The sequence below is a fragment of the Lagenorhynchus albirostris genome, chromosome 1 (genome assembly GCF_949774975.1).
Source record: "Lagenorhynchus albirostris chromosome 1, mLagAlb1.1, whole genome shotgun sequence".
Lineage (NCBI taxonomy): Eukaryota > Metazoa > Chordata > Mammalia > Artiodactyla > Delphinidae > Lagenorhynchus > Lagenorhynchus albirostris.
In genome coordinates this window covers 43,555,337-43,627,425 of record NC_083095.1, presented here as the reverse complement: position 1 = coordinate 43,627,425, position 72,089 = coordinate 43,555,337, and the positions used below count along the sequence as shown (strand labels likewise).

Here is a 72,089-nt window from a genome sequence, read left to right as displayed (position 1 = left end):
AGTGTATATATATATACGTTGTTATTTATAGTGACTCAGTGTATATATATATACATTGTTTTATATATATATATATACATTGTATATATATATATTTATAGTGACTATATTTATAGTGACTCAGTGTATATATATATTTATAGTGATTTATAGTGATATAAATTTATAGTGATATATATATAAATCTATCTATATATATTTATAGTGATTTATAAATATAAATCACTATAAATATATAGATATACTATATACTATAATATCTATATATAGATATACTATATACTATATAGTATATCTATACTATAGATATACTATATACTATAGTATACTATACTATACTATAGTATAGTATACTATACTATAAATATATATATTTATATAAATATAAATCACTATAGTGATTTATAGTGATATAAATTTATAGTGATATATATATAAATCTATATATATATAGATTTATAGTGATATATATATATTTATAGATATATTTATAGTGACTCAGTGTATATATATATACATTGTTATTTATATTCTTTTCCATTATGGTTTATCCCAGGTCATTGTGTATAGTTCCCTGTGCTATACAGTAGGACCTTGTTGTCCATCCATTCCATATGTAATAGTTTGCATCTACTAACTCCAAACTCTCAGTCCATCCCTTCCCCCACCAATCCCTTGGCAACCACAAGTCTGTTCCTTATGTCCCTCAGGATTTTTTTTTTTGGCTGAGATGGTATATCTGTTACATGATTGGACCCTAAGTTATTACTATAAATTGGAGTCTAGAGGGAGCCACAGAATGATGAGGAATAGCATAGCATCCTATATAGCAGTTAATTACCTGGACTTTGATATTAGAAAGCCTGGGTTCAAACTCTGATACAGCCACTTAAGATCTTGGTGATCCTGGAGACTTGAATCGCTCAGAGCATCTTGTTTCCTTATTTGTAAAATAAAGAGAACAATAGTGATTCATACTTCATAGGGAAATGGAGATGAGTAAATAAAACAATGCACATAACGCACTGAGGAGAGGTTCTGACCCCAAGTAAGTCCTTAATACATGTGAGTTGCTTATATTATTATTATTTGGAAAATATCAGAACCTTCATTTTGCAAAACAGAAAAAGAAGGACCTTTTATTTTTTATTGTGATTATTATTTTAAGTTTATTTTACTGAAGTATAGTTGATTTACAATGTTGTGCTAATTCCTGCTGTACAGCAAAGTGATTTAGTTATACATGTATATACATTCTTTTTCATATTCTTTTCCATTATGATTTATCACAGAGTATTGAATATAGTTCCCTGTGCTACATGGTAGGACCTCGTTGTTTATCCATCCTGTATATACTATTTGCATCTGCTAATCCCAAACTCCCAGTCCACCCCTCCCCCACCCACCCCTCTCCCTTGGCAACCACAAGTCTGTTCTCTCTGTGAGTCTGTTTCTGTTTCGTAGATAAGTTCTTTTTTTTAAAAAAAAAAAAAAATATATATATATTTATTTTTGGCTGCATTGGGTCTTCATTGCCGCACGCGGACTTTCTCTAGTTGTGGCGAGTGGGGGCTACTCTTTGTTGTGTTGCGTGGGCTTCTCATTTCAGTGGCTTCTCTTGTTGCAGAGCACGGGCTCTAGGCACGCGGGCTTCAGTAGTTGTGGTGCTCAGGCTCAGTAGTTGTGGCTCACGGACTCTAGAGTGCAGGCTCAGTAGTTGTGGCGCACGGGTTTAGCCGCTCCGTGGAACGTGGGATCTTCCTGGATCAGGGCTTGAACCCATGTCCCCTGCATTGGCAGGCAGATTCTTAACCACCGTACCACCACGGAAGTTCTGATAAGTTCATTTTTGAAAGATCTTTTATTTTAACTTTGAAGATCTGAACATTATGTTACTTTATTAAGATAAGAATTTAGGCAAGAAAATCAAACTGTGGACACAAGGTCATCTTTGCAATAGGTTATAGCCCAGAAAGCTGTCAGCAGAGCCTTCTGTTGAGTGGTTATCCTACACTCAGCCTGAGATCTGTTGTCTGACAGATAAGGCTGCATTTCTTACTGAAGAGCTCTGAGGATGCTCTAAATACCCTGTTCTACCTGGATTAAGTTACTAATGTTCCTTATACGGCCCTCTTCCTCAAGGATACACGCTTACTACTCACTTATTTATGGAAATTAAATCTTTCCTTTTACATTCAATCCATCCTTCAGAGTTCACTTCTTTAATAAACCAATGAGCTGGCAATATTTTTAAAATTAGATTTCCAACCTGTGAGGATGGGGTGTACATACCTTTGAAACTTTTTGTTTCGAAATAATTTCAAATTTATAGAAAATTTGCAAAATAGAGTACAAGGAAAGCCTATATATCTTTCATCAAGATTTCTCACTTGTTAATGTAAGGACTCACTCAGAACCCCAGATTTGGTGTAAAGATTATTTTAAGCTCAAGATATTTGAGAATCAACAGATGCAGAAGTATTCTTGGAGCTTCCCGTATCTTGCTAAAAGCAGCAATGTCTGGGAAATGAGGCTGCCATAAATTCCTTATTTGGAGTGGATTTACTCCCAGATGGAAGAATGTGAATAAAATCTATCCCAAATTTCTTCTCCAGAGGAGTTTTATGGCCCTGAAGGAGACAGAAAGAGCACTCATACCTGTACAGACAAACATTATCACTAACTTTCTTATCTCTTGATTGGTCTCCTAAAAACCCATTTGTCTTTCCTAAAGAAACCTATTTATTTTGCCCAGAAAAACCTTTTCTCCCCTCTCCTTTTTCCCTAAGTTAGGGTTATAAACCTTTAACTTAAACCATTTAATAAGCCAGCTACTTCTTCTGCTGGGTCCCCTGTGTACATGAATAAACCTTTTTCTCCTGTTAAGCTGTCTTTCGTCAGTTTAATTTGCAGGCCTCAGGGAGGAACATAAGCAAATAAAGGACAATTTTTTTTCTCCCCTACATGAACATTTTACCACTTTTCCTTTATTATTCCTTCTCTCTCTATATTTTTATTAATTTTTTCTAAACCATTTGTAGGCTATAGACATGACATTCCATTGTCCCTTAATGTTTAAATTCCCTAAAAATAGACTCTTTCTTATATAGCAGCAAGAAATTAATGTTGAACAATACTGTCATCTAATCCATAGACTTCACTAAAAATTTGACAGTTATCCAATAATGACCCCCAAATATCCTTTGTAAGTCTGGGATCTGGTCTAAGATCACGTGTTACAGTTAGTTGTCCTTTATTTTAGTCTTTCTCAGTCTAGAAGAGTTCCCCAGTCCTTCCTTATCTTTTATAACATTGACAGTTTTAAAAATTTACTCTGTAAAATGTTCCTTAATCTGGTTTTGTCTGGCATTTCCTCATGACTAGATTCAGATTACACATTTCTGGCAGGAATACTACAGAAGTGATGTGTTCTTCTCAGTGTATACATATAAGGGGGCACATGATATTTATTTGTCCTATTGCTATTGATGTTCATTTTAATCACTGGGTTAAGATGGTATCTGTCTGGTTAGTCTATTATAAAGTTAGTAACTATCATGTACTTATTTATTAATAAGCATTGAATAAGTATTTTATGGAGAGGTGCTTTGAGATATGTAAATATCATGCTTCTCATCAAATTTTCACCTATTACTTTTAGCATCTGTTGATAATCCATGATTAAATCAGTTAGTACCATGACGTTTGCCAAATAGCGATTTTCTAATTTCATTGTTTCCTTTATATTTATTATTTGAAATTTTCTTATAAGGTAGAGCTTTTCATTTCCCCTCATTAATTAATTAATTTATTTATTTATTTTCACTCTTTATTTTTTTCATTTTAACATCTTTATTGGAGTATAATTGCTTTACAATGGTATGTTAGTTTCAGCTTCACAACAAAATGAATCAGTTATATATATACATATGTTCCCATATCTCTTCCCGCTTGCGTCTCCCTCCCTCCCACCCTCCCTATTGCACCCCTCCAGGCGTTCACAAAGCACTGAGCTGATCTCCCTGTGCTATGCGACTGCTTCCCACTAGCTATCTACCTTACGTTTGGTAGTGTATATATGTCCATGCCTCTCTCTCGCTTTGTCACAGTTTACCCTTCCCCCTCCCCACATCCTCAAGTCCATTCTCTAGTAAGTCTGTGTCTTTATTCCTGTTTCACCCATAGGTTTTTCATGACATTTTTTTTTTCTTAAATTCCATATATATGTGTTAGCATACGGTATTTGTCTCTCTCTTTCTGACTTACTTCACTCTGTATGACAGAGTGTAGGTCTATCCACCTCATTACAAATAGCTCAATTTCGTCTCTTTTTATGGCTGAGTAATATTCCATTGTATATATGTGCCACATCTTCTTTATCCGTTCATCTGATGATGGACACTTAGGTTGTTTCCATCTCTGGGCTATTGTAAATAGAGCTGCAATGAACATTTTGGTACATGACTCTTTTTGAATTTTGGTTTTCTCAGGGTATATGTCCAGTAGTGGGATTGCTGGGTCATATGGTAGTTCTATTTGTAGTTTTTTAAGGAACCTCCATACTGTTCTCCACAGTGGCTGTATCAATTTACATTCCCACCAACAGTGTAAGAGGGTTCCCTTTTCTCCACACCCTCTCCAGCATTTATTGTTTCTAGATTTTTTGATGATGGCCATTCTAACTGGTGTGAGATGATATCTCATTGTAGTTTTGATTTGCATTTCTCTAATGATTAGTGATGTTGAGCATTCTTTCATGTGTTTGTTGGCACTCTGTATATCTTCTTTGGAGAAATGTCTATTTAGGTCTTCTGCCCATTTTTGGATTGGGTTGTTTGTTTTTTTGTTATTAAGCTGCATGCGCTGCTTATAAATTTTGGAGATTAATCCTTTGTCAGTTGCTTCATTTGCAAATATTTTCTCCCATTCTGAGGGTTGTCTTTTGGTCTTGTTTATGGTTTCCTTTGCTGCGCAAAGGCTTTTAAGTTTCATTAGGTCCCATTTGTTTATTTTTGTTTTTATTTCCATTTCTCTAGGAGGTGGGTCAAAAAGGACCTTGCTGTGATTTATGTCATAGAGTGTCCTGCCTATGTTTTCCTCTAAGAGTTTGATAGTTTCTGGCCTTACATTTAGGTCTTTAATCCATTTTGAGCTTATTTTTGTGTATGGTGTTAGGGAGTGATCTAATCTCATACTTTTACATGCAGCTGTCCGGTTTTCCTAGCACCACTTATTGAAGAGGCTCTCCTTTCTCCACTGTACATTCCTGCCTCCTTTATCAAAGAAAAGGTGACCATATGTGCATGGGTTTATCTCTGGGCTTTCTATCCTGTTCCATTGATCTATATTTCTGCTTTTGTGCCAGTACCATACTGTCTTGATTACTGTAGCTTTGTAGTATAGTCTGAAGTCAGGGAGCCTGATTCCTCCAGCTCCATTTTTCATTCTCAAGACTGCTTTGGCTATTCGGGGTCTTTTGTGTTTCCATACAAATTGTGAAAATTTTTGTTCTAGTTCTGTGAAAAATGCCAGTGGTAGTTTGATAGGGATTGCATTGAATCTGTAGATTGCTTTGGGTAGTAGAGTCATTTTCACAATGTTGATTCTCCCAATCCAAGAGCATGGTATATTTCTCCATCTATTTGTATCATCTTTAATTTCTTTCATCAGTGTCTTATAATTTTCTGCATACAGGTCTTTTGTCTCCTTAGGTAGGTTTATTCCTAGATATTTTATTCTTTGTGTTGCAATGGTAAATGGGAGTGTTTTCTTGATTTCACTTTCAGATTTTTCATCCTTAGTGTATAGAAATGCCAGAGATTTCTGTGCATTAATTTTGTATCCTGCTACTTTACCAAATTCATTGATTAGCTCTAGTAGTTTTCTGGTAGCATCTTTAGGATTCTCTATGTGTAGTATCATGTCATCTGCAAATAGTGATAGCTTTACTTCTTCTTTTCCGATTTGGATTCCTTTTATTTCCTTTTCTTTTCTGATTGCTGTGGCTAAAACATCCAAAACTATGTTGAATAATAGTGGTGAGAGTGGACAACCTTGTCTTGTTCCTGATCTAAGTGGAAATGCTTTCAGTTTTTCACCATTGAGGGCGATGTTGGCTGTGGGTTTGTCATATATGGCCTTTATTATGTTGAGGAAAGTGCCCTCTATGCCTACTTTCTGCAGGGTTTTTATCATAAATGGGTGTTGAATTTTGTCAAAAGCTTTCTCTGCATCTATTGAGATGATCATATGGTTTTTCTCCTTCAATTTGTTAATATGGTGTATCACGTTGATTGATTTGCGTATATTGAAGAATCCTTGCATTCTTGGAATGAACCCCACTTGATCATGGTGTATGATCTTTTTAATGTGCTGTTGGATTCCGTTTGCTAGTATTTTGTTGAGGATTTTTGCATCTATGTTCATCAGTGATATTGGCCTATAGTTTTCTTTCTTTGTGACATCCTTTTCTGGTTTTGGTATCAGGATGATGGTGGCCTTGTAGAATGAGTTTGGGAGTGTTTCTCCCTCTGCTATATTTTGGAAGAGTTTGAGAAGGATAGGTGTTAGCTCTTCTCTAAATGTTTGATAGAACTTGCCTGTGAAGCCATCTTGTCCTGGGCTTTTGTTTGTTGGAAGATTTTTAATCACAGTTTCAATTTCAGTGCTTGTGATTGGTCTGTTCATATTTTCTATTTCTTCCTGGTTCAGTCTCAGAAGGTTGTGCATTTCTAAGAATTTGTCCATTTCTTCCAGGTTGTCCATTTTATCGGCATAGAGTTGCTTATAGTAATCTCTCATGATCTTTTGTATTTCTGCAGTGTCAGTTGTTACTTCTCCTTTTTCATTTCTAATTCTATTGATTTGAGTCTTCTCCCTTTTTTTCTTGATGAGTCTGGCTAATGGTTTATCAATTTTGTTTATCCTTTCAAAGAACCAGCTTTTAGTTTTATTGATCTTTGCTATCATTTCCTTCATTTCTTTTTCATTTATTTCTGATCTGATTTTTATGATTTCTTTCCTTCTGCTAACTTTGGGGTTTTTTTGTTCTTCTTTCTCTAATTGCCCCTCATTAATTTATATATTCATTCATTTATTTATATAAATATGGGCTTGCAGACTTCTATTTTATTCAATGTGTTCTTACCTGTTACAATTATTATTTATTAGACCCCCTCAAGCTTGTTCCTATGTCCTTTTGACATGTTCCCATCATTTTTGAGCACTTCCTTACTTTCTGGCACAACAGTGTTCTAGGCTCATCTGCTATTCCTCTGCCACAGCCCTGGACTTAGTCATTTCTTTAAAGAGTCCTCATTCCTTTAGGGGAGAATGTAATTTAGAAACTGCGATCTTAGTACTCATTGGTATTGGGTGTCATTGCTTTTAGTTCTTCTTACAGACTAGGAAATATGTATGTACATACACACATTCATATATATACACACATGCACCTATATCTATTTATCCTCTATCAATTATCTATCTATCTACCTACCTATCTATCTATCATCTCTCTATGTTAAAAAATCGTGAATTCACATTGACCCCTCTGATTCCAATCCAACACCACAGGGTTTATCCTTGCTTCTTTTACCTATTTGTAACTCCCTTCAGCACTGAAACACCTGGGTCTCATTAGCCTCAATATATTTACTTACTTAGTCAATTCTCCCGAGTGTAACCAATATCCTAACCACAAGGCTGCCTCTTTGGCCCCAGCCCCATTTACCATGCTAGCTACATTAGCTAAATTCTTGGTCTGGAGTAGAGGAAATGGAAGGGGAAGACATGGTATATTTTTTTCTTTAATAAAGCCTGAAGTGGAAGTTCTACTACTCAGTGTAACGTAAAGTGTTTTTCTTACTTGAATTCAATTCTAAGTTCAAAACAGACATGTACAAACCCAAAGTGAAGGTTCATATTCAATTATCACAGCTAGTAATTAAGTTGTCAAGTGACTATCTACTGTGCTATTCTTATTATCAGAGACTGATGTAACACCCAACTGAAACCATTGAAGTCACTTTATTGCATAGTGGACAGATCTGCCCATTTGAGCGCAACCAACGTGCTTGATTGATGTAGGTACAATTCCCCAAATCCGATTTCCCATCAGTTTATGCTTCTCACATTGCACTCATTTAAAAAAAAAATCATAACCAAATATTTTGGAATTCAGCATTTCAATATATTTAAACGTTCTGGTTTGAAGTATTATCTATTACATATAGCCCTTGAAGCCTTCGTAGTTTGAATGATAATTATGAGTTTGCTTAACCAGTCCTCAAACTGGTACCAACCCTCCAGAGTCGGGCCCCAAAAAGGGTTCTTCTACTGGATGTTACTCACACCAATAGAATGAGACCAAGTTCTTCGGTTCAGAAGGAAAGGAAAGCTTTATTCTTTGATCAAAGAATGGAGAGGTATGAGCTCCAGCTGTAGAGCAGGCGCTCTCCCTGCAGGCTGTGGGCGGGGCTGATTTATGGGAATATATATTACCAGGGAGGGGGCGGGGTTCTTCCCAGGTGAACGCAGCTGTGCTGCGCAGGCTCCAGCTCACAGTGCTGGGTGCAGCGTCTCTGTAGAAGGTTCCTCCAGCTGAACTGTTGGTGCTGCCTTTTCGCACTAGGGACTCTGGTTCCTAGTGCTGGGTGCAAGGCCTCTATACGCGACACCCCAAGAGCAAGAGAAACTGGACGAAGCACAAGGGAAAAAAAAAGGTTAGACTTTATTTTATTACCTAAATTGTATTTTTATTCCTTTGGAATTGTTTACGGGCTTTACTGGTGACAAAACTTTAATAAGCATGCAAACTCCTGTGGTGCCGTTGCTGATCCCTGGGTTCACACCCAGAGATTCTGATTCAGTAGCTCTGGGGAACGTCTGCATTTTGTTGTTGTTGTTTTTGCGGTACGCAGGCCTCTCCCTGTTGTGGTCTCTCCCGTTGCGGAGCACAGGCTCCGGACACGCAGGCTCAGCGGCCATGGCTCACGGGCCCAGCCGCTCCGCGGCATGTGGGACCCTCCTGGACCGGGGCACGAACCCGTATCCCCTGTATCGGCAGACGGACTCTCAACCACTGCGCCACCAGGGAAGCCCGGAACGTCTGCTTTTTATTTTTTTGCGGTATGCGGGCCTCTCACTGCTGCGGCCTCTCCCGTTGCGGAGCACAGGCTCCGGACACGCAGGCTCAGCGGCCATGGTTCACGGGCCCAGCCGCTCCGCGGCATGTGGGACCTTCCCAGACCGGGGCACGAACCTGTGTCCCCTGTATCGGCAGGAGGACCCTCAACCACTGCGCCACCAGGGAAGCCCGGAACGTCTGCATTTTAATGAGATCCCCAGCAGGTTCTGGAGCAGGGAACCATACCTTGAGAAACACTGGATTAGCATGTTTTTACTTCGGTCTAGGAAAGTTCTAGCTTAGAAGTTGTGGTCAGTCATTCCCGGTCATACGTGAGGTTGAACTTGTCATTAGTATCCATCAGAGCTTTCATAATTGACAAGCAAATCAGTGTGTTGAAACTTGGCTTGCCAACACCTGCAATTACAGGACAGATGTGTCAACTTGTTCATCAACTTCCGTGTGTCAAGGCTGTGCTAGTGTGTCTGAAAGGGGTGGCATCAAAGCCAGAGCCCTGGCCTGCCTGGCAGAGTTGCAATGAGCTATCCCCTAGGATGCCACCCCGACAGGCCAGGCCTTCAGGCCTTCAGGTTTGGCTGGCTGGCATTCTTATTAATTGAGACTGAGAAGGGACTAGAGACAGAGGGAGTCCACGTGCTCCACAATCCCTGGTTCAAGTTTGTTTCCTTTCTCCAGTTTTTCTCATGGATCAAGGAGAGATGACTGGAAAAATGATACTCTTCAGCAGAAAGAAAGCAAACTGTCCATCAGCACTTATTTAATCATTTATGCTGAGTGCTTTCACAGAGGATGTTGTATTCAATCATCATAAATCACCTGGTGGGTAGATGATTTATTATCACTGCTCCACAGATGAAGAAAGGGAGATAGAGTGTCTGAAGTATGCACGTAATCACACAGCTAGTAAGTGACCATGAAGAGTTTTGACCCTTGTCTTTTGTCTTTAAAGCCAGCGCTTTATGCAGCAAACACTATGTGGACCAGCCTCTTGTATTTTGACTTTGTTTTCCCTTTCCAAGGGATGCTCTTCAGGAAAACAGAGACACTGTCTTGGATGAATTTAAGCCTAACAGTAGGATTCATGTATATTGGGTACTTCCATACTAGCAGACTTATTCTTAAAGCAGAATAAAGAAATAAGGGTCAGTGATGAATGTGAAGACGATTTTTAAGACAATTAAGGTCTCTATGCTTAATTGGCTGTGGGGGAAAAATGAGAGTGATTTGACTGGCTTGTTTCACCTGAGGGTAGGAATCTTTCACAGGCAGGTAGTCTTTTAGAACGAGGATATAAGTGGTGACCAGAGTATGGTTTCCCTGTATTCTGGGTGTAGGGTCTTGCTGCTGCCCAGTTTCTGGTTTTATTGATCATTTACATGAGATACATATTTTGTTAGGTGGTTTTACTCCTCTTTTGTGATCTATCAAATGTCAAATATTACTGAGGGATTAAACGTACTGCTGCCAGGTTTTGGTCATGCAAATTTAAAGCAAAGACCCTCTTCTCAAATGGAAATATTTCATAGAGGTTCTTTTCTCTATATTTGTACAAAAAAAAAGACCATTTGGATGATTTCACGAGGAGAAAGGACCAGCCTGCCTTCAAAGGATTACTGTAGGCTCATCACTTCCAGATCTAAACTGCTACTTTTGATGCCTCCCAACACCATCAGCTTCCTCCCGTCAAGATTTCAGCCAGGTGCTCTTAACAGGAGGCAAGGGCCCCTTGACCCATAGACCTCAATGGCAGCACTTGAGTTCATGACGCAGAAGCTCGAATTGACCAATGTCTCTCAGCTTGTGAGAGCCAGAACCAAAGCTGAAACCAGACCTCCTGACTCGGGCGATTCCTCTTTCCTCAGAGCCTGGGCAGTAGGCGTGAATGTATGTGAGTGCAGTGGGTCAGGGAGTTGAGGCTAGACGGCAGCCCTTTGTCTGCACCATCTTTTCCAGGATGTTTGTATGGTCTTGGAAGAAAGAGCTAGTATCTTCCGCTAGCGCAAAAGACAAGCAAGCTGATTGTATAGGATAAAAGATTAGAATTCCCTAAGCTTGGAGTTCCTTTCCTCTAATGCAGTCCACTACATGTAAGGGTCATCTGACCCTCTTTGTGTCAGTCTGTTAGAATTGAGGCTCGAGGAACCAGTTTGAAAATGATGATAACTCTGACTACTGCAATTGCTGTAATAGACTATCCTTGGTTTCTGTGTTAGTGTGGGTTCTCCAGATCCACCAAGATCTGCAGTCAGCAACCTAGAGACCCAGGAGAACAAAATGTGTAAGTTCCAGTCCAAGTCCAAAGGTCTGAGAAGCAAATATGCTCATAGTGCTACAAGTTTTGGTCTAAGTCTGAAGGTAGGAGAAGACCGATGTCCCAGCTCAAAGGCAGAATCCTTTTATTTTATTCAGGCCTTTGATAGATAGGATGAGGCCCACCAACATTGGGGAGGCCAGTCTGCTTTACTTAGTCTGATTCAAATGTTAATCTCATCCAGGAATACCCTCACAGACACGCCCAGAAATAATGTTTAATGCCCCCCTGGCCCAGTCAAGTTGACAGACCAAATTAACCATTAGCTTCCATGAAATTGTGGCAGGTTAATTTGTTAGCTTGCAAATAGAATAAAATCTTAGCCCCTTCACAGTTTTTGATACATACTTTAAAAAAATAATAAAAAGATTCATCAGTAGCTTCAAGTGGTGTCAGCCTGACGTGATTACAAAATTCCCAACAGCTTTTCACCTAGGTTTAGTAGCTGTTGGTGTTTACTGCTTAGATCCATTATTTTATTAGGGGTTGTGACATGGACATGGTGTCATTCTAATGCTAACACTCTGTTTGTATATATTAGTGGGAATGTTTCTATAAAGAAGAATTTTCTTTCATCAACTATTTGATTATGCTGAAATCCAATTTGTATAAGAAAGGCAGGATTAATGGCTATTCCTTTCCTGTTACTTACCAATTTTAAGAATAATGAGTTAGTGTGCTAGAAATCTCCAAGGTGATCAGTATATTCATCTTTTGAGTGTGATTATGAACTACTGGATTTTTATATATTTCATATTTTAATCCATTGCAGATTTTTTCATGTTCAAATTGACCAGGTGAAACCCCTTCACATGGCTACTATAACCTTTAAGCATAATATCGATAGTATTTGATAATTTTCTTGCTTTCATGCATAATAAAACAGTCTAGGAGCAGCTTGGACTTTCCTACTGTTTACTGGAATCAGTCGTTTCTCCAAGCAGCCCTGATTCTTTCTAGTAGGAAATGGTTTTTTTTTTTTTTTTTTTTTTTTTTTCCGGTACGCGGGCCTCTCGCTGCCATGCCCTCTCCCGTTGCGGAGCACAGGCTCTGGACGCGCAGGCTCAGCAGCCATGGCCCACGGGTACAGCCTTTCCACGGCACGTGGGATCTTCGCAGACTGGGGCACGAACTGGTGTCCCCTGCATCGGCAGGCGGACTCTCAACCAGTGCGCCACCAGAGAAGCCCAGGAAACAGTCTTTAGAGAACAGTTTGGGTGGTGGTAGTATTCACAGCTACTGGACTGTTATTGCTTTCAGGGCTTTTTAGTGGCTAGAGCTAAGAAATATATACATATATATATTTAAAGGAAAAAAATTATGTGTTCATATTGAAATTTCCAATTCAAATTTTAGAGTATAGAGCTTTACTGAACTTTGGTTTTACATTTATCTGTCTTTTATGCTGAAAATCTTGGTTCATAATTATCTATTTTTTTATTTTACAACGTACATATAGTTTCAGGTATTACCACTATCAGTAAAGATATCTGATACAATTGTTTTCTTCACGGTTCTTTTATCCTTTAGGTTTTCATCTTATATCCCACTCAAGATGTGGAGTCAAAATGCTATTTTGAACAGTAACTTGAAATAATTATTCTCTGTGTGGTTATGCCACCAATTTTATATTCCTTTGTTTTCAATATTTAGGGATTGCATTTTTATTTTTGATTGAAGTTTATTTTTAATTATGAAAAATATTTGTATAATTCCAAATCCTCTTCCTATTATGTTAAGCTGCATTAAAACCTGAAGTGTTTTTTTTGGACCACATATTCATTCATTCATTCATTCATTCAATAGATATTTGTGAAACCGTTGTGTTGGGCTAGTGCTGGGTCTCTAGTACGGAACAAACCAGACAGAAATCTTTACCCTCATGGAGCTTGCATGTTAGCATCACGTTCGGAGAAACAACTCTCTTGATAGTCTCTGCAGTTCTCCTTAGTGCCTTCTCTTCCTGTACCCCTTTGCTTCTTTTCTCTTCTTCAGGGGTTCTGTGTGAAGCAGAAGTTACGATCGGTCTTGGGTAGTTAAGGAAAACTTCTTCAGTTCTTTTTTCTTATTTCTCTACATTATATTAGTCAAGATACTTAATATTTCCAAGGCTGAGTTTACACATACGAAAATCAGGGGAAAATTTTTAAAGTGGAAAAACTGATTAGCACTTCATAGTGTTTTGAAGTTAAAAGACATATACATGTCATTTGTATATATTTATACATATAATATATAACATTTTATGTACTATTATATAAAGATTCAAAAGGATGGGGAAACACACCTACCTCTCAATGGAGAGAGTGACAAAGAGTTTGTAGGCATAGCAGCTCATCCTCTTGAATCTGGGTTAGGCCTCTGACGGTTTTGATCAACTGAATGTGGCAAAAGTGACACCATGCCAGTTTCAAGCCCAGTGTTTACGAAACCGGCAGTTTCCACTTCCTTCTGGGAATCAGTTGCCATGCCATAAGGAAGCCCAAGCAGCCACATGGAGAGATTCATATTGAAGAGAAATGAAGCTCTGGCCCGTCAGTTCCCAGTTGACAGCCAACAACAATTTGCCAACCATGTGAGTGAACCATCTTGGAATGAATTCTCTAGGACCAGTAGAAGTGCCCCAGACTGATGTCATTTGGCCCAGAGATAAGCTGTCCTACCAAGTCCCACCCAAACTGCCAAATTTGAGCAAATAAATGATTATTTGAAACTACTGAATTGTGGAGTGGTTTGATAGGCAGCAATAGAGAAGCAGCATAATAGGTATTCGCCGAGAGGTAGTTTTATTCTGGAATATTTTAAAGCATTTAAAAGATTAGGTTAAATTTAAATCTCTGACCAGAAACAGCTTCTGCTCAGAGTTTGATGTAGCCATGTCTTATCAAAGATTTCTCTTAACGTCTTAGCATTTAGATTGAGAAATTGTGGCAGTGACTGTCACCCAAAATTCAAAGATTTCTGGCTCTGGTAATACATTTTCTAGTCTGTATCTGTTACAGTCTCTCTATTTCTAGTTTTTGAATTTCTATGCTCTTTTGCTAATGGTCAGTTTTATTATGGTTATGATCATATCCCTTCACAAGTCATAGTTTCTATAGGCCAATTCTTATCAACTAGTTTTCATTTATCTAAAAAAACTTTCAGTTCATTTATATCTGTGTTAATATGTTGTAAGTCAGCTCTGCAGTGGATTGATTTATCACCACAGAATCAGATGTCCATAAGGGATTTCAAAAATCCTCTGGTCATCCTACCCCTAAACAAATAAATACATATTTTATTTTCCAGTATCGACAAGGATGATCCTAGCATGCAGGGTAAAGGAAAGAGATGGCAGGGAAGCCCAATAGATTCTTAAGAGGAAACAAGGATGGGGAAAAATTAAAAATGGGATTGGGGAAGGGAGGATAAATAGTGGGACAGACTCTGCCCTCAGAATTTGGTGGGTGATACGTCTTGTCCTGACACGTTCACAACCTGGCCTGCAGGGGATCACTGTGTAGTAACTGAGGATGGTATAATGCGTCTGCCTTTATGAGCTCCCAGTCTGTTAGTAATTAGATAGTATTTTAAAGACTTGGTATTTCCATTGTAGCCTATTTTTAGGACCACCTCTGAAACACTAAGTCAGGAAAGAAGCCAAAAGCTAGATAACAGGAACTTTGTAAAGAATAATGGAAAAATTGAAGCCAGCTCAGAACAAGACAGAAGGTCAGGGTCAGAGCTTTAGACCTGTTTTCCAGAAATGGGTAATAAGGAATTCCTGGCAGCTGTCTCAAACTCCAGTGAGGAGCGTGAGCAATAAAAAGAAATGCTTCATGTTGGAAAATATCTTCACTGTCCCTCAATTTTTGTGATTAATTTCACTTTTTTTTCTTTTTACATTAAAGAATACATATAATGAGAATGGCCAGCAGAGGGCCTTCAGACAAACATGAACACTTTAATATTCACGTGGGATCTTTGAGCTTTGATTCTCCTTCCTATTGGATTATTTTTTAAGAAAATGAAAAAAAAAAAAACCCTTCACATTTTATTGGGAAATAGTTGCACAATGCTACAGCCCCAGTGTATGTTGCTGACATTGTTGTTAGCAATCTCCATTTCATGGAGGACAAAGTACTTCAGTGAAAGGTCAGTAGGTGGCAAACTTCTACAACCCTTAGACTGAAGAAGGCCCGTAACGGGTAGATCCCCTCCTAGAGAAATACTGGGGATTTGTGCCTCTTTTTTGGGGGGATGGGTGGTGTTAGTGGGCTGTGTGTGTGTTACATTGTAAAACGTACTAAAGGAAAAATAAGTTCCTTTTCAAATAGTTATGAAGACATTTGCCAGTTAAACTAAATCAGTATGTATCAAAATCGATTGGTCAACCAACCTGTCCTGAAGGTCATCTATGAGTGCTGTGGTTACCTCTGTCCCTGTGGGAGAGAGGGGGGAATAGAAAGTTCCTAAATTCCCCTTCAGTTCCAGTAATCTGTGGTTTGAGATGCTCTACCTTGACCTAAATCTTACCTGCTCTCCGTAAGTCTCCTGGTGTTTTATGATCTGGAAGCAGATGTAGAGAGTTCCCAAGTATACATGGTGGGATAAGATTTCGATTATAGTTTTGGAGGAAAATGTTTTGGGGAAACGTTGAAGGATAACAGGAACATCTGAGTAAGTCCAGTGGAGTACAAAACGTAGGAGACTGTAAAATCACCTTTTGTTTCTTTACTGAAAACTTGGATTCCATGTTAACATTTTTTGTCATTCCTGAGATTCTCAAAGTTTTAAGTTTATGCTGATAAATTCTGGGGAAAAATTATTTCTTCATTCATTCTCTTGGAAAGTCATTTTCTGGTTAAAAGGCAATACAGTAGTCCCTCCTTATCCAAGGTTTTTGTTTTCCATGGTTTCATTTACCTGTAATCAACTGTGGTTTCAAAATAGTAAGTGGAAAATTCCAGAAATAAGCAACTTATAAGCTTTAAATTGTGTGCCATTCTGAGTAGTGTGATAGTCCTGCTCCTTCCTGCCCAGGATGTGAATCATCCCTTTGTCCAGTATATTCCACCTGTTAGTCATTTAGTAACTGTGTCGATTGACTGTTGAGGTATCACAGTGCTTGTGTTCAAGTAACCCTTACTGTACTTGATAACGGCCCAAAAGCACAACAGTAGTGATGCTAGCAATTCGGATATGCCAAAGTGAAGCTGTAAAGTGCTTCCTTTATACAAAAAGGTGGAAGTTCTTGACTTAGTAAAAAAAAAAAAAAAAGTTGTATAATGAGATTGCTGAGATCAATGGTAAGAACAAATTTTCTAGCCACGAAATTGTGAAGACGAAAAAAGAAATTTGTGCTAGTTTTGCTGTCGTTCGTCAGATATGTATGTATAAGGGAATATGTATGTATAGGGTTTTGAGATTACAAATAATACTGATATGTAGGGTTTGGTATTATCCACAGTTTTAGGCATCCACTGGGGGTCTTGGAACTATGCCCCATGGATAAGGAGAGACTAGTGTGCATTGTCTTCAGAACTAATAAGCACCTAAAAACTCCTCTCATTCTCCTCTACCACTGTCAAGTTATTCTTGGATAGGACCATGGTATTGCTATGCTTTATACCTGTGTGATGTGCTAGGAAAGTAGACAGTCCCTAAACATTTTTTAAATTATTATTAATAGCTCTTTATTGGAGTATAATTGCTTCACATCTGCTGCTTTTCTTCAGTGTCTTTGGATCTATTCTTTGGGAAACTACCCTTCTCAAGTTCATGTGACTCTGTGAGGCTCTCAGTCATCTGGACCAGCTTTCCCAAAGAGTGGTGGTGTGATTCAGCATGGCGGTCAGATTCCTTTCAGGGATTTGAGTTTCATGCAGGTGGGAAGGGGGGGAGGGATTCAATACAATCTTTTATTTCTGTCCTTGCTAAACTGGATGGATATATAACTTTGGCTGCTAATGGTGATGATGCTTGTTACATGCTCTGAAGTCTACTTTGTTCAATGCTAATATGGCGACTCTGTATCGTATAATGTTGGAATGGTACACCTTGTTCCATCCTTTTACTTTTAAACTATCTGTGTCTTTATATTTAAAGTTTGTTTCTTGAAGATAGCATAGAGTTGATTCTTGCTCTTTTATCAAATCTGACCATCTTTGCACTTAAATTGTGCTGTTGACCATTTATATTTAATACAATTATGGACAAGCTGGGTGTAATTAGGACACCTTGGCTTTTGGATCTAGTTTTTGCATTTTCTCTTTTGTCCAACTTTTCCTCTTTCTTCTGCTTTTCTTAGATTATTTTTTATGATTTGATTTTATCTCCCCTTACTGGCGTATTAGCCATTCCTCCTCTTTCTTTTTTTTTTTTTAAGTGGTTGCTGTAGTATACTTATTTATATATCACAGTCTGCCTTTTAGTAATATTAAGTCACTCATGTATAGTGGAAAAGCCTTACAACAGTATACTTCCATATCCTCTTTCCTGGCCTTTATGTTGTTGATGTCAACACATGTCAATACATGCGTTTTACATATATATGTAAAAAAGATATATATAAATAAAATGTAATATATAATAATGTATACTAATATTATTAAAATATATAACTATATAAATATATATGAAATCTCATAATACATTGTTGTTTTTCTTTAAACAGCCAATTAACTTTTACAGAGGTTCTGAAAATTTTAAAAAAGTATTTTATATTTACCTACATATATTTACCATTTCTAGTGCTCTTCATTCCTTTGGGTGATTCATAATTCCTTCTGATAGCATTTTCCTTCTGCCTAAAGAACTTTCTTTGACATTTTTTTCAATGCCAGTCAGCTGATGATGAATTGTTAGAGCTTTGAATGTCTAAAATAGTCTTCACTTTGTCTTCATTTATGAAATATATTTTCTCTGGGTATAAAATTCTAGGTTGACAGGTTTTTTTTTCCTTTTAGTACTTTAAAGATGTTACTGTTTTCTGGATTGTATAGTTTTTGATGAAAAGTCTACTGCCATCTTTGTTCTGCTGTATGTCCTGTCTTTTTTCTAAGGAAGGGGAATTATTAGATCCATCTTTCATGGTTTACCCCTTTCTTCTACATTGTTGGAGATTTCCTTGAACAAATGTTTTAGCTCACTAAATTATCTTCAATGTCAATTATGCAATTCTGCTCATTTATTGAGCAGCTATTTTTTAAATTGTATTTTACATTTTCAAGATTTCACATTGTCTTTTTCACCTGTTTATATTTATAGACACTTGTTTTTGTCAGCCTATTTTATCTCTGTGAAATTAATATATTTATTTTAAAGTTCTTTGCTTTTGTAATGTTGCATTGAATGTCTTTTTATTCAAAAAATTGTTTACATGTTCATATCCTTAAGAATTTATCCTATACATAGAATACTGGGTCAAAAAGAACAAATAATTTTGAAGACTTTCTTGGAAGCTTCTAGATTGCTTCCTGAAAAAGTAAAATTGCCACAATCATCCATCTATCCACTACTTCAAAATAACAGTGATTGAGTGTATATGATATATCTGGCATATGGCAGGAATGTCTGTTTTGCTACACTTTGCAATGATTCAAACTATGTAAAATATATAGTTGCACTGGATCATCTCCCCCTTCTACTCCATGGCATATACTGTTGCTACTCCAGATCCTCTCGAATATATTTTACCATTTGGTGTGCCCTTCCTTTGGGGCAAATTGCTTTCACTTTCAATGACTCTCATCTGAGACTCATCTTCAGCAAACTGCTTTGGGCTAGTGGAGCTCACTACCCCCGTGAACAGAGGGCTGGAGGGCCAGGCAGTTACTCTCCACCAGTCATCCCTAGCCAATGACTAGAGGTTACAGGATTATGAAGAGCTTCCTGGTGTTGGTCTCAACAACTCTGATATCTCAATCATACTCCAGGGTCTCCTGTGAGATAAATCACCTTCCTCAGAATTTTGCCTGAAATTGCACCTTTATTTGGGTCCTTCCCCTTCATTGTCCTGATTCCCCCCTCTCTTAACTGATTTTTCCTGACATCTCTTCTTTAAAAAATAACTTGTGCTCAAGTCACCTCAGGGTCTGCTTTGGGGAACCTGACCTAAGATATGCTCCAATTCCACCCTACCATAAATACTGTTAATTTGGAGTAGTTTGTCTTATACTTTTCTCTTCTACAACATGCATAAACAGGAAAAAAAGTTATACATTATACACATTACCCTGTAATTTGCCTTAGTTTTTTCATTTAGTAATATATCATGGACGCCTAAGACAATCCTTTAAAAAAATTCTCTATAGTGTTACATTGATTTTATTGAGGTTCCATACTATAATTTTTCAATTACCACTATAGATAGACATTAATATTATTTCAAATTTTATGCTGCTGCAATAACCTTGAGATCTTTGTCTTCAATAACGAGGTCAGGTTCTTGAGAAGGGGGCTTTTGCACTTTAAAAAGTTCCCTTTAGATGTTAAGAGCCAGATCCCATAAGTCTTAGAACAGAGAGAACGAAGCATTTGTGTTCTGGACATGGGGTAAGAGGTTGAAAGGTGATGGCTCAGGAACAGGTTGCCAACCACATAAAGAAGAAAGAAAATTCCTCCTTGGCTTAGAGGCAAGTATTTTGGAAGAAACTGAGAGGAGAAAGTAAAAGAGCTGAGAAGCTTATGTGGGGCTTTCTCCCTGGCCTGTCCTTTGGTGTGAAAACCTGGGAGGTGGGATCATGTAGAGACTCCGGGCAGATTCTCATTCAGTGCGTCCTGTTTAGAGGACCCTGCCGGAGCCATTCTGACTACTGCCCATGCTCTGTGCATAGTTAAATGTTTTGACTATCCCCTGCCGTCTTCAGGAAAATTTGTTGACTTAAAAGCGGAAAGCTACCTCTCTATCTGCAGGGTGGATAGAACATATATTTTGGGGTGTGCCCTTTATGAAAAAGAATGAAAATTAGGAACCTGCCTTAAAGCAACATCTGGGGGCTGCAGCAGAGTAATAATGGCAACAAGATATGTTTCAGTAGAAAGGGCCTGCACCCCCAAGCCTCGACTCCTGCAGGTATTGCAAGGAAGTTTCCACGGCCTCCAAAGAAGCAGGCGAGGGAGCGGAGAACTGAGGGCCTTGGGGACTCCTTTGCACAGTATGTGGGATGGACAGCCCACCCCAGGGACTGTATAGAAAATATAGTTGATTCTTGGAGGATGAGTAGCACCCTCCAAATTGAGGTGGGGCCCAACAGCAGGAGAAAACTGCAGGGCTTCCTTGTAAGCAGTCACTACACAAGGCCAGTGCCGAGAGTATGGCAAGAAGTAACATATCTGGGCGTGGGGCTGGGGCTCTTGCTAAGGAGAGGGAGGTAGATGCCCAAGATCATCAAGATGAATATCTTTCAGTCAAGGCCAGAGAGGACAGAGGACAACACTGATGAGTTATTCCTCACACCCCACAAGGACAGGGCCGTAAGCAGGCCTGAGCTTCTTCCCCCAAACTTGGACCCTGGCTGGGGAGAGAGAAACAGGAGTGGAGGAGAATCTTAAGCGAATGCATTTTAAGCCATAGTGGTTGAAGTACTTTGAACTGGTGAGAGGACAGTGTTGGGAATGGGGGCTTGAGAGCTAGAGTTACAGAGAGAGGAACAGCATTTCAAGATAGTATACCCTGAGACATTTCCCTTATGATTAGTGAAGCCACTGTTCATCCATGAACTTTTAAAAAATTATATTTGGAGCTTTTTGTCAGTTGTCTTTTTTTTTCTACAGTTATTATGGTTTATTTTATTTTATGTTATTTATTTATTTTGGCTGCATTGGGTCTTTGGTGCTGCACGCGGGCTCTCTCTAGTTGCAGTGAGCAGGGGCTACTCTTCCTTGTGGTGCGCCGGCTTCTCATTGCGGTGGCTTCTCTTGTTGCAGAACAAAGGCTCTAGACGTGCAGGCTTCAGTAGTTGTGGCATGAGCTCAGTAGTTGTGGCTCACAGGCTCTAGAGTGCAGGCTCAGTAGTTGTGGCGCACAGGCTTGGTTGCTCCGCGGCATGTGGGATCTTCCCCGACCAGGGCTAGAACCCGTGTCCCCTGCATTGGCAGGCGGATTCTTAACCACTGCACCACCAGGGAAGCCCCAGTCATCCTTGAACTTTTGTCTTTGCATACTGATATTTTTATTTCCGTTGGCTAACTTCTGAGAAATGGTTTGCAAAAGCTGCTGATTTTTAAATATATCTTTTATCCAGAAACCTATTTTTAATTCCATTATGCATTCTAAAAGTTTTTCAGCTGATTCTTTTGGGTAGTCTAGGCATATAATCAAATTGTCTGTGAATCATGGTAAATCTCTTTTTAATTCCATAGTTCTGTACTTCTGGCTTTTGTTTCATGTCTCATTGAACAGACCAGACTCCTAGAACCACAAAATTTTTTCTTCTTATTTTATTCCTAATTTCAACAGGAATAAAGCTACTAGTTAACAAACATGTATAGAGCAGTTATTAGGCATTGGGCGCTGTTTTTTTTATTAGTTAGCTATTTTATACATATTAGTGTATACGTGTCAATCCCACTCTCCCAATTCATCCCCCCACCACTCCCCCCACCACCCCACTTTCCCCCCTTGGTGTCCATATGTTTGTTCTCTACATCTGTGTCTCTATTTCTGCCTTGAAAACCAGTTCATCTGTACAATGTTTCTAGATTCCACATGTATGCGTTAACATGTGGTATTTGTTTTTCTCTTTCTGACTTACTCTGTATGGCAGTCTCTGGGTCCATCCATGTTTCTTCAAATGACCCAATTTCGTTCCTTTTTATGGCTGAGTAATATTCCATTGTATATATGTACCACATCTTCTTTATCCATTCGTCTGTCGATGGGCATTTAGGTTGCTTCCATGACCTGGCTATTGTAAATAGTGCTGCAATGAACATTGGGGTGCATGTGTCTTTTTGAATTATGGTTTTCTCTGGCTATATGCCCAGTAGTGGGATTGCTGGGTCATATGGTAATTCTATTTTTAGTTTTTTAAGGAACCTCCATATTGTTCTCCATAGTGGCTGTATCAATTTACATTGCCACCAACAGGGCAAGAGGGTTCCCTTTTCTCTACACCCTCTCCAGCATTTGTTGTTTGTAGATTTTCTGATGATTCCCATTCTAATTGGTGTGAGGTGATACCTCATTGTGGTTTTGATTTGCATTTCTCTAATAATTAGTGATGTTGAGCAGCTTTTTATGTGCCTCTTGGCCATCTGTATGTCTTCTTTGGAGAAATGTCTATTTAGGTCTTCTGCCCATTTTTTTGATTGTGTTGTTTGATTTTTTTTTAATATTGACGTGCATGAGCTGTTTATATATTTTGGAGATTAATCCTTTGTTGATTCATTTGCAAATATTTTCTCCCATTCTGAGGGGTGTCATTTCATCTTGTATAGTTTCCTTTGCTGTGCAAAAGCTTTGAAGTTTCATTAGGCCCCATTTGTTTATTTTTTTTATTTCCATTACTCTAGGAGGTGGGTCAAAAAAGATCTTGTGATTTATGTCAAAGAGTGTTCTTCCTATGTTTTCCTCTAAGAGTTTTATAGTGTCCAGTCTTACACTTAGGTCTTTAATCCATTTTGAGTTTATTTTTGTGTATGGTATTAGGGAGTGTTCTAATTTCATTCTTTTACATGTAGCTGCCCAGTTTTCCCAGCACCACTTGTTGAAGAGACTGTCTTTTCTCCATTGTATATCCTTGCCTCCTTTGTCATAGATTAGTTGACCATAGGTGCATGGGTTTATCTCTGGGCTTTCTATCCTGTTCCATTGATCTGTATTTCTGTTTTTGTGCCAGTAACATATTGTCTTGATTACTGTAGCTTTGTAGTATAGTCTGAAGTTAGGGAGTCTGATTCCTCCAGCTCTGTTTTATTCCCCTCCAGATAGCTTTGGCTATTTGGGGTCTTTTGTGTCTCCATACAAATTTTAAGATTTTTTGTTCTAGTTCTGTAAAAAATGCCATTGGTAATTTGATAGGGATTGCATTGAATCTGTAGATTGCTTTGGGTAGTATAGTCATTTTCACAATATTGATTCTTCCAATCCACAAACATGGTATATTTCTCCATCTGTTTGTGTCATCTTTAATTTCTTTCATCAGTGTCTTATAGTTTTCTGAGTACAGGTCTTTTACCTCCTTATGCAGGTTTATTCCTAGGTATTTTATTCTTTTTGTTGCAATGGTGAATGGGATTGTTTCTTTAATTTCTCTTTCTGATCTTTTGTTGTTAGTGTATAGGAATGCAAGAGATTTGTGTGCATTGATTTTGTGTCCTGCAACTTTACAAAGTTCATTGATTAGCTCTAGTAGTTTCCTGGTGGCATCTTTAGGGTTATCTATGTATAGTACCATGTCATCTGCAAACAGTGACAGTTTTACTTCTTCTTTTCCAATTTGTATTCCTTTTATTTCTTTTTCTTCTCTGATTTCAATGGCTAAGACTTCCAAAACTACGTTGAATAATAGTGGCAAGAGTGGACATCCTTGTCTTGTTCCTGATCTTAGAGGAAATGCTTTCAGTTTTTCACCATTGAGAATGATGTTTGCTGCAGGTTTGTTGTATATGGCCTTTATGATGTTGAGGTAGGTTCCCTCTATGCCCACTTTCTGGAGAGTTTTTACCATAAATCGGTGTTGAATTTTGTCAAAAGCTTTTTCTGCATCTATTGAGATGATCATATGGTTTTTCTCCTTCAATTTGTTAACATGGTGTACCACATTGATTGATTTGCATATATTGAAGAATCCTTGCATCCCTAGGATAAATCCCACTCGATCACAGTGTATGATCCTTTTAATGTGTTGTTGGATTTTGTTTGCTAGTATTTTGTTGAGGATTTTTGCTTCTATATTCATCTGATATTGGCCTGTAATTTTCTTTTTTTGTAGTATCTTTGTCTGGTTTTGGTATCAGGGTGATGGTGGACTCATAGAATGAGTTTGGGAGTGTTCCTTCCTCTGAAGTTCTTTGGAAGAGTTTGAGAAGGATGGGTGTTAGCTCTTCTCTAAATGTTTGATAGAATTCACCTGTGAAGCCATCTGGTCCTGGACTTTTGTTTGTTGGAAGATTTTTAATCACAGTTTCAATTTCATTACTTGTGATTGGTCTGTTCTTATTTTCTGTTTCTTCCTGGTTCAGTCTTGGAAGGTTAAACCTTTCTAAGAATTTGTCCATTTCTTCTAGGTTGTCCATTTTATTGGCATAGAGTTACTTGTAGTAGTCTCTTAGGATGCTTTGTATTTCTGCAGTGTCCGTTGTAACTTCTCCTTTTTCATTCCTAATCTTGTTGATTTGAGTCTTCTCCCTCTTTTTCTTGATGAGTCTGGCTAACGGTTTATCAGTTTTGCTTATCTTCTCAAAGAACCAGCTTTTAGTTTTATTGATCTTTGCCTTTGTTTTCTTTGTTTCTATTTCATTTATTTCTGCTCTGATCTTTATGATTTCTTTCCTTCTACTAACCTTGGATTTTGTTTATTCTTCTTTCTCTAGTTCCTTTAGGTGTAAGGTTAGATTGTTTATTTGAGATTTTTCTTGTTTCTTAAGGTAGGATTGTATTGTTATAACGTTCACTCTTAGAACTGCTTTTGCTGCATCCCATAGGTTTTGGATCGTCATGTTTTCATTGTCATTTGCCTCTAGGTATCTTTTGATTTCCTCTTTGATTTCTTCAGTGATCTCTTGGTTAGTTAGTAACGTATTGTTTAGCCTCCACGTTTTTCTGTTTTTCACTTTTTTTTTTTTTTTTTTTTTTGCGGTACGTGGGCCTCTCACTGTTGTGGCCTCTCCCGTTGCAGAGCAAGGCTCCGGACACGCAGGCCCAGCAGCCGTGGCTCATGGGCCCAGCTGCTCTGCGGCATGTGGGACCCTCCCGGACTGGGGCACGAACCTGTGTCCCCTGCATTAGCAGGCAGATTCTCAACCACTGAGCCACCAGGGAAGCCCTGTAATTGATTTCTAATCTCATAGCATTGTGGTTGGAAAAGATGCTTGATATGATTTCAGTTTTGGTAAATTTACTGAGGCTTGATTTGTGACCCAAGATGTGATCTATCCTGGAGAATGTTCCTTGTGCACTTGAGAAGAAAGTGTAATCTGCTATTTTTGGATGGAATGTCTTATAAATATCAATTAAATCTATCTGGTCTATTGTGTCATTTAAAGCTTGTGTTTCCTTATTTATTTTCCATCTGGATGATCTGTCCATTGGTATAAGTGAGGTATTAAAGTCCCCCACTATTATTGTGTTAGTGTCGATTTCTTCTTTTATAGCTGTTAGCATTTGCCTTATGTATTGAGGTGCTCCTATGTTGGGTGCATATACATTTATAATTGTTATATCTTCTTCTTGGAATGATCCTTTGATCATTATGTTGTGTCCTTCCTTGTCTCTTGTAACATTCTTTTTTTTTAAAGTCTATTTTATCTGATATGAGTATTGCTACTCCAGCTTTCTTTTGATTTCCATTTGCATGGAATATCTTTTTCCATCCCCTCACTTTCAGTCTGTATGTGTTTTGGGTGCTGTTTTAAGTATTTTAATGTATGATCTTATTTCTGTCACTGTGAGGTAGGCACTATTATAATTTCCATTTTACAGTGAGGAGGTTTTGAAGACAGGCAAACTTGAAATGAAATTGCAGTTTTTCCAATTAAATGTGTGGGCATTGACATTTCATACACTTTATTAACATCGGTTTTCCCTTTTCAGAATCGAGAATGATAATGTCTATCATGGAATCAGGATCAGGAATTCTATACACAGAGAAGACTCATTAAAAAATACACAGCTTTTATTAACTATTGATACCTGATTCAGAATTTCTTTCAGTTATTTAACTTCTATGTGGCCATAAGGAAGTTGCAGAGCCGGGCTGTGAATTCTGAGTCTAGAGCCTATTGTTCTTTACCTCTAGACAGGTGTGCTGGTAAATGTTTAATATCCAGCTCTCTAAAAAAAAAAAAAAAGTCCCGATTGGCAACATTTGCCAATTTTTGTGGTGTAACTACTCTCACCATGGTTGATGTGGTATCACTGAATATGGATTTGGGAAGAGGTCCTCATAATTCCTCTTGGGAACTGGAACTGGCCACGCTAGGCAATTCCAGCACTCCTCAGCCTCCAGCATTACATCATAAGGCAAGGAGGTGGTTGCTGTGTAAGGTACCTGTTGGTTGAGGTTCTTTGGCTTCAAGAAATAGAAATCAGGTGGAGCTGGTCCAAGTCAAAGGTGAATTCGCTGTAAAGATACAGTCTTAGAAGGAAGGGCAAGGAGGCAGCAGGGCTTAGGAGGGCTGGGAATGAGGGATAGATGTGCTGTGGGGTCTCAGTGCATCCCTTGTCTCTGACTCTGTTTACTGCAGGTCTGTGTTCCTGCATCTCTGGCTCACAGGGCAGAATGCTACTATCCATCAATCCTGAATGTACCCACTGAGGTTCTTGCCACCAGCAGAGACTGAGGTCCTCTCTGACTGGCTCAGTTGGGTCAAGGGTCAGTCCTAGACAGTCAGCTATGACCATATGACGTTAGTGTTGGCCATAGTCTGTTTGCTTCTGTTCATGATCACATTGGAGATGTCATTCTAGACTAGGACCAGCCCCTTCTGTCTCTGAAATTCTGTTACACTTAAAACCCGTTGTCACACCACGATCCTCTGGACTCCACCATCTGTATCTTGATGACCTTTCTGAGGTCGTCCCTGTCAGTGTCCCCTTTGCTCACTTCACTTTTCCAGCCTTCTTGTTGGTCCTTGAGTATTACAAGTTCATCTCAACTCAGGGCTTTTGTACTTGCTCTCATAGGTGTTCTCATGGCTTCCATCCTCACTTCATTCAAGTCTCTTCCTCAGAGATTCTAAAACCATGGGTCAAACCCACTTCACCTTGCTTTACTAATCAAGGTCATTTTCATTGTTGCTACAAAAGATTTGCCGGTTCTCCAACCAGCACATGGCCCAAGTTGTTTTCCAGGAACTTGCAGTCAGCTGTGTCTAGTTCAAGCCAAGCCAGTTAAGACTGGATGGCACCACTGACCCTCCAGCTGGGCATGCCTGAGTATTCTTTAGCTGTCAGAGGGCTGAAAACTCCACCCTCAGATTGTGTTAAGCACTTACATATTTGAATGTGCCAAGGCCTGTAGCTTAGTTACACCTGCGCAGAAGGACAATTACTGCACCTTTTCCCAATCACCTTTCCCCACACTCCCCACGCCCCCCATGCCTCAGACCACCCTGCTGCTTTATTCTTTATCTCATAAATACCCAAGCCCCTTGGCTTCAGGCAGGCAGATCTGAAACTTGTTCTCCTGTCTTGTCTGTCTTGAGAATAAATCCTCTCTTTGCTGCAAACCTTGTCACTGCAGTGTTTTTGCTTGTTGTGTGTCAGGCAAAACAAACCTGGTTCCCTAACAAGCCCCTCCCTGAGCATCCTGCCTGACACAGTCCATTCCATTGTGCGTGTCCTCATACCTGCTTTATTCTCTTCAGTATTACCTGAAATTGTATCATGTATTTGACTCTCTGCTCCAGGTCTCACCGCTGGAATATGACCCATGGGTCCAGGGACTTTGTCTTGTGTGGCTGTATTTTCAGCATCTGGAACAGTGCTTGGCCTCTAGTAGACACTTAAAACCTATTGGCTGAATGCATGATTAAGTAAATGAATGAGAGTGAGCTGCAGACTTATTATGAAGTACACATAAGTTAAGTACACATAAGAGTTAAGTACACATAAGAGTTAAGTACACTTAACTCTTCACTTTGTTTTAAAATGTTTTTGTTTATTTTGCACATAAATAGTAAATAGTAAATAGTATAATAGTATTCCTTTAAAAGTGAGATGTAATTCGGATTTTTCATGGTCTAAACTTCCCTAATCTACCCCTTAGCATATTTTCTCTCAAGCTTTCCCCACAGTATTCTAAATTAGGTTTTGCAGTAATATGTGGAAATAGGCTTTTGTTTTTCATCTGAGGCAGGAAATATTTGACTTTAATTATGATTTGATGATCCTGGTAAGAAAGGAAGTGGCATGAAGAGCTGGTATTTGTTTTCTGTCTTTAAAGTCTCTGTGTGAGCAGAAAAGATTATCTTCTTGTTTACAAAACTATTTCATAGGTGACTCCTGCAAGAATCGTCTTCAGTTAACTCCCAGTACAGTAACTCAGAATTATCGTCAAAATAGATAGATGAAGAAGAATGGCCCTTTGCTGGAAAAAAATAATCGAGAAAAGCATATTTCCAAAAGTATGCCAGAAAAAAGACTTCTTTTTCTCATGAAAAATTCAGAGCAAGAAAGAAAATGTTATTTTCACAAGAGAAAGCATGTATTTGGTCATAGACAAGCCCCCCCCCCCCCACCATCCCCAAAGCTGAGGAGATTTTCAGTTAGAGAAAATTGACAACTTTGCCTTGAGGCTTAATTTTATAGCTTTTACCAGCGGCAGCAGCTGTGTTTACTGACGGCCCTGCCTTGCCTCTGAACAAATTCAAGATTAAGTAAAGGATTGGTGTTCTCAGATAATTACCAGCCAAATGCACAGTCTCTTACTGTGTGTGGAGCTCCAGGCCTCATGTCCTTACCTTTAAAAATTACCTCAGAAGCGGTTGCTTTTAAAGATAGAACTTGGTATATCTGCTATAATAGAATGTTTGTAGCCCTGAAGCTGTGGTTTTCAACCCCAGCTGCACGTTGGATTCACCTGGGAGCTGAAGCAGGAAAACACCAACCCAGTGCCAGAACTCTAGCCTGACCCAAATAAATCAAAAGGCGGGAACACAAATCCTACTTGTTTTTAGGTGTTTGATCACTCGCTGGCTGATTCCAACATGTGGCTCTGAGAACCACCGCCCTCTGGCCCAGGAAACGGTGTGCACCTGAGTTCCATCCTGGATGGGGTGACTGGTGGGGTTGCTCACTGATCCTGCGCGCAGGCCAAATTGTGAAGACAGTTAAATTTATCTTTAGTCTCTCATCTACCTTTCTGTACCCCTCACCCCACCCCGGAAACTCCCCCCCTGACATATTTCTCAGGTGCCCTTATCCTGCCCTGTGCCCCCATTTAAGCACTCAGGCTCCACAGCAATTCTTTCTTGCTAAAAGAAAGCTCTCACCATTTCCAGTGTAATAGTATTCCGCTCCCCAAACAAAAAACATGTAACGGAAATGTGAGAACGCAACTGGTGAGTTGAGGTAAAATTAGGGAGAGGAGGCGTGTGCTTCTGGCTCCCATCAGGCCCCTGCTGGTAAGCAGCGGTCTACTCAAAAACACCCAGTTCTGCTGGGTGACCCTGGCAAGTTAGTCGACCTCTCTGTGCCTCAGATTCCTCATCTGTCAAACAGGGGTGACCCAGAAAATTGTTGCGTGGATTATATACGTGAAGCATTTGGAGAGTGCTTGACACACCATAAGCAGTCAGTGCACATTAGCAGTTATTACTATCACCGTTATTATTATGATCGTAATTTCAAATTCTTGAGTTTAAGATCGGGTGAAGGAGAGTTCCACATGGAGCAGGAAAATAGAGAAGGCATTATGATTGACTTTCTTTTGCAGCTGACACACTCCGATTGAATTTCAAGAAATATTTTGAGCTATGGCATCTTCATTGGTACACATACGTGTCTAGCTCCTCTATCCCAAGACAATGTCTAATTTGTGCCATCCATTTAGATGTATAAATTCCAAGATCTAGGGGGAAAAAAAAAAACCATCTTTTTTTTTGCGGTACGCGGGCCTCTCACCGTTGTGGCCTCTCTCGTTGCGGAGCACAGGCTCCTCACGCGCAGGCTCAGCGGACATGGCTCACGGACCCAGCCGCTCCGCGGCATGCGGGGTCTTCCTGGACCGGGACACGAACCCGTGTCCCCTGCATCGACAGGCGGACTCTCAACCACTGCGCCACCAGGGAAGCCCTTCATTTTAATCTGTATAATCAACCTTGTACAACTAAGACTCTTGGGAAATGAAAGTGAGAGTGAGCAATTGACGCTAATTGACTAGTTAACACATAAATTAATGAATTCCACAAACATTAAATAATAAACTCGGTGCCAGATGTTATGCTGGGAAGCAGGGGGGTGGGTGTAGGGTGTGGATACTATAGGGAGGAGACGCCGAGCCCTCATGTAGCTCAGAGACCAGTGAACGTGTAGAAGGAGGTGTCGTCCAAGTTCAAGTCACAGACCAGAGCCATGAACACCTTCATTGGCCCTGCTGTCTTCAGTGCTGGGAGTTGCCCACCCCACTTTGTTTTTTTGTTTTCTTTTTTGTAGTACGCGGGCCTGCACTGCGCCACCAGGAAAGCCCATCCCACTTTGTTTTAAACCTTCCAGGTCAACCATAATATGAGGAGGTTGAGAATAGGTTGAACTCATTTCTCCTCTCAAGGATCTTACTTTTCCTTTTTTTGTTGGATTCCATATATAAGTGATATCATATGATATCAATATTTGTCTTTCTCTGTCTGACTTACTTCAGTCAGTATGATAATCCCTAGGTCTATCCATGTTGCTGCAAATAGCAAAATTTCATTCATTTTTATGGCTGAGTAGTATTCCATTGTATATATACCACATCTTCTTTATCCATTTATCTGTCGATGGGCATTTAATATTCCATTGTGTATATATACCACAACTTCTTTATCCATTCATCTGTCGATGGGCATTTAGGTTGCTTCCATGTCTTGGCTGTTGTAAATAGTGCTGCAGTGAACATTGGGGTGCATGTGTCTTTTAAAAATATATTTTCTCAGGGTATATGCCCAGCAGTGGAATTGCAGGATCATATGGCAACTCTATTTTAGTTTTTAAGGAACCTCCATACTGTTCTCCATAGTGACTGCACCAATTTACATTCCCTCCAGTGGCATAGAAAATTTCCTTTTTCTCCGCACCCTCTTCAGCATTTATTGTTTGTAGATTTTGATTTGCCTTTCTCTGGTCAGAATGGCCATAATCTCTCATAATTAGTGATGTTGAGCATTTTTTCATGTGCCTGTTAGCCATCTGTTTGTCTTCTTTACCAAAATGTCTATTTAGATCTTCTGCCCATTTTTGATTGGGTTGTTTTTTTGAATTAATCCCTTCTCAGTTGTCACGTCATCTGCAAATATTTTCTCCCATTCTGTAGGTTGTCTCCTTTGCTGTGCAAAAGCTTTAAGTTTAATTAGGTCCCATTTGTTTATTTTGGAAAAGATACAATGTACTTATTTATAAAACAGAGACTCACAGACATAGAAAACAAATATATGGTTACCAAGGGGGAAAGGGCTGGGGAAGGGATAGATTAGGAGGCTGGGATTAACCTATACATACTACTATATATACAAAAGATAACCAACAAGGACCTACTGTCTAGCACAGGAAACTATATTCAATATTTTGTAATAACCTATAAGGGAAAAAAATCAGAAAAAGAATATATATATATACACACACACATACATATGTATACACATACATGTGTATATATATATATATATGCACACACATATATATAACTGAATCATTGTGCTGTACAAATTTTATACAAAAGAAGTTCTTAAAATTGCCTAAAAATCTACTTTGGGGGCCCCTATAGATAGCACAAGGGATTCTTGTGATTGAACTTCTCTGTATCTGATTGTGGGGTTGCTCACATGAATCTACGCACGTGACAAAACTACACAGAACTAAATACACACACAAACGAGTACATGTAACTGGTAAAATCTGAATAAAGTAGATTGCTTGAAGGGTAAAAAAAATTTTAATTTTGTAAATATAATCACTTTTGGACTGAACATTTCTAAGTTTCCTTTTAAAGAGTTCTAAGATCTACACCATAATCTAAGGGATCTTCATTTAATTTTGAGTTTCAACTCACAGTGATGTTCCACACTTGACATTATTTTACCTTTTTCCTATAGCCTCTCTGTTATGAGGTAACAAGTTTCTAACTCACAGGAAAGTGACTTAAGTGAGCTTACTGTCTACTGTACCATCACTGTGACTTTTCTTTAAAAAGTCATTTTTATTTCTATCAAATTTACTCTCTCATCTATTTGTTTTATAAGAAATAATTTGCTTTTAAAACAGTGGGGTGCCATGTCTCAGAGATGGACCCCAATAGACCACACTTTGGAATTGATGCCTTGTGTAGCCCCTTTTTCATTACCTGTGACCTGGCCTATGACTTGTAGTAACCAACCGAGTGTGTGTTGTGGGGCAGTGATTTGGGACCCGTTCCATGAATTAGACTTAAGAGGATGGGCAGCTTTTCCTCCTCTGGGAACGTTTGCTTTGGGGAACCCTGGGCTGACATAAAAGCAAATTCACTACCCTGCAGGAGAGAGCACTTGGGGAATCCACATGAGGAGGCTCTGGGATGATACAGAGAGGGGGCGAGGTCCAGCTGTCTCAGTGTCCTGGTCGAGCCTCCAGAGGACTCCAGCTGCCATCTGGCTTCAACAGCATGAAAAACTTCAAAAGACACCAGCAGAAGAACCACCCAACTGAGCCCAGCAACCCACAGAAAAGTTGGACAATAAGTGGCTGTTATTTAAGCCCCTAAGTTTTGAGGCAGTTAGTTATGTAGTATAATTAACAATATATCTCACTTGTTTAATCTTAGGATTTCAAAATGAAAAGAAAGTGAATTGGTGTCCTCAAAATAGTTCATATACTACCTTGGAGAATTTTTAAACGAAAGTAAGCTTTCAATGCACTCAGTATCTAGGTTAGTGAATAGTATTATTATTCTCAATCAAAAAACTCGTCAGAAAGTGGAATTCTCTCTGTCCTGGTCCTCACCAGTGCTCGTGGTTTCTTCTCGTCTTTCCCCAACTCATCTGAGTCAGAGCTGGAACTGTCCCAGAGAAGCTGTCCACGAGCCTCTCGTTCACGGAACCATGTTTCCAATTTGCCAATTTTCTGGGGACAATAGTCATTACTTGCTTGATGTTCCAGAAATTCTGCATTCTGTGTATTTTCTACAAAGAATTAGAAGTTCATTTAATTTATTTTTTCCCCTGACAATGATGTATTTTTTAAGTGCTTAGGTTTTTAGGAACACAAAATAATCTACTTGGTGTTCTTTAAAAAATATATATATATATATATAAACACACACACACATATATAAAGGATTTCAATTGGTGTTTCTGTAAGCATTAAAAATGCTTTCCTTGCTATTTGAAAAACTTCTTAATCTTCTGAAAGTCACAAGAATGGCACAGTACACACTTGTATACCCTAACTCATCAACAACATTTTGTCACAGTATTGTTTTATACATATATGTACACACACACACACACTTTGCTTCAGCTGAACCATTTGAGAATTAGTTTCAGAGTCACTTCCTCCCAAAATACATCACCACAAGTCTCGTAAGAACAAGGGCAATTTTCCTATGTAACCACAATACAATTATTACACTTAAGATATATGACATTGAGACAACATTGTTTTCTAATATACGTTCTGTATTCAGATATCCATGGTTGTCCCAGTAATACCCTTTATAACGGCTTTTTGTTTGTCTGTTTGTGTTTTATTTTTTAGATCCAGGATCCAATCTAGGAACATGTGTTGCATTTTATTTTCTTGTCTCTTAGTCTCCTTTAATTCAAGAACACTCTCCTATCTTTTTCTTCTTTCTTCTCTTCTCCTTCCTTCCTTCCTTCCTTCCTTCCTTCCTTCCTTCCTTCCTTCCTTCCTTCCTTCCTTCTCTCCCTCTCTTCTTCGCCTTCCCCTCCCCTCCCCTCCCCTCCTCTCCTATCCCCCTTCCATCTCCCCCTTCTTCTTCTCCTTCGTCTCTCTTTCTCTCCCCCTCCCCAACTCTCTCATTGGCTCTTTTCCTCCTCCACCTTCATTATCTTCTTTTTTTCCTAACACTGACATTTTAAAGCATCCAGGTCAATTGTTTGGTAGAATGGCCCTAAATTCAGGCTTCTCTGATTGTTTCCTTGTGATTAAATTAAGGTTAAGTGGTTTTGGCAAGAATATTGCACAGGTGATGTTGCCTGGAGCTACTTATTGAACATCTACTACATGCTAGGCACATACTATACACTTTTCTTAACCTTCACATCAGCTCTGCCTTTCATAGCAGAATCACCTATGGAGATTTTCAGAGACACAGATGCCAGATCTACAGAACTAGGGAGCTCAAAGGGTCAGGCACTTATTTTACCTTCTTTTTTTTTTTGGAAGAGATTTAATTTATTTTTTGGTGTGGGATTTTGTGCATGTATGTCTTTACTTTAGCTTTTTATTTAAGTAGTACTCAGTGCCCTTTTAGAATGCACTTCAGAACAACAGGCTTTATGCAAGGAAGGTAGCTTTTAAGAAAACAAAATCTTAACGATCCTTTTCAAGCTTGGAAAATCATCCTAGGTCAAAGTCCAGACTTTCCCCTCAGTCTGGCGGAATCAGCTGTAACTTTATGGATGCTGTTTTCATGATTGTTGTTTATCAAATCTTAAGGCATATTTTATTTAAGCCCTTGATATCTGAAGTTGCATATGGTTACAAAAGAATATCAAGCATTTCAACGTGAGGATTCATGCCTTGTGACTCGCGAGTTCCCTTTCTGCCTCACTGAGGGGCTACCCTGCTCTCCCCTTGAATGTTACTGTACTTACTAGCATTGTCTATTTACACAGCCCCGACAGAAAACTATAGTTAATTTATCCTGCAGCCCTAATCTGTCTCCTGAGCTCTGATACATTTTTTGTACAACTGGACACCTCCTCTTTGATGTCTCCTGACAGTATGTCAGCTCCATCTTCTTTTTCTGTCTTAAACCTGCCTCTTCTCCCAGTTACCCTAGTCCAGCGCTTGGTTGTGACTTTGTTCCATCATCTGCCTAGTTCTTCAGGAGAAACCCAAGAATCCTCCTGGCCACCTCACTCTCTCCACGTACCCATGTGTAATTCATCACCAGGTTCTGCCAATTCTCTCTCCTAAATATCTTATATCTGGCTCCTTCTCTCTCTCCTCTGTGTCACCCTTCTCTGCTGGTCCAGACACTACCTCTCTCTTGCACTACTGCTATGTACTTCTCACCTGTCTCCCTGCATCCTCTTGCATTCCTCTCCCATCCATGCTCCACAGTTCAGACAGAGTAATATTTAAAATATAAACCCAATAGTTCACTTACTTGCCCTTTCAGTGGCTTCCCATTGATCTTAAGATAGAGTTCAAAGTCTTTATTTGATTTATGAGACCCTGTGTGCCCTGGGCCCTGACTGTGCTTCCAGCGCCATCTCCAATCATTCTCTATCTCAATGTCTCTTCTCCATCTGGTGTCTGGAATCTGTCAGGCTCCTTCCCACTCAAGGGCTTTTGCACACTTATCAATCACAGTTTAGGATGTCCCAGGACTCTGTTCCTTATGCTCACGTGCTCACCTGCTCCCTTCATGCAGCTACTTCCTGTCTCAACTTAAATATCACTTCCTTACAGAAACTGTCCAACTGCTCAGATTATTAGGTCTCTCAGTTATACTCTCATTGGACCTTCCTTTGTTCATTGTGTGTGCTATTGTGTAAGAACCACATCTACTCAGTTCAGTATCTGTTGAAAGAGTAAATAAGTAAAGGAATGAACAAGTGAGCCATCAGAGAATTTTGGCAGGTGGGAGGTATTGGTAACTGGGACCTGGGAAGGGCTTCATTCATTGGGGCCAGGGCGTGTCAATCATCTCTGCTCTACACATGAGCCCAGAACTATTAGAAGCATCACTCAGATTGAGAACAGGGATTTTCTGCAGACTAGAGGCAGGAGCTTTGAAACAGGAAGAGACCATTTGTTAATGGTGGGAACTAATGTAATATTAGCAATAGCTTGACTCTCACTACACTCTTGGTGTTACGATATTTCAACTCTAAATTTAGTATGTGAGGCAAAAGTCACGTGTTCAGTTTTATCCTTGAAAATGCCTTAAGTCACTCACAAAGCACTATATACAAAGTTTTGTATACTAAGCACTAAAGTCTGAGAACTTCTGAGCTAGATGTCTTATTACTTGTTACATTTTGATAAATCTCTGTTTGATTCTTTATGGTTGCTAGACTTAAAGAAAAAAGAAAAAAAGAAAAACACAACCTTTAAAACCTAAATGTGTTTTGGGTGAGCAGAGTAGAGGAAAGTGTATCCTACTTCAAAATTAATTTGGGGAGAGAGGAAAGAAACAGAGGCCAGTGCGGGAAAAATAGGGAGTGATTTTAGGTAGTACAAGGATCATACCAACCATTGAAAATGTTTGATGGTTATGTATTTTATAATATGTGTTTTAGAAAAATGTATTACCACTATATCGAACCCATAATGTCACAGTTAATTCACAGACAAGGCTAAATTATAAAAATAAAACAAAGCAAGATACCTTAAAGGAAAATACTAAGTAAATAATAGTACAAGTGGCCAGATAAGACCAGAGTTGTGAAGGTGACATTCAAATGATGTATGTGGAGTGACACTTCCCCTGAAGCAGGTAGTTATTTTCACTATAAGACATCAGTTCCATATTTCTTCAGTTTTGTCCCTATCCATATGATACTTTACATTTTATATGTGCTTTTACACACATCATTTGAATTTTATGTAAACTCTACATGGTAGGCACAATGCTTTATTCCCATTTTATAGATGTGGAAACTGAGGTTCAAAGAGGCTAGACAACTGGAAGTTAGCTATAATCTCTCTGTAGAATAAAGCTATATGAACAAATATATAGCTAATATTTATTGAGCGGCTGCTCTTAGCGGTACTATTCGGGCTTCTATTATTCTAATTCTATTCTAATAGTGGTACTATTGAGCGGCTATGTACCAGGCACTGTTCTAGGAACAAGAAAAGATACTAGCTCCCATGGAGCTTACAATTAGTGAATGTACCATCAGGGCTCAAATAAAGGACTTTGATTCCAAGTCCAGTGCTTTTTTTACTCGCTAGACTCATATGGCTTCTGGAAAGTGTAGGAGCCACATTAACATGTTAAAACTCATAGAATTGTATACCTAAGAGAGCAACGTTCACTTTATGTAAGTTATATATTATCATGTATTACACAGATATATGTAATTTACTATGTAACTATCTATAAAATATATGTAAAGCATGTGTGATTTCATTTTAAAGAGGCAGCAAGAAACAAAGACTGATTTTTATCTCACAAGAGAGCTGAAACTCTCATCCTACCTTCCAAAAGAGGGAACAAAAATGGACAAATAGAGCCTTAAATAAGAGGAGCTGGGTACAGAGGAACCTTAATTACCAGAACCCGACTAGCAGAATGCTCATGGAAGTCTATGATCTTAGCGACGCTTCATTTTTAGGAGAAAGCAAAGTGAACTGCTTTTAGAAGACAAAGAAGGAGATCAAAGATGCTACTTGGGAATATGTAAAAAGGACCCATTGCTTGAGTATATGCCTACAGAGTGGTGAGGTCTATAAGGCTTTGCAGTGGGAAGCCTTCTCTTGAGAGAGAAATTGGAGGAGTCATAACCTCTACATTTGCTGACTTTCCCAAGGTTGTCCTGGACCCAGCTCTGAGTCGCTGGAGTCCTGATGAGGCTATATGAGGGGATGGGTGGGAGTGCACCCTTTGGAATCAGAAAGACCCGGCCTTGAATCCTGGCTCTGTCACATGGGGGCTAATAGTAACTCCTGTCTTATAGGTGTGAAGCTTAAACGCGATAATTCATGTTAAGGGTGGACCACGGTGCCTGGCTTAGAGTAAGCACTCGAGACCTTAGCTGGAACTAAATGAAACAGCTTTAAAAAGTATCAGGAGAGCAGAGGAGAAGCCCCTCTCCAGGTGCCTCAGTCTCCCCTGGCCTCTCCAGATCTGGAGCATCTTCCAAATGTTGGGGGTTTTTTTTGGCCTGATCTCAAGCAATGACTCTAAGTGTCTAATTTTAACTGAGGCACCTTTCTTGGTGGTTTTGCCAATATTTTTTAAATGGTAAAAGTTGTTTTTCTATGTGACTACACAGCATATTTCATTCTGGGACGTGGGACTATAGGTTAAATAGATGTTCCAAGTAGATTTTTCATTTATTCAGCCTTTTCTTATTTAATTAACTTATTGATTAAGCATCTCATTCCTCTGAGCAGGGGCAGTGTCTCTTTCAGCTGGTAACTTTACATCTTAGAAGCTCAAGACCTCCAGAGACATGGCCAGCATTTCTGTAGATCTCTAAGTGGTCAGTCTTGCTAATGGGGGATTGGCCCACAGAGCAGTAAGCTCTGTATGTGAACAATACCATGCATTTGCAGTGGCGGGTTTGCTCTGGGGGAGTACAGACAGGGAAAACTTAATGGGACGCTAATTGATGGGGCAACACAACACAGAGTTTATGAGCAAAATGTCTGTTGGAAATCACAGAGCCATCTGAGGCCCCTGAGCAACCTGGCCTGACTGCAGTGTGTGGGCTGGGAGTGATCATAGCAGGAGATGAAGCCAGGAAGGTAGGCAGAGGCTAGATCCTGAAGGCTTAGAGTATCAGGGCAAGGAGTTATACCTTGTCCTCAGGCTCAAGGAGACTCACTGAAGGATTTTTTTTTTTTCCAGCAGGAGAGTGATATGGTCAGATTTGCATTTCACCTTCCCCACTTCACATCAGAAGTTTATCTGATGAAGTTTTTAAAATGCTTGAAATATTTTACTAAAAAAATTGTGTGCCTCACCTGGACTTCTGTTCAAGGTTTCATCAGGCAACAAGGTTAGAAAGTCACCGTCGTCATTTCTTGGGATGCTTTGAAGGATTTTCTTGACTTTATGGTCCCTCTCTTTCTGCTTATTAGTTCTTGCCTCCTTGTGAAGACTTGTCTTCAGTTCCACTTGGGCCTGAAATTGATCAGCTATAAACAGTTAGTATTCTCCCCTCAAGCTACTTTCACCAGAGTAGGTCAACAGATCAGCTACTTTGCAAATTGTGTGCTTATCTGTAGACATCTGTGGTCCCCTAAATAGAACACGGTTCTCTTTTTTCCTCTTAGAAGGTATGGAAACTTTCTTCATGTGCAGGTTTGTTAGGAGAAAGGGGAGCATGCCTATAATCTCAAAACAGTGAGGACCTTTGTAAAACCATTTCACCATAGGCTAGCTGATATATTTGGAATTGCAGAAGACAGGGACTTCAGGCTTATTCACTAGACTGAGGAATTTGGGTTATGACATTTACAGGAGACATTACTGTAAAGGGGTTTGTTATAAGAGATCTTGCTTATAAAATGATTCTATGGCTTAAATTATAGAGAGATGCCTAGGTATCAAAACACAGACCAATTCACCACCCTCTTCCTTTTTACTAAACCAAGAAAAATTAACCTCATTTTCCTGCTGGAGCCAGAATGTCATAGAAGCAACAGTTAAAAAAAGGGAGACTTGAGACATGGATACATCCTTGAGAGGATGGAAAACAGAGGAAAGACTCAAGAGAGTTGGTAGCAGAAGGGATCTTCCTGCTTCTTCTCAATCCCAGTAGTTGAAACTTCGGCTCCAATGACTAAATTTAAAATGCTAGGTAAAGACTAGAGATGAATGCTTAACTATATTCATGTGCCAGGGCAGTGATTATGTAGAGTACATTTGGTAAATATGACCCTCTTCTTCTCATGTTTACCTCTTGTCTTTTACGGTTCATTTCCAGCATTTGCATCTTATGTAAATATTGTCTTTTCCCAGAAGGATACATTAGAGTTTGCATCTTCTTTTCCAGTTCCTGCTATGAAAGATACGCACTCGTTAGCGTGGGGTAATTAGTTACTGACTCTGCAATCACAACTTGAAATCCTTTTTGGAACAGAGTGAGATCTTAATCATCAGCCATAATCCATAGAGATCTCTTGTGTCGTCAGAGGTGGACCGTTGCAGCTTCCCGACCAGTTCTTAGTGAAGCTATCAGTGAATGAAGTGGCAATTTGCCATGTGTATCATATCATTTTTAAGGTTCCTGTAGAGTTTTGCAAACCTTGAATGGAAATATGTTTCCATATCTCATTTTGACAAGACATCACTTTCCATGTCAACAGCTGCTTTAACTATCTTCCCAGAAATGTGTTCTTGTTTGATGAGACCTGCTTCTCTCTCCCTGCTTCTTCTGTCATTGAGTAATTGTCTGGCTATGAAACTAGACGGGGGCCAACCTATTTCTGTAGGGTTTACTCCCATATTCCACTATAAGCCCTGGTACACTGCTGTTTAGGAAGGATTTAAAATTGATTATTTGTGACTTGGGTGATCTTCCCTGGTGTATCATAAACTCCAGTGAGACAATGTGAACAGTTAATGAGGGCAGCCAGGGGTGAATATACCCTCATTCATCACTTGCTGTGGCCAGGAAGGGGAAGGGACATGTAGCCAAATGTGTTCAGTGATCCCCTGTTCTGTTTCCCTGTGGACATGAACTGTGGTGGCTATGTGAGCCTCAGGGAGGGGTCCATCTCTATGGGCACTGTCAGTATCACAAACATGGCCTTGGGGATCTAAAAGTACCTGGACATCTTTTATCAACTCAGTCATCTGTGGATGGCAGCATCTAGATGACTCTGAAATGAATCAGGGGAGGAAAGTGTTCACAAATTTGAACACTTCTAGAATCACCAATTTCCAAGTAAAATTCCTCTCTCTCATCTACATCTCCCTGTTTTCACCAGGCAGCAGAGAAGGGCTCAGAGTTCATCTGAGAGGCAAGAGTAATCACCAGTTGGAAGCAGGCCCAGAAGAGAATGGATAGCTTTGGAAAGTTCTAGCTCTGAATGAATTAATAGCTCTCTTTGCCTTTGAGGTCTTCTGTGTGGGGAGTACAGGAAAAGGATGGCCAGCCCCCCAGTTCCGCACCCCCTCCAGGTTTTGCTGCTGCTCACCTTGGCTTTGTGAGCCCTCCCAGCTTCTTCCTGGCTCAGGAGCCTTTCAGAAGTAATTACTTGTGGCAGGTCAATGGGTTCAAGCTTCTGGAAGTCCAACATTTAGAGTATTCAGCATTCCTCATGCCATGAGATGATGAAACATAAAAGCCAGATATTAAACTATCTTAACACTCTGCACGTATTCATGAGAGCACACAGGGAAGGCAGTTTCTATAGGATTACAGCTGTATCTGTGTGAAAGGCTTTTTGACCTATCTGGGTTCTTCAGTGTTCTCTTGCACTGTTGCCAGTGACTCATTGATCTAAGTATTGGTCAGAGAGTTAAAGGATTAAGAATCATTTTCTGTCTGCATTGAGGGACTATGTCCACAGTTATCAAGCAACAAGTGTCTTAGAATATTAGAGATGAAAGAGGCGCCAGGAAGCTCCTTTACTTTATTTATCCCTTAACCACCCAGCTAAACTATTCTGGTCCTTAGGGAAGTAACCTATTTTAAGCTCTCCAGAGAAGCTCCCTCAGCCTCCTCAGTAATAATCACTGGTGCTTATGAGGCATATTGACAATGAAAATGCACTGTGCTAACAAATCTTAGACATGGATTTTTCCAGCAGGGCCTTGGCTTTATCGGGGAGGTGATGCTGAAGTTTCAAGCGGACACTGAGACTAGGCAGCAGTTGATGAACTAGTGATTTGCCGCCAGCTCTACCTGTCTTAGATGACTTAATTTGGAGCACTAGGAAGTGACTGAGCAGGCTTGGGAGACAAGGGCTGGTCTCTTCACATTGACATGCAATCAGGGATCTGAATTTATTTGTTCACTCAGTGATAACTTATTGAATGACTGCTACCGGCCAGGCATTGGGTTGCAATGCTCAACAAAAATGGGCATGGTCCCTCTTGGGGCTTACGATCTATGGGGAAACAAGTACACTTTTGCTTGTGTGATTATTTGATGAATAATTACAAACTGCGATTGGGGCTTTGAAGAAAAAGTCTGCAGGGTAGGACTATGACAAGATATAACTGGAGGACTCCACCTTGGGAATGAGGGGTTTTATGAATTGGATTATGTTCCCCCCAAATTCATATGTTGAAGCCCTAAACCACCTCCCCCCTGTACCTCAGAGTGCGACCTTATTGGGAAATAGGGTCCTTGCAGATATAATTAGTTAAGATGAGGTCATACTGGAATAGGGTGGACCCTCAATCCAATATGTCTGGTATCGTTATAAAAAGGAGAAGTTTGGATGCAGACATGCACACAGAGAGAATACCACGTGAAGATAAAGGCAGCAATTGGGGCGATGCTTTCACATGTCCAGGAATGCCAAAGATTGTCAACAAACCACCAGAAGCTAAGAGACAGGCATGGGACAGATTCTTCCACGTAGCCCCCAGAAGGAACCACCCCTGCCAACACCTTGATTTTGGACTTGTAGCTTCTAGAACTGTGAGACAATACATTTCTATTGTTTTAAGCCACACAGTTGTTATACTCTGTTACCACAGCCCTAGAAAACTAATTCAAGGGACAGAGGGGTCAGGAGGCAGTCCAAGAAAGTTTCCTGAGGAAGTAATTTTTTAGCAGCAGTTGGAAGGTTGGGAGTTTTCAGGGGATTGAGGAGTTCCAGGCAGAGGGAATCACATGGGCAATAGCCCCAAGGCAGGAGAGAGCATGATCTCTGGAAGGAACTGTAAGAAGTCAGTTGGCTGCAGTTGAGAGTGAGAGGAAGAGTGGCTCACATGGGACTGGAGAGGTAGGCAGGGGCCAGGTCATGAAGGGCCTGGTGGGGCATCATGAAGACGTTGTCTTCTTAAGAGGAGCAGGCAGCCATTGACACATGTTAAGCTGAGTAGGGACATGCTACATTTGCTTAAAAAAATGATCACTCGAGCTGCAGTGTGGGAACTATACTGAAGAACAGCAATTATGGATGTGGGTGAGCACTTAGGAAGACAAAGATGATGGGCTCATGGGGGGGAAATTGATGGGCTCTACAAATGTTTAGAACAGACCAAGCAAGATTCGTGATTGTTATTGAAGGAGAGTGACATGTCCAAATGACACCCAGATACAAAGGATGGATAGTGCTGTCATTTGCTGAGATGGGGAATCCTGGAAGAGGGCCACGTTTGGGTGGAATATAGAGGGGAGGTCTGTGCTGAAGATGCATGCTTGTGAATCATCCTTGGGTAGAGAATAACTGAAACCATAGGATGAATGAGGTCCAGAGTGAGGAGAGCAGAATCAAGGATGCCCCAGCACTGAGAGTTGGTGGATGGGGATGGGCTGGCCAAGGAGATGGAGGAATGATTGCTTCAGAAGCGGGAGGAAAACCAGGAGGACACCATGCCACAGAAACCAGTGTCAGCACCACACCCACCTTAGTCCAGCACTACAAGCAAATCCTAATATATTTTGAAAGTATTTTCCATTGTAGTCTGATTGGTTGCCTTATCAAGGGGTAGGCCTGGAAGCCAGTTTGTTCTTCAAGGTGACCAGAGTGAAAAGAGAGGGAGAGACCATGGAAAATGGTGGCCGAGCATCCAGCACTCATAAGGGGGAGCATGACTGGGGCCTCCTGCTCCTTCCCTGTAGAACAATTTCCTGGTCCCTGGGCTGGGCCTGAGCTGTTCTAGGGAGAACAGCCAGCAGCCCTTTCTGGTAGAGCAGCCCAAAGCTGAGCTGGCAAGGAAGGAAAGGAAGGCAAAGGATGTGGAGACGGGAAGGAGAGACAAAGCGGGAAGAACTCATCTCTGTGTTAGATGTGCCAGGCCATTTGCATTTGTGGAAGGAAGTGGTTCTTTGTCCCGGTCTCACCTCAGGTGAGGAAGTGAGGGATTTTTTTTTAACATAATAACTTAGCAATGAGGTAATGAGAGGTAATTAATACTAGCTAGAAAGAGGTTTGTTTGTTGTCCTGTCTCTCAACTCTGCAGAACCTAAAGATGCAGGGTAAATGACACCTGCTGGCACAGGAAGCAGCCACTGATCAAGTCAGAACCCTGAAGGAATGGAGAAGAAAAGGAAGGGGGAGGGAGACCAAGGGGAAGGAATATGCAGGAACCTATGGGAGGAAGACTCAGCAATGACTGAGGGGGATTTCGGGGTGAGGAGAGAAGAAGGAAGTGCTTGTGCCGTCCCCTGGACTTGGTTCAAGATTTGGTTCTTTCTGGTGATTAGGCCCATATGCCTTTGCAGCCACTGCCGTCCATCATGCCACGCTCACAATATGCCATTCAATCCCCACATGAACCCTGTGTATAATTATGGTGATTATCTGTTTCATGGGTTAATGAGTTGTACAAGTTTGCAGAGCTAGAAAGTGCTGATTCTGGGATTCAAACTCAGGTCTGTCCACTTCCAAATCCCATGTTCCTTTCTCCATACTTGTTTCTAAACCTGGTTTATTGTTAGAATCTCCTGGAATTAAAAAAAAAAAATCCTAGGCTATTCATTGGGGATTGAGATTCAATAGGTCTGGGATATGTCCCAGCAGGAGGGAATATATACATATATATAAAATACAGGGTTGTTTGGCCTGAGGTGATCCAGCACTGGAAGCTACAGCCTCTTTCTTGAGGCTAATGGTGGACTCCAGGAGGGGTCATGCCAAGGAGTACCTCCCAGAACTTCTGCTGCCAGTGTCCTTGTCCCTGCAGTGAGCCACAGCCAGCCCGCACCTCTGCAGGAGACCCTCCAACACTAGCAGCCGCATGACTGACAGGATCTTGGTGCTCCAGCTGGCTGTCAGGCCTGAGCCTCTGAGGTGGGAGAGCCAAGTTCAGGACACTGGACCACCAGAGACCTCCTGGCTCCACGTAATGTCAATCAGTGAGAGCTATCCTAGAGAACTATCTCAGTCTCAACGCTAAGACCCAGCTCCACTCAATGACCAGCAAGCTACAGTGTTGGACACCCCATGCCAAACAACTAGCAAGACAGGAACACAACCCACCCATTAGCAGAGAGGCTGCCTAAAATCATAATAAGTTCACAGACAACCCAAAACACACCACTAGTCGTGGTCCTGCCCACCAGAAAGACGAAATCCAGCCTCATCCATCAGAAAAAAGGCATCAGTCTACCAGGAAGCCTACACAAGCCACTGAACCAACCTTACCCACTGGGGGCAGACACCAATAACAACAGGATTAAGAACCTGCAGCCTGCAAAAAGGAGATCCCAAACACAGTTCGTTAAGCAAAATGAGAAGACGGAGAAACACGCAGCAGATGAAGGAGCAAGGTAAAAACCCACCAGACCAAACAAATGAAGGAGAAATAGGCAGTCTACCTGAAAAAGAATTCAGAGTAATGATAGTAATGATGATCCAAAATCTTGGAAATAGAATGGAGAAAATACAAGAAACATTTAACAAGGACCTAGAAGAACTAAAGAGCAAACAAACAATGATGAACAACACAATAAATGAAATTTAAAATTCTCTAGAAGGAATCAATAGCAGAATAACTGAGGCAGAAAAACGGGTAAGTGACCTGGAAGATAAACTAGTGGAAATAACTACCGCAGAGCAGAATAAAGAAAAAAGAATGAAAAGAGTTGAGGACAGTCACAGAGACCTCTGGGACAACATTTGAATTATAGGGGTCCCAGAAGAAGAAGAGAAAAAGAAAGGGACTGAGAAAATATTTGAAGAGATTATAGTTGAAAACTTACCTAATATGGGAAAAGAAGTGGTCAATCAAGTCCAGGAAGCACAGAGAGTCCCATACAGGATAGATCCAAGGAGAAACATGCCCACACACATATTAAGCAAACTTTCACAAATTAAATACAAAGAAAAAATATTAAAAGCAGCAAGGGAAAAGCAACAAATAACATACAAGGAAATCCCCATAAGGTTAACAGCTGATCTTTCAGCAGAAACTCTGCAAGCCAGGAGGGAGTGGCAGGATATATTTAGAGTGATGAAAGGGAAAAACCTACAACCAAGATTACTCTACCCAGCAAGGATCTCATTCAGATTCAATGGAGAAATTAAAACCGTACAGACAAGCAAAAGCTAAGAGAATTCTGCACCACCAAACCAGCTTTACAACAATCCTAAAGGAACTTCTCTAGGCAGGAAGCACAAGGGAAGAAAAAGACCCACAAAAACAAACCCAAAACAATTAAGAAAATGGTAATAGGAACATACATATTGATAATAACCTTGAATGTAAATGATTAAATGCCCCAACCAAAAGACACAGACTGGCTGAATGTATACAAAAACCAGATCCATATATATGCTGTCTACAAGAGACCCACTTCAGACCTAGGGACACATACAGACTGAAAGTGAGGGGATGGAAAAAGTTATTCCATGCAAATGGAAACCAAAAGAAAGCTGGAGTAGCAATTCTCATATCAGACAAAATAGACTTTAAAATAAAGACTATTACAAGAGACAAGGACACTACATAATGATCAAGGGATCAATCCAAGAAGAAAATAAATCAATTGTAAATATTTATGTACCCAACATAGGAGCACCTCAATACATAAGGCAAATGCTAACAGCCATAAAAGGGGAAATCGACAGTAACACAATCATAGTAGGGGATTTTTAACACCCCACTTACACCAATGGACAGATCATCCAAAATGAAAATAAATAAGGAAACACAAGCTTTAAATGATACATTAAACAAGATGGACTTAATTGATATTTATAGGACATTCCATCCAAAAACAACAGAATACACTTTCTTCTCAAGTACTCATGGAACATTCTCCAGGATCGATCATATCTTGGGTCACAAATCAAGGCTTGGTAAAGTTAAGAAAATTGACATCATATCAAGGATCTTTTCCGACCACAATGCTATGAGACTACATATCAATTATAGAAAAAAACTGTAAAAAACGGGCTTCCCTGGTGGCACAGTGGTTGAGAATCTGCCTACCAATGAAGGGGACGTGGGTTCAAGCACTGATCGGGGAAAACCCCACATGCTGTGGCACAACTAAGACGGTGCACCACAACTACTGAGCCTGTGCTCTAGAGCCTTCGAGCCACAACTACTGAAGCCCACACACCTAGAACCCATGCTCCACAACAAGAGAAGCCATCACAATGAGAAGCCCATGCACCGCAACAAACAGTAGTGCCCGCCCACCGCAACTAGAGAAAAGTCCACGTGCAGCAATGAAGACCCAATGCTGCCAGAAATAAATAACTTACGTAATTTTAAAAAAAACTGTAAAAAATACAAACACATGGAGGCTAAAAATATGCTACTAAATAACCAAGAGATGACTGAAGAAATCAAAGGGGAAATCAAAAAATACCTAGAAACAAATGACAATGAAAACATGACAACTCAAAACCTATGAGATTCAGCAAAAGAAGTTCTACGAGGGAAGTTTATAGCAATACAGTCCTACCTCTAGAAACAAGAATAATCTCAAATAAACAACCTAAACTTACACTTAAAGCAATTAGAGAAGGAAAAACAAAACAACCCCAAAATTAGCAGAAGGAAAGAAATCATAAAGATCAGATCAGAAATAAATGAAAAAGAAATGAAGGAAACAATAGCAAAGATCAATAAAACTAAAAGCTGGTTCTTGGAGAAGATAAAATTGATAAACCATTAGCAAGACTCATAAGGGAAAAAAGGGAGAAGACTCAAATCAACAGAATTAGAAATGAGAAAGAAGTAACAACTGACACTGCAGAAATACAAAAGATCATGAGAGATTACTACAAGCAACTCTATGCCAATAAAATGGACAACCTGGAAGAAATGGACAAATTCTTAGAAAGGCACAACCTTCCGAGACTGAACCAGGAAGAAATAGAAAATATAAACACACCAATCACAAGCACTGAAATTGAAACTGTGATTAAAAATCTTCCAACAAACAAAAGTCCAGGACAAGATGGCTTCACAGGTGAATTTTATCAAACATTTAGAGAAGAGCTAACACCTATCCTCTCAAACTCTTCCAAAATATAGCAGAGGGAGGAACATTCCCAAACTCATTCTATGAGGCCACCATCACCCTAATACCAAAATCAAACAAATGTGTCACAAAAAAAAGAAAACTACAGGCCAATATCACTGATGAACATAGATGCAAAAATCCTCAACAAAATACTAGGAAACAGAATCCAACAGCATGTTAAAAGGATACACCATGACCAAGTGAAGTTTACCCCAGAAATGCAAGGATTCTTCAATATACAGAAATTAATCAATGTGATACACCAGATTAACAAATTGAAGGAGAAAAACCCTATGAATGATCGTCTCAATAGATGCAGAAAAAGCTTTTGACAAAATTCAACACCCATTTATGATAAAAACCCTCCAGAAAGTAGGCATAGAGCGAACCTACCTCAACATTATAAAGGCCATATATGACAAACCCACAGCCAACATCATCCTCAATGGTGAAAAATGGAAACCATTTCCACTAAGATCAGGAAGAAGGCAAGGTTGCCCACTCTCACCACTACTATTCAACACAGTTTTGGAAGTTTTAGGCACAGCAATCAAAGAAGAAAAAGAAATAAAAGGAATCCAAATCAGAAAAGAATAAGTAAGGCTGTCACTGTTTGCAGATGACATGATACTATACATAGAGAATCCTAAAGATGTTACCAGAAAACTACTAGAGCTAATCAATGAATTTGGTAGAGTTGCAGAATACAAAATTAATGCACAGAAATCTCTGGCATTCCTATATACTAATGATAAAAAATCTGAAAGAGAAATTAAGGAAACACTCCCATTTACCATTGCAACAAAAAGAATAAAATACCTAGGAATAAAGCTACCTAAGGAGACAAAAGACCTGTATGCAGAAAACTATAAGACACTGATGAAAGAAATTAAAGATGATATTAAACAAATGGAGAGATATGCCATGTTCTTGGATTGGAAGAATCAACATTGTGAAAATGACTCTACTACCCAAAGCAATCTACAGATTCAATGCAATCCCTATCAAACTACCACTGGCATTTTTCACAGAACTAGAACAAAAAATTTTAAAATTTGTATGGAAACACAAAAGACCCCGAATAGCCAAAGCAATCTTGAGAAAGATAAACAGAGCTGGAGGAATCAGGCTCCCTGACTTCAGACTATACTACAAAGCTATAGTAATCAAGACAGTATGGTACTGGCACAAAAGCAGAAATATAGATCAATGGAACAGGATAGAAAGCCCAGAGATAAACCCATGCACATTATGGTCACCTTATCTTTGATAAAGGAAGCAAGGATATACGATGGGGAAAAGACAGCCTCTTCAGTAAGTGGTGCAGGGAAAACTGGACAGCTACATGTAAAAGAATGAGATTAGAACATTCCCTAACACCATACATAAAAATAAACTCAAAATGGATTTAAGACCTAAATGTAAGGCCAGACACTATAAAACTCTCAGAGGAAAACATAGATAGAACACCCTATGACATAAATCACAGCAAGATCCTTTTTGACCCACCTCCTAGAGAAATGGAAATAAAAACAAACATAAACAAATGGGACCTAATGAAACTTCAAAGCTTTTGCACAGCAAAGGAAACCATAAACAAGACCAAAAGACAAACCTCAGAATGGGAGAAAATATTTGCAAATGAAGCAGTGGACAAAGAATTAATCTCCAAAATATACAAGCAACTCATGGAGCTCAATATCAAAAACACAAGTAACCCAATCCAAAAATGGGCAGAAGACCTAAACAGACATTTCTCTAAAGAAAATATACAGATTGCCAACAAACGCATGAAAGGATGCTCAACATGACTAATCATTAGGGAAATGTAAATCAAAGCTACAATGAGGTATCACCTCACACCAGTCAGAATGGCCAGCATCAAAAAATCTACAAACAATAAATGTTGGAGAGGGTGTGAAGAAAGGGGAACCATCTTGCGCTGTTGGTGGGAATGTAAATTGATACAGCCACTATGGAGAACAGTATTGAAGTTCCTTAAAAAACTACAAATAGAACTACCATATGACCCAGCAATCCCACTACTGGGCATATACCCTGAGAAAACCATAATTCAAAAAGAGTCATGTACCAAAATGTTCATTGCAGCTCTATTTACAATAGCCAGGACATGGAAGCAACCTCAGTGTCCATCAACAGATGAATGGATAAAGAAGATGTGGCACATATATACAATGGAATATTACTCAGCCATAAAAAGTAACGCAACTGATTTATTTGTAGTGAGTTGGATGGACCTAGAGACTGTCATACAGAGTGAATTAAGTCAGAAAGAGAAAAATACTGTATGCTAACACATATATACGGAATCTAAAAAAAAAAAGAATATGGTCAGAAGTACCTAGGGGTAAGACGGGAATAAAGATGCAGACCTACTAGAGAATGGACTGGAGGATACAGGGGTTGGGAATAGTAAGCTGGGACAAAGTGAGAGAGTGGCATGGACATATATACACTACCAAACGTAAAATAGCTAGCTAGTGGGAAGCAGCCACATAGCACAGGGAGATTAGCTCGGTGCTTTGTGACCACCTAGAGGGGTGGGATAGGGAGAGGGTAAGGAGGGAGGTGCAAGAGGGAAGAGATATGCGGACATATGTATATGTATAACTGATTCACTTTGTTATAAAGCAGAAACTAACACACCATTGTAAAGCAATTATACTCCAATAAAGATGTTAAAACATATACACATGTATGTATTTATATGTATTATATATCTTTATATGTATTATAAATATATATATTTACATGTATATATTTGATTAATACAATTTATTTTTTAGAGAGATTTAGGTTCACAGCAGAATTGAGCAGAAAGTACAGAGTTCTCATACCCCCATCTCCGTACACGCACAACCTCCCTACTATCAACATCCCTCACTAGAGCGCTACATTCGTTACAATCATTGAGCCTACATTGATGCATCATTATTGCTCAAAGTCCATAGTTTACATTAAGGCTTACTCTTGATGTTATACATTCCCTGCGTTTGGACAAATGTATAATGACATATACCCACCATTGTAGCATCATATAGACAGTTTCACAGTCCCCCAAACCCTCTGTGCTCTGCCTACTCATTTTTCTCTCCCCACAAACACCTGACAACCACTAATATTTTTACTGTCTACACAGTTTTACGTTTTCCAGAATGTCATCAAGTTGGAATCATATACTATGTAGTCTTTTCAGATTGGTTTCTTTCACTTAGCAATATGCATTTGTGTTTCCTCCATGTGTTTTCATGGCTTGATAGCTCAATTCTTTTTATTGCTGAGTAATATTCCATTGTCTGGATATGCCACAGTTTATTTATCCATTCACCTACTAAAGGACATATTGGTTGCTTCCAAGTTTTGGCATTATGAATAAAGCTGCTGTAAATATTCGTGTGTAGATTTTTGTGTGGATATGAGTTTTCAGTTCATTTGGGTAGATAACCAAGAAAAGTGATTGCTAGATTGTCTGGTAAGAATATGTGTAGTTTTGTAAGAAACTGCCAAACTGTCTTCTAAAGTGCCTGTACTACTTTACCTTCCTACCAGCAATGTATGAGAGTTTCTGATGTTCCACATCCATGTCAGCATTTGGTGTTGTCAGTGCTCTGGACTTTGGCCATTCTCATAGGTGTGTAGTAGTATTTCATTGTTGTTTTAATTGCAATTCCCTAATGACATATGATGTTGAATATCTTTTCATATGGTTACTTGCCATCTGTATATCTTCTTCTCCTCGTATTCTCTTGACATTGTCTATCACAGAACAGAAGTTCTTAATTTTAATGGAGTCGAGCTTATCAGTTGTTTCTTTGGAATATGTATTTTTCAAAACTCTCCAGAGGATTCTGAAGATTTCCTAGGGTGGTGTCCACTGGCCTCCAGACTCCCTCCACTCAGTAAAGGAGCTACATCAAAATAGACCAGGGAGGATTTGTTTGTGGAGCATTATTGAAAAATTGAGTCTGAAGAAGCCTGCTATTTAAATATTTTCAGCTATTTAAAATAGTCTATCCATAAGTTCTAGAGCCAGCTTTTTCTTTGAAAGTATGAATATATATGATTCTATTCTCAGCCTCATTTTCAGTTCTGATAATGGTTAAGTAGTAAGTATCTTTAAGTACTCTCTCCAGGCAATGACTTTCATTTCTGGCCTTTGATGAGAACCTAAAGAATGCCATTCCTCCACAAACGGCACTAGATGGCAGTAGCTAACATTGCAAATAGGATCCCCTGGTTAAATCGTCTGCACTTGCCCTGAGAAGCACTGCAGAAAAAAGTGTTGGAAAATTGGCATCTCCAAACAAACCAGTCAAATGAAATTGCCTCAGAATTCTGGGTTCATATCAATGTTTCTTTTCCCTGCCAGGGAAGCAAGATGCCTCACTTCATCATCTTCGGAGAGAATACAATGGGAGGAATTACTGGAGAATTGGTAGAAGGATGCCTGTTTTTATTTCATGGTATAAAAAATGATTATTTGTCTAAAGATTTCTGGATTATTTGGCTTCTCAAAGAAAACAAATGGTCAGGATAATCAGTTGGTGTGTCAGCTAGGAGATTCAGGAAAGGAGATTAAATCAAGCGTAAGGCACAGAGCCTGGTGACAACCACTAACCTGAGATGGTTGGTTATGTTTACTAACAGGAAGAGAAAGGTGGGTAGGAGCAATTCGAAGAACTGTAAAGTTTGTTTGGTATCATGACTTAAGAATATGTCTTTTAAGTTTCTGGGAAGAAGGTAAAGGTGTCCAAGACAGATTGGAGCAAGAAACTATAAGGCCAAGGCATTGCAGTGAGTTCACATTTCAGTAACATTCTTTGATTCGAATAACCAGCAACGAAAAATAAAACATAAACCAAATAAGATGTGGTCAGGCTTTAATACAAGAAAAATATCTCTCTGGATCAGAAAATGGAACAGAAAACTTGGGGGAAGCTGATTCATAAGGCATTTAGGGCTCCTGATGGCTGTGAGTTATTACTGTAGGCTAAAGGAGACCTCAAAAATGCTCCATATAAGAAGGGAAAGTAGAGGCAGGCTCACAGGGGCCTGAGTTTAAACTCGGGGGCTGAGTTGTTCTCACCTCTTTCCCCAGTCCAAGAGCTGCATCAAAACGTAAGCCGGAAGATTTGTTTTACAGGCATTATCAAAAAGTTGAATAAGAAGCTAAGACTTTATAACAATCAACTTAAAAGCTTAGGTAAATGGATAATTTTCTGGGAAATATAAGTTAACATAATTGCATCGGGAAGAAATAAGATACCTATAAGATATCTAAATCAACTAAGAACCATTCTTTTACTAATTAAGTAAGCAGGAAAATTTCTCTTTCCCCAAAATTCCAGGTGGTCAAAGATGGTTTCACAGGCCTGTTTTATTAGATTTTTAAGGAACAGATAAGGACTATGCTAAATCAAATGTTTTAGAGAACAGAAAAAATGAAAAGGTAATCAACTCCTTTTATAAAACTAGTATGACCTTGAGAAAAAAAACTGGAAAAAGACAGCATAGGGAAATTATAGAACAACTCCACTTATGAAAATATCAGTAGGTACAAAAATCCTAAGCATATAAAATTCAGAAGTGTATTTATATATGTATCTTATGACCCAGTAGGATTTATATCAGGAATGCAAGCATGGTTCACATCATAAAATCTATTAGTGTGATATATTAGGTCAACCGGTTAAAAAGAAAATCCATAAGATCATTTTAATAGATTATTTACTAGATGGAGGGAAAACATCAATAAAATTTAACACTCAGTCCTGGGAAAAACTCTTAGCCTACCAGGAATAAGAGAAATGAGAGAAATGCCCATAATTTAGTAAACAGCATTGTGACAGATATCTTCCATTTGTTTCTCCAGATCCACTTATCACATTTCTCTACCCTGTTCTCTGCCTATAACGAGTAAGCAGTTTCTCCTGCCTTCTGGCTTCCTATTGGGTTCAACTGCTAAAGAGTCCTGGTAGGAAATCTGAGAGGAGAAAGAGAATGAGGTCAGGATATTTCTTCTTCTATCTCCTCCATGCAAGGCATGTTGGGTTGGCTGTGTCCCACTGTTTTCCTCAGAGCAGCTCCCTCTACCTCACTCTTCCCTTCCAGGTTCTAGAAGTCCCTTGGCCTAGATATAGCTACTTCTTACTGCCGCTAGTGGTTATTGCAATACCCCCTCTGGTTCCCTTCATCCAAACCTCGGTACAATTACCTGTAAAGAAAACTCCCCTGAATTGTCCTAATTCGAATGTACCATCTGTTTCCTTTTGGGACTCTGACGAGCATCTGTCAAAATCCTATTGCGAATGTATTTCGCTTTAGAACCAGTCCCGTTAATGTCACAGATAAGGCAAGGATGTCCATTATTACTGCTTGTGTTCAAAATTGCAAGGGAAGTTTTAGTCAATGCAGAAGTCAAGAAAACCAGTACAAGGAACAATTGGGAAGAAAGAGAAGAAATTATTTCTGTTTACAGAAGATATTGTCTACATAGAAAGTCAGGAAGAATCTATAGACAATTAGAATTACCAAGGTATTTCAATCAAGTTGTAGAACACAAAATTTAATACACAAAAATTATTAGCTTTCTTTTTTTTTCTTTTTTCTTTTTGGCTGTGTTGGGTCTTTGTTGCTGTGCGCAGCCTTTCTCCAGTTGTGGCGAGTGGGGGCTACTCTTCGTTGAGGTGTGCAGGCTTCTTATTGTGGTGGCTTCTCTTGTTGTGAAGCACAGGCTCTAGGCATACGGGCTTCAGTAGTTGTGACACGTGGGTTCAGTAGTTATGGCTCGCAGGCTCTAGAGCGCAGGCTCAGTAGTTGCGGCGCACAGGCTTAGTTGCTCCGCGGCACGTGAGATCTTCCCAGACCAGGGATCGAACCCGTGTCCCCTGCATTGGCAGGCGATTCTTAACCACAGTGCCACCAGGGAAGTCCCCACAAAAATTATTAGCTTTCTTATTCACCAATAATGACCATTTAGAAAATTAAATAGGAAAAATACCTCATTCATTGTAGGATGTAAAAACGAAATGAGATATTTTGATGGCCAGTTGTATGTGTCAACTTGGCTAGGCTACAGTGTCCAGTTATTCAAGCACTAACCTAGGTGTTGCTGTGAAATTCTTTTGTAGATGTGATTAAAGCCAATAATCAGTTGACTTTAAGAGAGATTATTTTAGATAATCTGGGTGGGCATGATTCAATCAATTGAAAGGCCTTAAGAGCAAAGCTGAGGTTTTCCAGAAGAAGAGGAAATTCTTCTTGTGGACAGCAGCTTCACCTCATGCCCTACAGTTCCAGTCTGCCCTTCCTGACGGCCTGTCCTATGATTTCAAACTTGCCTTGCCAGTCCACCTCCACTGTCATGTAACCAATTCCTTGCAATGTCTCTTAATATATGTCTCCTTCTATAGGTTCTGTTTCTCTGGTTGAACCCTGACTGATACAGGTATCAAGAAACAAACCTAAAAATATACCACACAAGGCCCCTGTGGAGAAATTATGAAACATTATTGAAAGATCTAAAAGAAAATGTGGCTAAATGGAGATTTACGTCATGTTCATGGTTTAAAAGACTCAGTATTGTAAACTTGTTAATTTCCCCCAAATCTATGAATGCATTCCAATCAGAATGCTGACAAGGTTTTTTTGTGGAACTTGACAAGAAGATCCAAACTTTACATGGAAGAGCAAAGGACTGTAAATAGCAAAGACAATTTTGAAGAAGAATAAGGTGAAGGGACTTGTCAAACTAGATATTAAGACTTAGCTTAAAGGTACTTAGGTACTTAGCTTAAAGGTACTTAGCTTAAAGGTAATTAGGACAGGACGGAATTCCTGTGGATACACAAGTAGACCAGTGCAACAGAAGAGAGAGCTCAGAAGCAGACTCATTAAGATCTGGATAATGGATACATGACAGAAGTAACATTTCAAATCAGTGGTCACAATGGATGATTCCATAAACAGTTCTGGGGCAATAAAATAATCAAATGGAAAAAACGTAAAATTAGCTTCCAATTTCACACCTGCATACAAATGAACTTAAGATGGATGAGGACCTAAACGTGAAAAGTTAAAGATTACAAATTTTAGAAATAAATAAGGATATCTTTATGAACTTAGGGAATTAAAAATTTTCCTTGACAAAATATGAGCTACAAAACATAAAGATTAAGATTGAGAAATCTGACAACATTAAAGTCTTTGTGTACACACACACACATATACACAACAAAATGAAAAGGCAAACCATAGATTGAAGATACTTGCAACACATATAACTAACGAAGGACTACATCTAAAATATATAAAGAACTGTCACAGATCATAAAGAAAGAGATCATAGAAAATGGGCAAAGGATTAGAATAAGTAAGGAAAGAGAATAAGTTTGTGACAAATTGTCTAATACCTCAAAGAGTATAATGAAATCATTCAGGTCTGAGTCACTCTCCTCATCCCTCACCAGCCGTCTTTATGCTCACCTTTCTCTTCTCTCCATTCATTCTTTCAACACTGATTAGCACATACTTAGTGATCACCCTTTATGTGCCAGCTACTGTTCTAGACACTTGGATATTAGTGAAGATGACAGACAAAAATCCCTGCACCTGTGAAGATTATATTCTAGCATTGAGGTGGAGTGTGCAGGTAGTAAAAAAAAAGGAAAACACACAATGAACTTAACACATAAGCAAATGGCTTGGTGTGTTAGATGGAAATAAGCGCCCCAGAGAAAAGACAGTGAAGGGTCTAGGGGATCAGGAGGGCCAGAGTAAGGGCTGCAGTTGTCAGTAGGCTGTCATATAAGCCTTATAGGGAAAGTGAGCTTTAAGAAAATCTTTGGAGATGAGGGAGTCATCCAAGGAGATCACCTGAGGAAACTCTATACGTGGGGTGCGGTGGGAGTGGGGGACCATCTCCACCTTAGGCTGGACCTGAGATGGTTGGATGAGAAGGTGAATCACCCGGAAGGGACGGTGATGGTCAACTCTTCAACATGGGGCGAGTACATTTGATTCAGTGTTCCCTGGCAGAGCTTCTCAGATCTTAGCCGCTCGAGTTGGAGAACCTTAGTTCAGGACCTGCTGTTTACTTGAGGAGTAGATGTTCAGGAAGTGGAGTACGCCAAATATGAAACTCAGATTATTTAGGGTGCAATTAGATTTGGTTTAATAATTAAAAATACTTTTAGAATTTTCTTTGTCAAAGGTTAGGCTATTAATTAGCATGTCATGGGAACCCAGAGGTTATTATTCTCTCAAAAGCCTATTTTTGGTAGAAAATGTGCTGAGCCTCATTTGTGAAGATAATTATAGTTTATATCTTTGGGAGTGTCTGCCAAGTTCACAGTGATTTCACTCTTCCTCTGGGAGCTGCCTCTAGAATCTATAGGGAGTGGCAGTTGGTGGGGAGTGGCATTTGGTGGCGGTGGGGAGGGCTCCCCTGCCCACATTTCTACTGCATGAGCATATTCTCTGGTCATAGCTCATTGGAACAGAGCTAGAATCATGAGCTAAACTGAGCCAATAGCATCTTTTCTCCCAGGAATTTTGAATCAGACCCAAGAGGGCCAGACTAGTCGGTTTGGCTGGAATTATAAGATGCAAATTCAAGGTGGCCATATTTCACCAAGTCGTCTTGAGGACTAGAGAAAGTCGACCTGTAAGAAGAGATTAAAGCAAATGCACAGAGAGAGTTCTTCTGCCTTTCAGGTTCCAGGACATAGCTCTTCCCTGAAGTCTAGATGCCTCCCAGCTTTTGAGTTCCTTAAAACACTCCTATATCCTTATAATTTATCGCATTGGTTGCTTTGGCTAGTCCATTTGACTTCTAATACAGTTATGTTACAGGTCTGAAATAGCAGGGAGCTCACTTTGATTTTTTTTCCCCACCAGGGATAATGGATCTCATTCATTCATCTGTTCATTCATTCCTTTATTCATAAACTTTCGAGGGATACATATTAAGTGTTAGTGACTAAATACGTAACACTGAATGAGATGTTGTTTTTATGCTCAAATAATTCATCTTGATTCTTCATTTTTAAGGTGGTTGGCTGGGATGTGGGGAATGCAGTCTTTGACTCTGAAATACCAAATTTCTCTTTTTGAGTCTGATTGACTTGAGAGAATCAAAGCCTGACTCTAGCTTATTTAGGGTTGATAGATATAAAAAAGTACTTTGTGAACTATAGGTTGGTACACAAATATTTTTCACTAGTTATAGTGATATCTTCTATTTGAGTTATTCGGCTTAGAGTCTCCACGGGAATATATATTAAGTGAGCTCCTTTGAAAGGATACCTTTGATTTAGGAATAAAACGTAAGTTTTTAAAATTGCCCCTTTAGCTAGAGATATGCTCAAAAATTAGATATCAATTTGATAGAATTACACTTTATTTTCCAGTAACTAAGCAATATTTTGAGGTTTCTAATATTTTGGGAAAAGATACTTTTTCTGTGTGACCAAAAGATATAATCACTTCAAATAATGATTGTGAGCTTCTGGAGAAGACAGGTAAATAAAAACTAACGTTAAAAGAAATAATCCCCAACAAAGGAGCTCAAATACCCCTGGGATTAGTCCGGACACCTGGGTGAGTTGTGTAGCAGGTGGGGTTTAGTTCCAATTCCCTTTTCCAAATGTCAGTGATAGATCCTGCTCACAAGAGAGCCCCAGACCTTCCTTTTAGCTGATGCTCAGTTTTAAGGACCCACTCAGATCTCTTTCCCCTTCTAGGATGAGAGTTCTTAAAATTTATAGTTCTCTACAGGGAATTCATTAAATATTTATTAAGGTGAATGTATTTTACCTTAAAGCTCTTGCTTTGCTGCCTTGAAATCCAATGTCCTCAATTTAGACAACCAGTTAACATTTAGAACAATGAAAAGTTAGGGATAGAAGGGTTGTTGAGATCATCTATGCCGATGGTTAAGAGCACAGGCTTTGGAGGCCTGGTTGATATGTGGCCCCTGTTGTCCTTGGGCAAGTCACTTAATCTCTGAAGCACATGTATGAAACAAAGATAATACTTCCTTTCTCATAGAGGGGTATGAGGATTAAATGAATGATGTAGATCATTGTTGCTTAGAGTGTATCAGACTTGTAATAGGTGGTAATTGAATAGTAGTAGGGGTTGTTACTGTTGTTATTTATTACAGTGATTTCCTTACAGTCATCCAACTAATAAGTGCAAGATTCAGGTCCTCTGTGCCCCATTATGTCTTTAGTACTATACTTCTTTCTTTTGGTGTGGTCTTAAAAGTGAAATCATTACAAAAGGAAATCCTAAAGAAATATGGCTTTTGCGTTGACAACATTCTCTTTAACAACACTGTCATTCTCATTCGCTTAGTCATTGTCAATATCCCTCTTCTATGATTATAGTTAAAAAGGGATGTTACCATTAAATCCAAGAAATTCCTTATGAAGCCTTTTAAATGCGTCTTACTTGAAGTCTTCGGGGTGGATGCCTTTTAATAATACTTGTTTCTCCCTGTTCCAGTGGGATGTCAAAATACATGGCCCTCGGTCCTTGAAGGGTTGGAGAGAAACAAAAACAAACTATTAAAAGCAATTTACTATTAAATTAGACTGGTCATTAGTTATTAGACTTTGTTAACACAATTTTGTATCTTCAGTTCTATATGTCTAACCGATAGGTTGAATGTGGAAATGAAACACATAAAGCAGGGGCCCTACGTAACTGCAAATGATAAAATATTAGCCTAGATACAGGACTTAATTTCTGCTTTCATCATTTCCTCCCCAGACTAATATTTAGAAGAAGAGCTGCACAATTAACCACGCATTGAGTGCAAGTGTTATTCAGACATAGAATTTAGCTTGGAAAATAGAAACTTATTGATTTGTTTTAATTTCATGAAATCTCCCTCAAATAGGAAATCCAAAAACATATAGCTGTAAGAAATGAAAATAAGTTCTCTTTTCAGATAAAATAGATAAATAGGTGGATAGGTATTAGACAGAGAGATGATAAAGAAATGGAGCTTGAGTGTGTAATAGGAGTATGCAACGTTTAGCATTGAATGTTCCCAATTAAATAGTCCCCCCATCTAGGGAAATGAATTCCCACAAGTTGCTACTATAATACAACATATCAGTATTCTTTCCTGATAAAATAACCCAGGGCTACAGAGTTAAGCCTCATTAGGAAACAGAGAAGCTCAAGAGATCCATATAGATTTCATTTTTCAGTTTGATTATCCTGGGCCCTTGGGACTACTACCGTGACCAATGCTACATGAATGACGTTCTTGTCCTTTCCTCTTAACAATCTGGAAACATTCTGATTTCTAGATTGTTGTGTAGACTATCCTATAGTGCCACTTTGCATTTTAAATGGAAAAATCCATGGGTAATTATGTGTTTCTACCCTTAAGACATTTGAATGATCACCTTAAGAACTTCTCTATGTCCTTATTTTCTTTCGAGAGATGCCAGTATATTGAGCAAGACCAAAAACATGTTGCATTTAAAAATGTAAATATTTCCAGAAAAATTGTTTTCAGCAATGTGACTACTTATTTTTATGCCATGATTTGAGTAATATCACCCCGTTATTTAATTTGATACTGCTGAAATGGCATAGGCTGTGTTACTTTTACCCCTGATTTGTAGGTGAAGAAAATCGATGAAGTAACTTGCCCAAAGTCATACTATTTGGTATTTGGTGGAGCTGGGGTTAGAATATGGGCCCCTTGAAAATAGTGTTCAGAATGCTTACCATCCGTTGTTATTTATTTTTAATGAGATTTTGCAATTTCAAAAATAAGAACATTTCCCAGTTGGGACTCTTAACATGTTAGAATCAGCTTTTACCTGTCAGTTACCAAAATCTTAAAACTCTAGATGGAAGGTTTGGGTAAAAAAGGAATTATTCAATGAAACTAAGAGGAATATTCCTACTCGCATACTTAGGAAGTTGAAAACATTAAAAAAAAAAAAAAGGCCATATAGAACCAGTCAAAGGTTGTCAGTTCTGTAGAAAGTAGCCATGAAAATCACTCTAGGTAAGAGCTACTAGGTGCTGAAAGGGAATATATGGCTTTATGGCCAATAATGGGAACTTATTTGTGTTAATAATCCAGAATGTGAAGAAAAGAAAAAACAACATGCATATATATGTGTGTGTGTGTATATATATATATAATATATATATAATATATATAATATATATAATATATAATATATATAATATATATAATATATATAATGTATATAATATATAATATATATAATATATATATAATATATATATATATATGCATGTATCTCTTCCCAAGTTAGAACGTCAGTTTAAGTATCATCTGTTTAAGTATCATCATGGTTGTCATAAAACATTCTATGTCTTGTGAAATATCCCAGGAGAATTTATAGCCACATCTGGCTCAGAGCTTCCAATCATAATAGGAAAAATTCTCTTAGTTTTGCGTATGACCATGAAGAATAAGGGGCTGGGGAGAGGGTGCCCCATCCGCTCATCTGTACTGCAATAAATCAATTCAGTTTGGGGTGGTTTCCAAATTCACATCACAATGGATTCACTCCTAAAGTACTGCTTGCAAAACAACAAAGCCTGATGCAAGAAACAGTACTGAAGAGAATGATTTAAATTTAGAATCTAACTGAAACATATGATTGTCCTAATTATCACATCTTTATCTATAGAATTTTAATTGCCTGGCAAAGCTAGGTATAAACATCCAAAGCACTATAAACCAAGCTGACACAAAATGATTTTTTCCTTCTCATGTGGAATGGTGAAAAGCCCTTAGTACACAGTTTACACACCTATTCTAATGTGCCCAGAATACTTACAACTGACAAACATTGTCACCCTTTGAAGGATGTTCTCTTATATTTCAGTAATTTAGAAACTTTCAGAGATTATAGAGATAGACAGTCAGGTAAATCTATCAATAGCACTCCTCGGCCCAAATCCACAAATCTCACGCTGGGTTTTACATTTACCTGCAGAATATCTTCCATACCAGGTCTCTCTTAGAGGTGGCAACTGCCCTTCCAAAGCTTTATTCCGTTCCTGCAGTCTTGCAAATGAATATGAACTCTTTTCTTCTGGATTCTCAGTGAATACAAAGTCCACAGGGCCGGCTGAGGGAGTCTCTTCCTCTTTGTTTTGCAAAGGTGCTACCTTGGTCACCCTTGGGTGAGCCTTAGAGTGGCTCAGGCCCATTTCACATTAAAGACACTCAGTGTAAAACCATGAGGTTAGTGGTTTGGGGTCTTTAATATAGCTTGTTTTAATCAAGGGATTTCCGAAGTTAACCCAGCTCTAAAGCAGTCGTTTCCTTCATAACATCTGTGTAGCTTTATTTCACTACACACTAACACTTTGGCCACTTCCTGGGAGGCTGGTTTCCATGGAGACTGCCCTTCAACTCCTACTTTGCCATTTCAGACCCAAAGAATCCAGTTAAACATTGACTTGGTTATGCCTACTTTCTGAAAGACTCAGTGGTAGGAAGAAAAACCACTATTGATCATTAAACAAATCTCTAACACCAGGAAGGCCATTAACAGAGATGGAGAGCAGGGGTTCAGAGGTCTTAAATTGGACCCTTTCATTGGTCTTAAATTGGACCCTTTCATTGTGTGTACCTTCAAACATCATCTGTAAGAATTACCAACTGAGAAGAGCTAAGTCACCTTTGGGAATAACTAATCATCTAGGGCTTTGTTAATCTTTAATCTTAATTGAAGAATTTATCTTCCAAATAGGAAAGGAAACAGCAGAGTAGCTAAAATAATTTTTGTCAATAATTTGAATTGCCTTTGAAGGAGATGAATACATTACAGGAGGGCAGGGAGACAATAGCACTTTTTTCCTGGGGACGAGGGGACAAAATTCTTGAATAAATAGTTCAAGTAAAACTCAAAGATAGCCTATTCAAAGAGAGCCTATTTACTATGTTTAAAAAAATTGAAAAAAAAAAAAGACTGAAAAGCAATATGCTGAATGTTGAGCAATGATTTCTGCATGTTGGGATTATGGGTGATTTTTATTTTATTCTTCATATTGATACTTAGAAACAGAACTCACTTTCAAGTTCTAATTGTTCATGACCACAGATTGCTTCTGTTTTCATCATATCCATACAGGGATAGAGAGAAGTTCAAAGAAATTTATTTTTCACTTTTGTAAAATTCATTTTCTAAGATGCTAATATGGGTTTGGAAATTCTTGTAAGCCAATAGAGGTCTTCTAAAAAGAAGCCTGAGTTTAATTTTCTCCTACTTATTCCCTTTGCATTTTACACACAATTTTCTCTGTGGCAGAAAGACTTGTAAGAAATAATCATATATAAATAGTATCTGCAAACAAAACTACCTCTGGTAACTAGAGACTAGTTTAATTATAAAGATTAAAATACTTGAACAATATCTAGTCAGGTTTATTTTTGGATACAATTAGTTTAAGTATTTCTAAGGGCAGGCGAAAGTATTGCAAACTGACCAATGAACTAGAATTATACTGGAAACTGTGGACTTCATGGATCTGGACCAGTGAGAAAGATTCAGTTCTCATTTTTTGCCTTATTATTATTTAATTTCAAGAGAAGTATCTGTAGAGAATATGAGCCTCTGTAGAGGAAGTTGGTTAGTTGTTGAGGAGACAATGAAAGAAATGAAGATTTATACCACATTTGTTTCCATTGATTATTAGCCACTTCCAAGCTTTGAAACTTGTGCAGATTACTTAACCATTCCATGCCTGAATTTTCTCATCTGTAAAATGGGGTTAGTAAAAATACTCAATGAGGAATGAAGCAATTAATTCCACTTACAGGTCTTAGAATAGTACCTGACATACAGCAAGCTTGAAGTAAACATTAGCCACTACACTTGTCCTCCTGAGGAAGTACTGCTACATGTGATAGGGTAGTCCTTATCACCCATTGGTCATAATCCATTAAAATAGACATATTCCTGTCTAAAGGAGTTTATACCTAAGTATGGAAAGACCAGTGAGGGAAGGGTAAATTAATTGGGCCTATTTAACTGGGAAAACAAACAATGCTTAAGATCTAATATTTAAAAAGTCATCATGTGCTAAAGGGGGTTTTTAAGAGTGATAGAGAAAAATAATTTCAATTTCATTAAAAGAGGAAAAGGAGAAGTTAATCTCACCTATGGAGTTATATATAAGATACAATTTCTTTTTTTTTTTTTTTTTTTTTTTTTTTTTTGCGGTACGCGGGCCTCTCACTGTTGTGGTCTCTCCTGTTGCGGAGCACAGGCTCCGGACGCGCAGGCCCAGCAGCCATGGCTCACGGACCCAGCCGCTCCGCAGCATGTGGGATCTTCCCGGACTGGGGCACGAACCCGTGTCCCCTGCATCGGCAGACGGACTCTCAACCACTGCGCCACCAGGGAAGCCCTAAGATACAATTTCTTAACCACAAGAGTTGGAAAACATTAAAAAGCTCTCAATCACAAAACATTGCCCACTCCTCAGACTATCAGTGATACTTTATAATGATTCTTCCCCAGTTCAAGACTGGTTATGAATATGCAAGATGGTGTGTAAAGATGATTAAATATGTTATTTGTAATACTCAGAATTCTTGAATATGAAATCAGAATATAAGTATATAAATCTATTAAGATGAGGCAGAGAAGGGATTAAACTTTTCTAAAGCTGAAGACAATGCCTGGAGAGAACTTTATTAAGACAGAGGGCACAGAGAACAGAGCAGGTGGTGAGGTGCCGGAGGAGATGGAGAGGGGCAGGGACCCATAGCCAGGGGTGCCATTTCCACATGTGAGGTATGGAAGCCCCAGCTTCGGGCGGCTCCGTAGGCAACCTGACCACACAGTTCCCATGAACTTACTAACCCTGTCCCTTACCTCCTCTTCAGCCTTTAGATCTAAAGACAGGAAGAAGAGGCAAATGCTATAACACAGCTGCTTTCTGCAGCCAGAAATCTCTGCTTTTGTTCTTGGTTCAGTCTTAACTTGAGTAAAACTGTTAAGTAATCTTGTTTAGTGAATTTAAATTCTATAGAAACTCAATGCACGTTCATAGGAGATAGGTGGATTTTTCTGTTCTCTAATAAGAGAAAATTTTGCATGTGAATACAGAGGGCTGAGTCGGGCAACAGAGAGCAGGTTAGGTGCCCTCTAAGTTTCCTTACAACCTTTTCCAGCCCAATTCACACGACAGTATCTCCTCAGAGGCAGCAAGACTAGAGCATTTTTTTCTTGTGTGGAGACATGACCTACCTTGTTCGCAGGATTGTGATTTGATAGTCTTGCCATAGTTTTGATGGACTTCCCAGGGTCATCCACACTCTCTTGTCCCCCTACCTCTTGGAGATTAAGAGGCTGCCATGAAGAAAGGTAGATTTCCCGCAGGGAGCTCACCAGGTACTGTGTGAATCAAGCAGCAAGCGGTGACTGCAGTAGCAATAGGCTTTAAGCAGCTACAGACAAATAGAAAACAATACAGATGCTCAGTGGCTGTTTATAGTAATCTGTAGTAAATTTTAAGATTTATACAACCTAATGTTGGACAAATGAATTTCTTTTTTTAATGCGCTATGGGCATATCCATTTGGATGTTTTATGTTAAGCAGATGGTGAATGCGAAGGTGATATTCCCTGCAACAGGATGGTGGTGATCTGGAGTCAGGTTGGTTAAATTGCCTTTTGATCCTTCAGCGTAGTATTTTCTTGGAAAGGTTTCCGACAGGATTAAAAACAACGTGTATATAAATATTCCTTAGGGTTGGATTTAATTTCACACATGGGTTAATTACTATGCATTGGCCATTCAGTAAGTGGGATTTAAATCCTAAATGTTTACAGGATTCCTAAATTATGCATTTAATAAAGTTATAGTCTTTTCTGCAATTGATCTGTAATGAATAAGCAATCACAAGAGGCTTTTCGGCCATGTGAATTATGTGTTTGGATGCCGACTAAGCAGAGCTGATGTATGATCCAAATCTTAGTTTTCCTCCCAGTGATTATTTCCCTCTATATTTATCCATACATTTGGTGTGAGGGTGACAGTCCAACCAGACCTATTTGGTTTGGAAATGCTAAAGCAAAGCAAATGGAAAAAATGTGAATTGAGGCTTCTTGTATAAACTGTTAAATGAGATCAGTTGAATCAAATTTATATCTCTACACTTTAAATGCAATCTGCAAGTGCATCACTGAATTAAATGCTAAAACCAAACCATCACATACCTGCTGCTCTGAAGATAGCCAGTGTATGAGTTTCTTAAAATGCTAGTGGATTTAACTTAGGTCAAAGAATTTTTGTATATTTTCTCTCTCATTGGGAGAATATCAGCTTTTGGTTATAATAATCCTTTTTAAGACATCTTTAGAAAATCTTTTTTCTCTTCTACCTTCTTTGAAATAAGATTACATTTTAACTGTTAATCCATAGATGTTTGTCTCAAGAATTTACATTGAAATTTATCCTTTAATACATGGCCTCTATCTGGTCTAAACCAGATAGAGTCACTCAGGATATAGGCCTAAATCGATTAACATGCATTTTTTTCCCCCTTAAGGCAAAATCCTACTCTTGCAGATGTCTACTAAAAACAAATTATAGAGTTGCTCTTTTTTTGAGAAATTTAAATTGTGGAGCCAGAGGTGAAGACGTGGGATTCTTTCTATCTTTCAAGGTGCATAAGAACAGGGTAGAGAGGAGCGTGGTGAAACAGATGTCCCGAAGTTCCGGGTGGACCAAAGTGGTCCCAAGTGTCACTTCAGCTGGTGTCATCAAACTAAATGCTACCCGGCCAGAGTAGCGTCCCAGCTCAGAAATCTCAGTTGTCAGCCATGTGTTTTAAGGTGCATTTACTCTGGGGTATGCCCAAATCAGGGATGTCTCCCTGTCCTGGGAAACTCTACCTTGATTTTTTTTTGTAAACTGCAATGAGATGAAATTTAGGGGACACCAAATAAAGAGACCTTCCCTAAAGATTTCCCTTTCCCTCATTCCCCCTTTTGTTACTTTTAATAAATGTGATACCCAGCAATCCTGAGAGGCACCCTCACTTCTCTGGACAGACTCTTTACCTGTCCAGGTGTCCCAGGATCCCCGATCTGGCTTAGGTCACTGGGTGGTGCAGTGAGGACAGAGGGCTTCCTGTTACCTGGGGCTGAGCCCCTGCCAATGCAGTCCAGTGACCACCTTGACCTCCTTTATTACTTTCCTTGGGGCAGAAATTATATGTCCATGATGCCACCCAGTCTTAACTCTATGATCTCTTTAGGGACTCTTGTAAGGCATGTTTCGGCCTCTCTTTTCTTTTCTTTCTTTCTTTTTTGAAAATATAAACAGAAAACAAACTGGCATGATTGCTAAACAAAGGGATAGAGGCAAAGGATTTCCTAATCTTAAATTTACTTCCTTGCTACCAGTTTGTAGCCGAGATACAGATCATGGAGTGTCTTGCTTTACAACAATAGAATAATGGAACAATAAACTTAGTCTGTTTATTCCATCTGCTTCTCACAAGAAGGGAAAAATTATTACCCAGAAGTGTTGGGGGGATGATCTTAGGTTCCACTGGAAAGATTTTTGCAAGGATCTTCCATCATAATATCCACTTGTACCCAAACTCTTTCTGAAGTAGTTCCAAGAGCTGTATACAAAGCCTTGACAGGACGCTGGCCAGCTGCCTGATCGTATTGCTTATGGCTTATTCTGGTCTCATCAGCATGCCTGTGGGCACTGCTGTCGAAGCAGGACAGCGGGCTTAGGATTCTCTTTATTAGAGCAGTGCAGTTTCCCACGGGTCTTCCCAGGGCTCTCTCTGTTATCCCGGGGAAGGTAGGTCCCCGGGCAGCCAGATACTTCCTCAGACCTGCATCCCTTCCAGATGTTTCTTGCTACAACTGGCATGATGTCTTCTGCAGGACTTTTCTCTTAAACTTCAGACATCTCCAAGTGGAAGGCAGCAGTTAATTTCTATGTGCCTGTTTGCAGCCATGGTGTCTACAGTGCATAAGGTCTGCGTAACAAGATCCCCGGGTTCTCTCCAGCTTCCGTGCCTGTTGCAAAGCAGAATGGGGAGGATGCTGTTGAGGAGGAGAAGATGGAGGCAGTCCACTGTGACGGGCGCTACGTGGGGAGTATCTCACATGAATGGGACACAGCCCTTGTTAATCTTACTGGATAAAACATCTAGCACTGGTAGTGAAAATTCAAGGACTGGGGCAGAGCTTGGATCTCTAGAACCATACGAATATTTGCAGTTCAGCGAGTATTTCAACAGCTTCCTGCTGCCCTTACGGTAGAATCCAAACTCATTTATGTGGTGTCTTAGTTTGGGTTCCCTCGGACAAAGCTTCCAGCATAAGCGGTTTATTTGGGAGTGGTCCTAGAACTCACAGGTGGTGTGTGGGGAGCTAATTCAGGGAGGGAAAAAAGCTAAGAAGAGGGGCTGTATAATTTAGCTTGTTCCACTGCGCTGAGTACACCTTAGCCCTGCTGTGGATTTCTGGGAAACAGTGTTGAACACATACTTCAGAGATATCCCAGCAGAGAGGCAAGGGAGCTGGGATATCTATACCTCCACTCCTGTCTGTCTCTGATGGAGAATTGCTGAGGGGAGGGCAGGGCGGGTTGTTCATTCCCTGGCACTTCCAGCTGGCCATACGCCTCAGATCAGGGCGAGTTCTAGCAGTCACAGAAAGCCCTAGGTGGGAAAAGAAAAAAAAGAAGGAAAGAAAGAAAGAAAGCCCTGGGACAGAGTGATGAGTGCTGGCAGCATGCCCTGAAATGCTAAAGGCCCAGGAACTGGGGTGGGGCACCGTCTGCTCCACAGGCTCTTGTATATTCCTGCACGAGCAGCCCTTTGGCACCTTTTCCAGCCTCAACTCAGGAACAGGTAGTATATGAGGGGGCTTTGTGTTTGGGAGGTGATACTTCCAGTAGGGTGGGTCAGGCATCATTAAGTAAAGCAGCTGCTAAGCGGTAAGTAGGGAGGCCCAGTAGCATCGGGCAGGCAGCGCAGACGCCGCAGGATCAATTCAGTTCATCCGTGGATCTCTGCTGTGATACTAATAGCTGCTGCTTTGGAGTACTCAGTATGCCCATGCACCATGCTAAAGGCTTTAGTGCATTTTCTCGGTTAATCTTCACAGCAGCCCTGTGAGGTAGAATGCATTATTCCCTTTTCGCAGGTAAGGAAATAGGGCTCAGAGAAGTTCAGTAACTTGTCTGAGGCCACATGCCTATACGTGGCAAAGACCAGATGTAAGTAAGCCCTGCTGGTCTGACCCCACAGCCCTTTGTATTGTTCTGTTTTTGTTGTTGTTGTTTTCATTTGTTTCATGGTTGTTATATCTCTAAAATGTCAACTCTTTTCATCTAAAGGAATCTCCCCGCCTTTTACATGCCACTAACTTGCTGAAAAAAATTAGTTGTCCTGTGGCGTGTGCATATTCTGGGTCTGATTGTTTCTTCCTGGTGTCATTTAACTTGTCCCTCCAGTCCCCGGATTTTCTGTAAACCGGGAGTTAGGTCTAAAGGCTCGTTAGACGCAGGTTCTATCATTTAGTGGCCCTGATTCTAGCTGGCTCGGTACACAGCATACTGCATCCACGGGGAGGCTGGGAGCTAAGGTTGATCAGTGGGTTCAGGATGCGACAGTGGATCCCTCCATTGCAAAGATGCTTCCCCCGCTTACAATCAGTGAGTCATCTGTGGGTGATACTTTCAATGCCTGTGCTCTTAACCATAATATAATAGAACTATCTCAACCCCAAAGTTTCAAATTAGATATGGTGATGCCAAATCTGATCCCACCAAGGTGCCAGCCTGAACCGACAGAGGAGTCTCAGACTTCAGACAGCCTTGGCCTTTGTTTGAAAAGAAATGGAGAAGAGGCACGCTGTCCCCTCTTCACTTCTCTAGACCTGATCTTTTCAGGTTTCAGGTGGAGATAACAATGAGACCCTCGAGGGCTGCAGAGGTTGAGCCCCAGGAGGTAGGACAGGAGGGGCTGGCTTGGGGCCAAGGATACCAGCGTGCCTCTTGCCGTCATTCCAGGGCCTGCCGAGTAGTAGGGGCAGCCCCCCCCCCCTTTCCTGCACTTGCCCAGATTCATTCCAGATGATACTGGGCCCCTCTCTGTCTCTCATGCCAGCCACCACAGGTCCCAAACAAGCCAAGAAACTGTCAGCTTCCACTTCCAATTATGTTAAATGGGCCTATTGATGCAATCAGATCTGATTGAGCACCAGAATAAACCCCAAAGCACCCAGTGATTTGATGACACTCCCACACACTCGGCTCTCATTAACACCCTGCCTGGCCTGGTGAGCTGCCCTACAACCAGATGTGTCCGGGGGGCTGGAACTCTACAGGGAGAGCCCAAGGCTGAAGTTGCTGCAAGTTGCAGAAGTTGCTGCCGCTGCCCCCCTGGGGCCCCTGAGGCGGTCCCCTCCGGCAGGGCCTCTCATTTTCCCACACTATCGCTTGATATCTGGGTCCAGGGAAAAAGTTCACGGGACCCCTCCGCTCTGAAAAAGTGAGATGCAATCAGTAATAATGTGGTTTGCCCTAAAGGGCAAGCACATGAGTTTGGAGCATGTGAGTGCTGGGCTACCCCACCTGGAAGGGACTCCTAACAAACTTTCCCTCACCCCCAAAATCTTGCCAGGTCGGCAAAAGACACGTGGAAAGATCCTTAAGAGAGGAGAGTAGTTGTCGAGACTTTTGGTCACATTTCTGATTTTATTTTGTTCGTGGAGGGCAGGAAAAGAGTTTGCATGAAAGAAGCAAGTTTTTAAGGAGGAAAAAAAGATTTTAAGGCTAAATGAGGATGCAGTGTGAACAGTGGAAAACTGGCATAGGCAGCCGTGTGGGCAGGGGAACAGGGAAGTTGGTGTTTAGAAGATTAAGATCCAGGAGGACTGCTTTTGCATTTGGAGGGACAGGGCCCTAGGAAACAAGCCCACAAAGTCAGATCCAGAACAGAGAGTGGCCAGCTGCAAGACACAGTGGGGTTATCACATGTAGCAATCTAGAGACGGGCTGCACTTTAGGTAGCGTTGAAGAGATGGGTGATCCTTATTTTGGGAGGACTTATAGCTTTCGTTCTTGTCAAATGTTTTCTGAAGCTTCTAATCTTGTAGGGGGGACCAAACCCTTCAAAGTATATTCCTATTCAAAACCCTGAATTTCATCTTTATGGATATCATGATTAATGTGATTCTTATCTGCTTTTTGTTATTTACAATAATAATAACTAGCATATAATGAGCTTCAATTATGTACTAGAGACTCTACAAAACTTCTTTTTTCAATTTCTTTTTTGTTTTTTAATTTTCATTGGTGTATAGTCGATTCACAATGTTGTGTTAGTTTCAGGTGTACAGCGAAGTGAATCAGTTATACATATATATATATATATATATCTCCACTCTTTTTTAGCTTCTTTTCCCATATAGGCCATTGCAGAGTATTGAGTGCTGTACAGTAGGTCCTTATTAGTTACCTCTTTTATATATAGTAGTGTGTATATGTCAATCCTGATCTTCCAATTTATCCCTCCCCTACTTACCCCCCACTAACTATAAGTTTATTTTCTACATCTGTAACTCTATTTCTGTTTTCTACAAAACTTCTTTTATGCATTATTTTATTTCTTACAACAACCTGACAACGATGGTCCCATCACTGTCCCTGTTTTACCTGTGAGGAAATGGAAGCCTGGAGAGACCAAGTCACTCATCC

General features: G+C 39.6%; 1 protein-coding gene across 2 annotated transcripts; it reads right to left on the bottom strand.

The window, feature by feature from the left end:
* Window positions 1–33,231: 33,231 nt before the first annotated feature.
* On the bottom strand, window positions 33,232–62,552 carry CCDC198 (coiled-coil domain containing 198). Of its 2 annotated transcripts, none has more exons than XM_060167070.1 (6): window positions 62,330–62,552; window positions 59,787–59,869; window positions 41,350–41,436; window positions 40,107–40,208; window positions 39,169–39,328; window positions 33,232–33,461 (listed from the first exon to the last, which is right to left on the bottom strand). In XM_060167070.1, exons 1-6 carry the CDS (start codon window positions 62,550–62,552, stop codon window positions 33,232–33,234), a joined length of 885 nt encoding a protein of 294 aa, XP_060023053.1. The 2 variants fall into 2 exon arrangements, with proteins under 2 accessions (XP_060023053.1, XP_060023057.1); XM_060167074.1 differs by having other exon boundaries at window positions 40,107–40,205.
* Between the last annotated feature and the right edge of the window lie 9,537 nt (window positions 62,553–72,089).

Excerpts from the sequence above, each read along its gene's own strand:
- CCDC198 (XM_060167070.1), bottom strand. The coding sequence starts at position 62,552 with ATGGGCCTGAGCCACTCTAAGGCTCACCCAAGGGTGACCAAGGTAGCA. Across the intron at positions 41,437-59,786 it reads ATCCACCCCGAAGACTTCAA|AAGCTTGAACCCATTGACCT; the intron begins GTAAGACGCATT and ends TTGGACTTCCAG. Across the intron at positions 40,209-41,349 it reads GGAGGGCTCACAAAGCCAAG|CAGGAACTGGAAAAGAAGAT; the intron begins GTGAGCAGCAGC and ends TATCTTTCATAG.